Genomic DNA, 71,489 nt, shown 5'->3' on the forward strand with positions numbered 1-71,489 from the left:
TAGGTGTGAGCCACTGTGCCCAACCTTTCATTTCAATTTCAAGAACCCTCTAAAGATTTCTTATAAGGCAGGCTAGTGGTGACAAACTCCCCCAGTTTTTGTCTAGGAAATGTTTTATCAGTATTTTTTTTTAAAGGATAATTTTGCTAGGTATAGTAATCTTAGTTGGCAAGTTTTTTCTCACACTACTTTGATTATGTTGTCTTACTCCCTCCTGGCCTGCAAGTTATCTGCTGAGAAATCCACTGATAATTGTATGGGGGTTCCCTTATATGTGATGAGTTGCTTTTCTCTTGCTGCTTTCAGAATTCCTTCCTTAACCTAGGCTTTTAACAATTTGATTAAATGTATTTCACTGGACAGGGTGATATGGAGGCCAGGGTCTTGAGTCTGGCTTTGCATGAGTAGACAGGTCACAGATTGCCAAGTACTTGCCAAATCCCATTTTCTGTTCTTCTTGAGAAAACAGCTAGATTACATTTCCCAATCTCCTTTGCAAATATGTGGGACCATATGACTGTATTATGGTCAATGGAATGTGGATTAAAATAATAAACTTTGCTTCTAGGCCTAGCCCTTTAAAAGCTTCTGTGTGAGCCCCCATGATACCTTTCTTTCCCTATTGCTGGTTGAATGTAGAGGAACCAGTAGAGAAGCCCCTGGGAGATGACAGAGCTACAGATTTAAGGAGCTACATTCCTTGAATCATGGCAAGGATGACTGCCCACTGACCACCCTCAGTGAAATGCATTGTGAATGAGAATAACCTTTCATGGGTTAACTGTATTACCCCATGAGGTTTGTAAAAATCTGCTTGAATATTTGCTCCAGCAATTAACCAAACTGGTTCATACATGGGTCTAACTGGGAAGGCAGAACTGGGCACCTCTGCCCATGATTGAGTGGGAACAACTGTTGGGACTGCTGAGGATTGCAATGAGAGAAATTAAGTCATAGGGAGGAAGTTAAAAAAAATATGCAGAGCCCTCAGGTTGATGTAGCAGTTTATTTGACAAAAGCTTCAGGGTAAAGAGGTCAAGGAAATAGCAGAAAGGTTACCAGCTAGAGCCAGTGGGTGTCCCCAGAAGGAAGTAGGCAGCACTCTTCTTAGACCAGATGGTCATCCTTCAGCCCACAGTAGTGATCGGCCAATAGAATCTAGGGGTTTAGCATTGATTTAAGGGGCTCTCTAGAAGAGAAAAGTTAGTCAAAAGTCAAGAATCCTGGGATAAATCCATTTCTAAAATTAATAGCATCCTAGGCCCCAGATGAAAAAGGACAGCAATTCTTCTGTTAAATCAGAAGTTACCCACTTTTAAGCAATTTCCCCCAAGAAGTTTGCCAACTGAACAGACAGATAGATACCAGGTCTCCTTGGGCCTGGCTGAGAGTAGAGGGCCCATGGAGACGCCCAACTAAGGGGTTAGTAATTGGAACTTTGGATAAAGGAGGGATGTATGAACTGTTGGGTGATATGTTGAGGGAAGCAAAGGGAACTGAATAAGAGTGAAGAAAAAAGTAGAGGACCTCATGTTGGTGTCTTGGTTTATTTTGCAGTGAGGAGCAGCCTAGGTTTGGAGATAGGAGGACATTGTCTTTTGCTGCCTATTTCTTTAACCAGGATTTGGGTGGCTGCGGTCTTTTGAATAGTGGGTAAGGACCAGTGATGAAGCATGCCCAGGCCCTAGCCTTCCCACCCCAACCAACTCACTCGTTGTCTAAGCAGATGTTTCCACAGTAGGTCCAGCAGCATGTATGATTTGGACGTACACAAGTCATTATTTTAGTACACCTTTTCTCACAGTACTTATATGGAGGCTGTACCCAGCACTGCTCAGTTTCTCTTATCATATCTAGAACTGAGATGGAAGAAGTTAGCAGGGTCTGTCTATTCACAACTCAGAAAAGAAACCTTTTCTAAGCTTAACAATCCCTTCTGAAACTTGAGCTCCAAGCCACAAAGTATTTCTCTGCCTTCCAAGAAAATCCCTTCCTCAAATTATAACCAGTGTCTTGTCACAAGACCATCCTTGCATGGCCTGTGTTCCTCCATCTACATGTCCCTACAGCATTTCAGACTCTAAAGATAGGACCTGGGACACCCTGACCATATATGACACCAACCACCAAATTTATTCTCATGTAACCTTAGATTTCAGGGCCTGCAATATCCTCTAACTCCAATTTCCATAGCCAATTTGCAGAATGGGAAACTGAGCCAAGGGAGAATAGAAACTTACTTTTTTCCCCCTTCTTTTTTTTTTTTTTTTTTTTGAGACAGAGTCTTGCCCTGTCGCCCAGGCTGGAGTGCAACGGCACGATCTCAGCTCACTGCAACCTCCACTTCCCGGGTTCAAGCGATTCTCCTGCCTCAGCCTCCTGAGTAGCTGGGATTACAGGAGCACACCACCATGCCTGGCTAATTTTTTGTATCTTAATAGAGACGGGGTTTCACCATGTTGGTTGGGCAGTCTCGAACCCCTGATCTCATGATCCGCCCACCTCAGCCTCCCAAAGTGCTGGGATTACAGGTGTGAGACGCCGTGCCCAGCCATTTTTCTCCCCTTCTATTTGTTTCCCTGATGATGCCACCTAAGAAGTCAGTCTCTCCATAAATTTTGTTTATTTCCCTGGCCCACAACCCTCCTGCTCAGTGCCTTTGTTGTCCACATTTTCTTATCATATGAACCCAAACTTTGACCCACTAAGGAGCCTTTATTTGTCTTTTCCATTTTTCATATTCTAAAAGACTCTTCCCCTCCAACTAAATTAACGTGTTAAATATTACCCTTTTGGCATTCATCAAAGGCTCACCCAACTGAGGCACAAAGGTTCTGAAAATATGGGCTTGGAGGGAAGCTCTGTGTTGGTTTTTCCTCTACTGGTCTGATATTGGAAAATATTATTTCCTGCTAGCTGATGGAATATAGACAAAAGATATGTTCCCTTTTCACATACCTAGTGTTGCTTTCAGAGCTGAAAGAGAAAACTTAAAGGAATTGGGAACATCTAACCTAATATTGCTTGAATATCTCTACTTAAGAAGAGATCCTTTAAAGCCTGATTCTTGAAATGCAGACCCTGAATCAGCTACAATAGACATCCCAGGACTGGGCAGAGCACCCCATCCCTTTTCACACCACCCACGGGGATCTTTGGTCCAGAAGCTTCCCAGCACAGGCAGAAGCATCACAACTCCAGAGATGAACATGATGAGTAGAAGAATCCAGGGCTTCATGGTGCTCTCTGTGTGTGTTTGGGTTAAGTTCTGGCAGAAGGCAAGTCGTTTCCCAATACTGCTAGAGGTAGAAAATGGATTGAGGAGAATAGGGTAAGCAACAGGGGGAAAGTGCTTATGACTATCATGTTATTCTTTCCCTTTCTAGTACCCAGTAGCATACCAAGCAACTCCCAGGCTAGCCAGTGACTTCCCCAGGTTTCTTCTCATCTCATATTACATACCCCTTCCTTTGCAAAATTATTTCTTTTTAAAATGAATTTCTCCTCTCTGATTAAAAACAATAAATCCTCAGATTATACAATATGTAAAATAAAAAATACAAAGAGGAAATAAATAAGCATTAGCAATTCCACCATCTAGAGATAATCAATATATGTCTATACTTTTATGTTGTAGTCATTATTTTTATGAAATTGGACACATCAAGTGTCCTGATATTTTATTTTGAAGCATATGAAACATGATGATGTAAAGAAGTTTTAGTGAAGATCCTAAGACAAAAGGCACTAAAGCAATTTAAGAGGGAATTACAGATAGATAACAGGACTTGAGAAAAGATGATGGCCAAGAACTGTTAGGGGACTCAAAACTTTAATGCACTAAGATGGTCCAAAGTTGGAGGAATTGTAGAGAAGATTTTGAAGGAAATTTTATTGGTAAAAAGCTTTGCTCATGAAAGCCGGAATGCTGCCTCCTAATTCCAAGTTGAGAGAAAAGGTTTTATGAATACGACTCATTGAGCTTGCTATGTGATCCTAGAAGTCTATGGGAACACAGTAGACTTGAATCATGACTGAAGACTTTAAAGGGTGACTTTAAATCTGGCCAAAGCGGCCTGTAGTAGCAGAGAAGAGGGCTCTAATTTGTGAAGTATCTGAACTGCAAATGGCCAGACGACATTTCATGTTTCCAATGAACCCTTGAAATCTCCCACGAAAGAGTCAAGACCAGAAGCACAGAACCAGCTCATGATAGTATCTATTACACAAGAACTTTCCTACTACTCTTATTGGTCCGTCCTCCCTCTACTCCCTAGGAGACAGAAACTTGCTTTAGTCCAGAGTGGGTGGAGGAATAGAATTACAAAGAGCCAGAGTGGGGGTGGTGGGCGGCGGGGGAGAGAGATTCACCACATCCTGTTCCATAACTGGAACTTCTGAGGGAGGGAGGAATCCATAGTTCTGAACGATTTATGTAGTTGTGACTAATTTCATGGGCCTGCACATTTTACTTATTATATTGAGAAGATGTTTCATGACTGGAGAATCACATAAAATTTGTGGAGACATACCTAAATTTTCCTGAAGAAGCAAGGAAATAAACTAACAATTCTGAATGAAATATACAGGAGAGGCAAAAATATGCTCACATCATACAAGTCATGACAAGAATTCAGTCATACATATTATTATCATTTCCTCATATCATCAAGACCTGAATAGTTTCAATTTCTTCTTGTTATAAAAATGTCCTGATGAACCTCCTTATAGTTAAAGCTTTGGTACATATATTGTTATTTTTATAGCATGAGTTAATGAAGAAAGATTTCTAGGCAAAAGACATTGTCTTTCCCAGGCTTTGGATAATTGCCGCCACATTTCTCTCACTAAGGGTTAGGTTACATTTCCACCTACCGGATATCAAATGCATGTCCCTCCACCCCTTGTTCTACTCTAGGCTATACAAAGGTAATTTTCATCACCACACTATTTGCTGATGGGTATTTTAAGAGGAAAGAACATGGGCCCCAGAGTCAGATAGGCTTGAATTAGAATCCCAACCCCACCATCTCCTAGCCGTGGAGCCTGGGCCAGCCACATAATCCCCAGAGCCTGGTTTTCCCCATCCATATTACAGAAAAAAATATCAATACTCATCTCATCTCATAGGGTCACTGGGAAGATTAAATAATATGTATGAAACACTAAGCATAGGACCTGGAATATAGTATATACTTCATAAATGTTAACTGTCAGCATTAAGCTCAGAATATCCTCCTCTGGATATTTGAAAACTATTTTCAATTACAATTTTTTTCTTTTTACTTTCTTTTTACACTTAACATTTTAATCTGTTTAGATTCTATGCCTCTGCGTGTGGAGGGAGACGGCGGGAGTTCATTCACTCAATAAGTACTTATTAAGTGCCTAACTATATTCCAAGTTCTGGGTATTGGAATATATTCCAAGTTCTGGGTATTGGAATATATTCCAAGTTCTGGGTATTGGAATATATTCCAAGTTCTGGGTATTGGAATATAGTGGTGAACAAAACAGACAAAAATCCTCCCATTTATACAGCTGGCATTCTAGTTAAACAAGATAAGGAAATGCATAGATGGTAATCAGTGGTAAGGAGAAAAATAAGGAAATGGAAGAAAATAAAATAGCCTGCAGCTGAGTGACAGCTGAGGGGTAAGGGAAACTGGAGTATGGGAACAGCAGAAAAATCTTAATAAAATGGAATAGATAGACATTTTCTTAACATTGTAAAAATTTAACTATTGCAATCCAAAATCCAGCATTCCACATTATAAAACTGAAAGTACTCTCATTAAAATTAGAAATAGGAAAAAAAGATATGCACTATTAAGACTACTTTTTAACATTATTTTCAAGTGTTTAAGCCACTATAATTAGAAAAGAGAAAAATTTGAACTATAAATAATAGAAGAGTGGAAGAGGAACCTAATTACAATGGAAACTTCCCAGCCTTCTCCCATCTACTCCCCCCCCCCCATTCTCTATTGCTCTACCTTTCTAGAACCAGATAGGAAGGAAAATAAGAGTCAAAGAAAAGGATAAAATTCTGACATGAATTGCATCATTGCATGAACAAGGCAGTGATTTTCCCTCTGCCTAAAAGTCTTTATATTTGTTCAGAAATTTTCAATGGAGCAAAAGAGATTTCTTTGTGCTGTCCAATGTGGTAGCCACTAGCCACTTATGACTGTTTAAACTCATTAAATTAAATCAAAATTTAGTTTCCAGTCATTTCAAGTATTCAATGGTCACATATAGTTAGTGGCTATTGTCCCCAAAGTCTTTCTCTGATGCTTCTCAATCCATTTATACATAGGACGATGGGAACAGTCTACATCAACCTTTGACTTCTTGTGTGTCCTATTTAACATTCCTTATTTCTCAGGCACGGAGCCTTTCCATCATCACAGAAAGTTCTTCTGAACAATGCTGCTCTAGATGAATCCACCAAAATGACTCTGCTGAAAAGCAGAGGTAATACTAGAAAAATTTTAAAGCTGCCAAATTTTTCAGAGGAGACTTTGAAAATGTATTCTCCTCTTAGCTTCTGTGAAATTTGGAAGGTGAAAAATACAAGCTTTAGGCACATGTCATTAGATGTATTGACTTTTAGACAAATCACTTTTAAGAGATTCGAGCAGAGGCAAAAGCAACAACATCTTAGCTTGGCAACTTCATCAAGTCATGCTTAGGTAAGCTGGCAGAGACACAGGTTCTTAATGGAGAAGCTTGGAGAGCAGGAATAAGCATCTAAGAGTAGAACCCCCCCACACACAAATATCTGATCTGATCTACAATTTAAGGGCTTCTCTTCTCCTTTCGTTTCTCTCCCTAATCTCCTGCTCTTGCTAGCTACCAATGGCAAGATACTCATTCCTTGAGCCTGAGTCCTTGAGAACCTCAGAGTGTTCTTCTGATTATGTGAATATACCAGCACATGGCAAGACAGGTGAACCATGGAGATACTCTGTTATCTGCTTACAGCCAGGGATGTGAGGGATGAGGTAAGTGGGTGAAAGTGGGCATGGATTGCAGTAGGCCTCTGGATTCCTGGTACCAGCCCTTTGCATAAAGAAGGAGGAATACTGATATACAGTGACAGGAACACCATAAATCCAAAGCATTGGATTCCATGAAGCTGTTTCTTTGTATTCCATAATACCACCCTAGACCCAAGTTTTCCAGAGCTTTGAAATCTGTTCATTCACACGGCCTCATTCTTACTCTAGTTTTCTTTATTTCTTTCTTTCCCCTTGCCCCTTAAAGGTGTTCAGGAATCTGAGGATGCCTAGTCTCCTTTTTTGCACACCCTCAAGTGTACTAAATGATCCCAGACAAAAGAAACATCATTATGCCCAGGCTGGGTACTTCTCAACTTCTCATATACAGAGTGCTGTGAATTTTTTGGTCATCCTGAGACAAACTGCAGGACAATTCAAAGATCCCCCAGGATCAGAAAGACACAGAACTACTGCTCTCCACCAATCTGGCTTTCCAGATAATGTTAAAGAGGACAGAGTGCTGGATTTAGTGTCAGGAATGCTGAAATCTTTAGTTTCTGTCCCTTTTACCTATGGAACCTCAGACAGCTCATGTCACCCCCTCTCAATTTTCTTATTTGAACAAAAGAAACAATAATCCCTACCTCACAGGAATAGTGACACCATCTGGGCTAGGAATTAATCCAAGCAAGCCACAAATAGAAGCTCATGTCTCAAGACCTTTATCCCCACCTACCTCTGAAGGTGTCTGCATTGAGTGTCTGTAGTAACTGGCTGACAGCTCTTTTGTCTGGCCTTTTATTATGAAGTTGTTTGAAGTGGGGCTCGAACTGGGGGCAGAAGAGCAGAAAAACAATGTTCAAAGGCCAGGAACTTAATGGTGATTTTGGTTGTGACCAATTTTTAATTTCTACCCAGAAATTACATGTTGGCTGTATCACAGATTCTTTCCTTTGATATTCACCCATCCAGACGTACTCAATTTTCTAAGGTGCAGGTGGGATCTTCTGATAAGCTGGGAAGAACATTGTGCACCTGGATTGCAGCTCAGGCCACCCCCAGCAGAAGTACATGTCCCCAAAGTCTCTCAAATACATCTCAGTCCATTCATATGTAGGAAGTTGGGAACAGTCTACATTGACCTTTGACCTCTTGTCTGTCCTATTTAACATTCTATCTTTCTCAGTATTGATTCTCTTTTACCAATAAAATCATAACAAGATCTCCCACCAAATGCCCTCTGACTTTTATGTAGCTAAAAAGAGACTGAATAGGAAGAATTTTAGAAAAAGTAGATGACCACCTAGCAAATGAAGGAAGCGACGTGACCAAATCCAGCACCAAGTTCTTGCCATGAGCTTGTTGGTTGAGGTGCAGAGGGATTTGTTCACCAAATATCAGGGAAGGGCATTATATTGGGCACACAATACACATGATTTGGAGATCACTAGCTCATGAGAAAAGAGAACAGTCAAGTGGGCAGGAGGCAGGGACTTCCAAGGGGTAAACCTTCTCTCAAAGCCTGTCTGCAGGAATATTATACGCAGTGACAGGAGATGTCAATATAAAATTCTTCCTAGGATACAGGCATACCTCGGAGATATTGCAGGTTCAGTTTCAGGCTACCATAAAAAAGGTAATATTGCAATAAAGTGAGCCAAGTGCACTTTTTTGGTTTCCCAGTGCATATGAAAAGTATGTTTTCCTGATGTCTTTTATTTATATATTTATTTAAACTAGAAAATGAAATATTTAATAGTTGAAAATTGTTTCTCTGAAAAAGCTAGTAAAATTTGCAAACTTCTGATACAAATCTGTATATGTTTCAGTATACAACTGTACCTCTTTCATATTCTAAACAGTTTCTAATAGTTTTCTTATGATGAATTTCATTATTACTTATTAAAATATTAAAAAGGTATGTTTACACTATGCTGTAGTCTGTCAAGTGTTCAATAGCATTATGTATAAAAAATAATGTGCATACCATAATTTTAAAATACTTTACTACTAAAAATTGCTAATGATTATCTGAGCCTTCAACAAGTCATCATCTTTTTGCTGGTGGAGGGTCTTCCCTCAATGTTGATGGTTGTTGACTGATCAGGGTGGTGGTTGCTGAGGGTTGGGGTAGCTGTGGCAATTTATTAAAATAAGAACAATGATGTTTGCCACATCAATTGATTGATCCTTTCAAGAAAGATTTCTCCATAGCATGCAACGCTGCTTGATAGCATTTTATACACAATAGAACTTCTTTCAAAATTTCAGTCAATCCTCTCAAACTGTGCTGCTGGTTTATCTAAGTTTATGCAATATTCTGAATCCTTTGTCATCATTCCAACAATGTTCACAGCATCTTCACCAGGAGCAGATTCCATTCAAAGAAACCACTTTCTTTGCTCATCTATAAGAAGCAACTCCTCATGCACTCAAGTTTTCTCATGAGATTGCATCAATTCAGTCACATCTTCAGGCTGCACTTCTAATTCTCATTGTTGCTATTTTCATCACATTTGCAGTGACTTCCTCCACTGAAGTCTTGAAACCCTCAAAGTCATTTATAAGGATTGGAATCAACTTCTTCCAGACTCCTGTTAATACTGCCATGTCGACCTCCTTCCATGAATCATGGTATCTAGAATAGTGAATCCTTTCCAGGAATTTTTTAATTTACTTTGCCCAGATCCATCAGGGAAATTACTATCTATGGTAGCTATAGCCTTCCAAAATGTATGTTTTAAATAATTTTGACTTGAAAGTCAAAATTATCTCTTGGTCCATGGGCTGAAGAATGAATGTTGTTAGCAGGCATGAAAACATTAATCTCTTCATATAGCTCCATCAGAGCTCTTGAGTGACCAAAATCTTTTTTTCTGAGCAGTAGGCCTCAACAGTGGGCTTAAAATATTCAGTATACCATGCTGTCACACAGTCTTTGCTGTTTCACTTATAGAGCAGAGCAAGAGCAGAGTTAGCATAGTTTGTAAGGGCTCTAAGATTTTTGAAATGATAAATGAGCTTTGGCTCATTATTACTTTAAGTCACCAGCTGCATTGGCCCCTAGCAAGAAAGTCAGTCTGTCTTTTGAAGATTTGAAGCCAGGCATTGACTTCTATCTATGAAAGTTCTAGATGGCATCTTCTTCCAATATAAGGCTGTTGTGTCTTCATTGAAAATCTGATGTCTATTGTAGCCACCTTCATCAGTTACAGTTGACCCTTGAACAAAATGTGAATTAGGGGTACTGAACTCCTGCACAGTTAAAAATCTATGTATAGGCCAGGTGCAGTGGCTCACGCCTGTAATCCCAGCACTTTGGGAGGCCAAAGCGGGCAGATCACAAGGTCAGAAGTTCGAGACCAGCCTGGCCAATATGGTGAAACCCCATCTCTACTAAAAATACAAAAATTAGCCTGGCATGGTGGCAGGCACCTGTAGTCCCAGCTACTCAGAAGGCTGAGGCAGGAGAATCACTTGGACCCAGGTGGCGGAGGTTGCAGTGAGCGCAGATTGTGCCACTGCACTCTAGCCTGGGTGACAGAGCAAGACTCCATCTCAAAAAAAATTAAAAAAGAAAATCCATGTATAACTTTTGACTCCTCAAAAACCCAACTACTAATAGCCCACTGTTTTATTTTTAATTTTAGAGACAGGGTCTTGCTATGTTCCCTAGGCTTGTCTCAAACTCCCCGCTCCAAGCGATCCTCCTTCCTCATCCCCCCAAGTAGCTAGGACTACAGACACACACCACCATGCCTGAAATATTCTTTTTATTGAGATGGGGTCTCACTATGTTCCCCAGGCTGGTCTCAAACTACTGGCTCAAACAATCTTCCCCCACTCAACCTCCTGAGTAGCTGAAAGTATAGGTGTGCACCATCATGCCTAACTAATAGCCTACTGTTGACCAGAAGCCTTACTAATAACATAAACATTTGATTAACACATATTTTGTATGCTATATGTATTTTGTGTACCATTTACTCTTACAAGAAAGTAAGCTACAGAAAAAAATGTTATTAAGAAAATCATAAGGAAGAAAAACATATTTACTATTTATTAAATGGAAGTGGATCATCATAAAGTTCCTTGAGGATGTATAATGAACCCGCACAGTTCAAATCTGTGTTGTTAAAGGGCCAACAGTATCTTAGCTAGATCTTCTGGATAACTTGCTGTGTAGCTTCTCCATCAGCACTTGCTACTTCACATTGCCCTTTTGGGTTTTAGAGAGGGCTTCTTTCCTTAACCCTCATGAACCAACCTCTGCTAGCTTCAAACTTTTCTGCTGCAGCTTCCTCACCTCTCTCAGCCTTCATAAAATTGAAGAGTTGGGGTCTTTCTCTGGATGAGGTTTTGGCTTAAGGGAATGTTGTGGCTGGTTTGATCTTCTGTCTAGATCACTAAAACCTTCTCCATATCAGCAATAGAGCTGTTTTGCTTTCTTATCGTTCCTGTGTTCCCGGAGTAGAACTTTTAATTTCCATCAATAACTTTTCCTTTGCATTCACAACTTGGCTATTTGGTACAAGAGGCCTAGCTTTCAGCCTATCTCAGCTGTTAACATGCCTTCCTCACTAAGATTAATTATTTTTCTAGTTTTTTATTTAAAGTGAGAAATGTGGGACTCTTCCTTTCACTTGAACATTTAGAGTCTGTTGCGGGGTTATTAATTGGCCCAATTTCAATATTGTTGTGTCTCAGGGAATAAAGGGGCTGAGAAGAGGGAGCAAGACTGGCAAATGACCAGTCAGAGCACACACACATTTATTGTTCGCCATGTCCTATGGGCACAGCTGGTGGCACTCCAAAGCAATTACAATAGTAACAACAAAAATCATTGATCACAGATCACCTTACAGATATAATGATAAGAATAATAATAATAAAGTTTGAAACATTTTGAGAATTACTAAAATGTGACACAAAGACATAAGTGAGAACATGCTGTTGGAAAAATAGTGCCAAAAGACTTGCTCAATGCAGGGTTGCTGCAAACCTTCAATTTGTAAAACATGCAACATCCATAAAGCAAAAATTAATTAATAAAGCAAAGTGTAATAAAATGAGGTATGCCTGTATGTTGAGTGCACTGAGGGGCAGGAAGTATATGTCTGGACTCCAGGGACTTGGCTGATGAAGGTGGACCAGTACAGAGACAAAGAGCTTTGGAACCAAGGTAAAAAGGTGTGGGAACAAACTGAAGGAAATTTTGACAAGGACTGAAAATGGTGCCAAACCTAGAGTGATTGAATTATGGATTTCTAAGATATTTATTTATATGGCAGCAAAATGATGTTCCATGCATGACGATCATAGTCTTTTGCTCTGTGTGGCCCAGATGCTGGAGAGCTGAGGAGCACAGTCACTAATGAGTAGCCGAGGAGTGCCAAGGACTCCTGCCACTCATGATTCTGGATCAAGCTATGCAGAATTTAGGACAATCTGTACACTCTTCTATTTTAGTTAAGAATTTCCCAGTGCAGTATCTGAAATACTGTATCCAATAATTCTATATCCAGCAAAGCTATCCTTTCCTGATGAAGGTAAAATAAAGACATTCCCAGAAAAACAAAGACTGAGAGAATTTGTTGCTACCAGGTCTGCCTTTCAAAAAATACTAGAGAAAAGCTTTAAAGCTAAAAAGAAAAGACATCAGGTAGTAATGAGATCTACATTAAGAAACAAAGAGAACAGATAAAAGTAATTATGTAGGTAAATATAAAATCTGATATTAATAATTTTTAACAGATTGGAATGACAACTGTATAAAACAATGATTATAATCATTCAATTGTATTGTTAGGCTTAAAACATAAAGATGTAACATGCATGAAAAATAGCACAGCTGGGCGTGGTGGCTCATGCCTGTAATCCCAGCACTTTGGGAGGCTGAAACGGGTGGATTACCAGAGGTCAGGAGTTTGAGAACAGCCTGACCAACATGGTGAAACCTCGTCTCTACCAAAAATACAAAAAATTAGCCAGCCGTGGTGGTGGGTGCCTGTAATCCCAGCTACTCAGGAGGCTGAGGCAGGAGAATTACTTGAACCCAGGAGGCGGAGGTTGCAGTGAGTTGAGATCATGCCATTGCACTATAGCCTGGGTCACAGAGCGAGACTCTGTCTCAACAAAAAAGAAAAGGAAAGAAAAATAGCACAAAAGAGGGAGGAAGGCAGGCATGTAAGTGTAGTTATGATCATCCAGTTTAAATACTTTGTAAGTATTTTTAAGTATGAGAGCCATGGATTATTAAGTAGCGTTATTTGTTTTTCAGACATATGGGATTTGCTTTTGGTATTGATTTTCTATTTTCCTGCATTTTCAAAAGAAAATATTGTATGGCATTAATCATTTGGAATTTTTTAGGCTTTCTTTGTAATCTAAGTCATTGTAACTAAGTACTCAAACCTGCTCAATTGGGCCGGGTGTGATGGCTCACACCAGCACTTTTGGAGGCAGAGGTGGGTGGATTGCTTGAGGCCAGGAGTTCAAGACCAGCCTGGCCAACATGAAGAAACCCCGTCTCCACTAAAATTACAAAAATTAGCTGGGTGCGGTGGCACACACCTGTAATCCCAGCTATTCGGGAGGCTGAGGCATGAGAATCACTTGAACCCAGGAGGCAGAGATTGCAGTGAGCCAAGAGAGCACCACTGTGCTCCAGCCTGGGTGACAGAGTGATACTCTGTCTCAAACAAAAAAAACTGCTCAATCTACAACTTTGTATAGATAATTTATTTTCATTTATTGAGGCCATTTTGTGTGTATGTGTGTGTGTACACATATATACAATTGTTAAGGTTTCTTGATCTGTTTTTCTTTACCAGTATAAAATATTCTTGTCTAAATTGTGTCATGTCCTCTATGTTGAATGTTAATTATATTATATGATATTTAAATTGTTATATCATCTTTCTTTTTAATTCATATTTGGTGGGGCATCCTTTTTTATTCCTTTATTTTAAATTACTTGTTTACTTTTGGGAAATTACACATTGTTAAATCATTTAAAAATTTTAATCTGAGGATCTCTGTCTTTTAATAAATGTCTCTAACCCATTTACCTTTAATAAATATTCTTATAGAAAACAATCTTATGTTAGGGCCTATCTCTGGCATCTTATTTCATATTTTTAATTTATCATGCTTTTTAAATATTTGTTTTTATTTCTCTCTTCAGACATCTATTGGATGAATGAAATATCTTCTACTATTTTAAAAGCCATTATTGTATTCTGATCCCTTAGAGGATTTTTTATTTAAGCCCACATTACTTTTCCACATAGACTTAAAGATTTCTAAAACTTCTAAGTTTTCCTAAAACAAGACAGCTCTTTCAGTATGCTAACTGTTCCCTTTAGTTTACCTTCTGACCTTGATATTTTCTAGACAGTTTTTAGTTCATGATTATAATAGATATTGGTGTTCTCTTATTCTTTCTATCTCTTCCTTCCACTTTCTTCTTAATCCCTAAATTTTTAGACAACACCAAACTTTATGAATTGACTTCTCACTATGCAAAACTGTTGACATGGCAGGCCTGCAGTTGCTATCTTTAAAAGTCCTGCTTACAAGGTTGGCTCTTGGTTGGCATCCATAAGCCTGAATTTTGAGAAAGTTCCCATTGTTCTCAGAACAAACAAGTATGGCTCACTGTGCCTCAACCGTTTGTACAAACAACTTGGTTTATGGTAGATATCTGCTTTTATTTTGGGAGTCTGGAATTTTGGTACATGCTAGGCAGAAGCTGCTATATGACCAGCCCCCAATAGAAACCTTGGACACTGTGTTTGTCTCTCATGAGCTTCCCTGGTAGACAACACTTCACACATGTTGTCACAACTGATCGATGGGGGAATTCAGCATGCCCTGTGTGGCTCCACTGGTCATTGGGAGAAGACACTTGGAAGCATGCACCTGATTTCCTCTGGACTTTGCCCCTTGCACCTTTTCCCTTTGTTGACTTTGCTTTGTAGTCTTTCACTGTAATAAATCATAGCTGCAAGAAAAACTATGTGCTGAGTCCTGTGAGTCCTCTTAGTAAAGCACTGAACCTGGGGATAGCGTTGGGAATCCCCAGCATATTCACTCACATTGCCCATATACTTTTGTGTAGTGGTTCTAGATTTATTTTCCTAATGGAGCACATCCTTCAAGCAGGCTTTCAAAAAGGGTCTTTGTGTGGTAAGCATTCTGATGTTTCGTATGTCTTAGAACAATTTTATTGTGCCCTCATAGTTCAGGATGTAAATTTTCACTTGAAAAGTTTTTACCTTAAACATCTTGAAAATGCTACTCTATTGATTTCTTGTCCTATTGTCACTATTTGAAAGTGTAATCTCAGTCTGATTATTCTTCTTCTTTGGGTGATCTAATCTTTCTCTATAGAGTATTTTTAAATTTATTTGTATTTGATGTTCCTACATTTTATAATGTGGCTAGATATGCAAGTTTTCTTTCTCTATTCTTTTATGATCATTTCCAGTCTGAGATCTTTAATAGTTCTTTCATTTGGGGCAACTTCAATGCATTGTTTCATTAAATATTTTTTAACCTGCTAAATCTTTTTCTTTTAGAACTACTATTTGGATGTTTACACTTATACCTCTCGCTTCCACATACCTTAATCTTCCTTTTTATTTTGAAACAATCTTAAAGTAGCAGAAAAACTGAAAGTACAGTAAAAATAACTTCTTTTCCCTGAAACATTTGAGAGTCAGTTACTTAATGGTGCCCAATCACCCCCAATGCTGTCATGTACATTTTCTCTAAAGAAAGACAAGTTCTTCTACATAAACACAACATAGCCATCAAAATCTGGAAATAAATGATGCCAATATCTACTCTAATCTATTTACATATATTAATTATGTCTATTTTATGCATGATTTTAATTAATTCTGTATTTTTGCTATCAGTCATTCAGTGTGAGTGCAGAAACATTTCATATAAATGTGATGTTCACTGCTAGGTTTGATTTGAAGGCCAAAAGGAAGCATAGGTTTGTTATTCTCATCCCATTAACCAGCTCAACTTGATGGGGGAGGTGATGCAAACCTACACAGATTTGTATTGTCAAACCTAAAACAGTTTAGGTTAAGTTAAGCTAAGTGTGCATGTTTGAGAAATGGCTCAGGAGTGAGGGGGAAACTAATGGATGGGACCAGCTGACAATCTAGCTATGAAGATCTGGGTAAAACACCCAGAGAGAAATTCAGAGGAGCCCAAGCTGACACATTTCATTATAATGGTCATACAGTTATTCACCAAGAAAAACAAAATTAGGCCAGGAAAATAGCAAACAGATGGAAGCTTCAAGGATTTGGGGATTGTTACAAAGATCCCAAAATTAATCTGGATTTTGTTGCATCTTTATTTCAGATGGCACATCAAGCAACTCCTCTTATTCTTTTCTGTTTGTGCAGAAAAATCAGATCTGTGGTGTAGGTTTTGGATGTTTTTAGGCCAGGCGTGGTGGCTCATGCCTGTAATCCTAACACTTTGGGAGGCCGAGGCAGGTGGACCACCTGAGGTCAGGAGTGGCCAACATGGTAAAAATCCGTCTCTACTAAAAATACAAAAGTTAGCCAGGTGTGGTGGCGGGCACCTGTAATCCCAGCTACTCAGGAGGCTGAGGCAGGAGAATCACTTTAACTCAGGGGGCAGAGGTTGCAGTGAGCCGAGATCATGCCACTTCACTCCAGCCTGGGCAACAAGAGAGAAACTCCATCTCAAAAAAAAAAAAAGTTTTTAAATTGACAAGTAGTAATTTTACATATTTATGTGATACATAGTGATGTTTCAATATGTATAATGTACAGTGATCAGATCAGGGTAATTAGCATACCCGTCATCTCAAACATTTATCATTTCTTTGTGTTGGGAACATTCAATATCTTCCTTCTAGCTATTTGAAATTATATTATTCTTATGTATGCTCATCCTACAGTGCTATAGAACACTAGAACTTATTCCTCCTGTCTAGCTATGACGTTGTATCCTTTAACAAATCTCTCCCACTGGGCACAGTGGCTCACGCCTGTTATCCCAGCACATTGGGAGGCTGAGGCAGGTGGATCACAAGGTCAGGAGTTCAAGACCAGCCTGGCCAGCATGGTGAAACACCCGTCTCTACTAAAAATACAAAAATTAGCCAGGCATGGTGGCACGTGCCTGTAGTCCCAGCTACTCAGGAGGCTGAGGCAGGAGAATGGCTTGAACCTGGGAGGCGGAAGTTGCAGTGAGTCGAGATCATCCCACTGCACTCCAGCCTAGGCGACAGAGCAAGACTCTGTCTCAAAAAACAAAAAAATCTCTCCCTATCTTCCCCTTCCCACTATGCTTCCTAGCTTCTAGTACCTGCTGTTCTACTTTTTACTTCCATGAGGTCGACTTTTCTCCAGATATGAGTGAGACTATGTGTTGTTTAATTTTCTGTTCCTGGCTATTTCACAGAACATAATGTCCTCCAGTTTCAGCCATGGTGCCATGAACCACGGGATTTTATTCCTTTTTATGGCTGAATAGGATTGTGTTGTATATTTGCATCGTAGTTTCTTTCTCCATTCCTCGGTTGTTAGACACCTAGGCTGAGTCTGTATCTCGGCTATTGTGAATAGTGCTGCAATAAACATGGGGGTACATATGTTGATATGCTGATTTCCTTTCCTTTGGATAAATACCTAGTAGTGGGATTGCTGGGTCATATGGTAGTGGAGTTCTATGTGTAGGCTTTTGAGAAATTGCAATACCATTCTCCATAGTGACTGTACTAATTTATATTCCCACCAACAGTGTATAACAGTTCCCCTTTCTCCACAAGGTCAACAGCACTTGTTATTTTTTGTCATTTTGTTATTATTGTGGCGATCCTGACTGGAGTGAGATGATACCTCATTATAGTTCTCACTTGCATTTCCCCGATGATTAGTGATGTTGAGAGAACAATGAAGTCATTTTTTTCATATATTTGTTGGTCATTTGTATGTCTTCTTTTGTGAATTGTCTGTTCAGATCATTTGCCCATTTTTTAAATTGGATTGTTTGTGATTTTGTTGTTGAGATGTTTGAGTTTCTTGTATATTCTGGATATTAATCCCCTGTCAAATGAATAATGTATTAGTCTGTTCTCAGATTGCTATGAAGATACTACCTGAGACTGGGTAATTTATAAACAAAAGAGGTTTAATTTACTCACAGTTCCACATGGCTGGGGAGGCCTCAGGAGACTTTAAATCATGTCAGAAGGTGAAGGGGAAGCAAGGCACGTCCTACATGGTGGCAGGAGAGAGAGCTCATGCAGGGGAAACTGCACCTTTTAAACAATCAGATCTCATGACAACTCCCTCGCTACCATAAGAACAGCATGGGGGAAACTGCCCTTATGATCCAATCCTACCAGGTCCCTCACTGCACACGTGGGGATTAGAGTTCAAGATGAGATTTGGGTGGAGACACAGAGCCAAACCATATCAAATACTTTGAAAATATTTTCTCTCATTCTGTAGATTGTCTTTTCAATGTGTCGATTGTTTCCTTTGCTGTGCAGCAGCTTTTTAGTTTGATATAATCCAATTTACCTATTTTTGCTTTTGTTGCCCGTGGTTGTGAGATCTTATATTAAAAATCTTTTTGTAAGATCATGAAAATGTCCTGAAGTATTTCCCCTGTGTTTTCTTCTAGTAGTTTTACAGTTTCAGGTTTTACCTTTAGATCTTTAATCCATTTTTAGCTGATTTTTGTATAGGGTGAGAGGTGAAGGTCTAATTTCATTATTCTGCATATGGATATCCAGTTTTCCTAGCACCATTTACTGAAGAGACTATCCTTTCCCCAGTGAATGTTCTTGGCATCTTTGTCAAAAAGCAGTTGGCTATAGACGCATGGATTTATTTCTAGGTTCTCTATTCTTTTTTTTTTTTTTTTTTTTTTTTGAGACAGAGTCTTGCTCTTGTTGCCCAGGCTGGAGTGCAGTGGCGCAATCTTGGCTCACTGCAACCTCTGCCTCCCAGGTTCAAGTGATTCTCCTGCCTCAGCCTCCCGAGTAGAGTAGCTGGGACTACAGGTGTGCACCACCATGTTCGTCTAATTTTTGTACTTTTAGTAGAGATGGGGTTTTGCTATGGTGGCCAGGCTGATCTCGAACACCTGACCTCACGTGATCCACCTGCCTTGGTCTCCCAAAGTGCTGGGATTATAGGCATGAGCCACTGCACCTGGCCCTAAGTTCTCTATTCTATTCCATTAGTCTACGTGTCTGTTTTTATGCCAGTGCTATGCTATTTTGGTTACTAGAGCTTGGTAGTATATTTAGAAGTCTTGAAACCTGTTCCCTCCAGCTTTGTTCTTTTTGTTAAGGATTGCTTTGGCTATTCTAGGATGTTTGTGGTTCCATACATATTTTAGGATTTATTTTATATTACTGTGAAGAATGTCACTGGTATTTTAATAGGGATTGCATTGACTCTGTAGATGGTTTAGGGTAGTATGGTAATTTTAACAATATTAACTCTTTCCATCCATGAGCATGGGAAGTTTTTCCATTTGTTTGTATCCTCTTCAATTTCTTTTATCAGTGTTTTGTAGTTTTCAATGTAGAAGTCTTTAATTTCTTTTATCAGTGTTTTGTAGTTTTCAATGTAGAAGTCTTTTATCTCCTTGGTTAAATTTATTCCTAGATATTTATTTGTAGCTGTTATAAATGGGATTGCCCTCTTGGTCTCTTTTTTTAACTAGTTCATTGTGCATAGAAACACCACTGACTTGCATGTTTATTTTGTATCCTGTAACTTTACTGAATTTCTTTATGAGTTCTACAGGTTTCTTGGTAGAGTCTAAGTTTTTCTCTACATAAGAGCTTGTCTGCAAACAGGGTAAATGTGACTTCCTCTTTTCCAATTTTGATGTCCTTTACTGTTTTCTCTTTCATGATTGATCTAACTAGGACTTCCAGTACTACGTTGAATAAGAGTGGGTAAAGTGAGCAGCATGCTCATGGAGGGGCATGGAGGCTCCCTAGCCTTTCCTCTAGATCTTGTTTCAGTTCTTAGAGGAAAAGTTTTCAGCTTTTCACCGTTAAGTATATTGTTAGCTGTGGGTTTGTCATATATGATCTTTATTATGTGGAGGTGCTTTCCTTTCATACATAATTTATTGAAAGTTTTTATCATAAAGTGGTGTTGAATTTTATCAAATGCTTTTTCTGTATCTACTGAGATTACCGTATGGTTTTGTCCCTGATTCTGTTGATGTGAAGTATCACATTTATTGATTTGTGTACATTGAGCCATTCTTGCATTCGTATGATAAATCCCACTTGATCATGCTACATTATCTTTTTGATGTGTTGTTGAATTGGGTTTGTTAGTATTTTGTTGAGGATTTTTGCACCTATTTTCATCAGGAATATTGGCCTGTGGGTTTCTTTATGCTGTCTTGTTATTGTCTGGTTTTGGTATTAAGGTTATGCGGGCCTCATAAAAGTGAGCTAAGAAGAATTCCTGCTGCATCAATTTTTTGGAATAGTTTGAGAAGAATTGGTATTAATTTATATTTAAAGGGTCATAGAATTTGGTGGTAAAGCCATATGGTTCTGGACTTTTGTTTTGGGGGAGACTTTTTATTACTGATTCAATCTCCTTACTTGTTATTCGTCTGTTCAGGTTCTTCTGTTTCTTTTTGGTTCAGTGTTGGTAGGTTGTATGTGTTCAAAAATTTATCCATTTCCTCTAGGTTTTTGAATTATAAATGATATCACAAAGGATACAGAGGAAGAGGTGCATAAGGTGAGATATGGGGAAAGGCTAGAGAGCTTCCATGCCCTCCATGAGCATGCTGCTCTCCAACAACCTCTAAGTGTTCAGTGGTAGCCACCTGGAAGCTCTGACTTATACATTTTAATTTGAAATTTCTGTTCAGTTTTGAGTAATTGTCTTTTTTTAGACTAATTTCTAATTCTTTCCATTATAGTCTGAAACTATGTCCTTTGTGATGTAATTCTTTAAAATTTTGTTCAGACTTTTTTTATAGCCTAATGTATAGTCACTTTTTGTACATGTTTTATTCGTGCTTGAGAAAAATGTATTCCTCTAGTTTTTCTATGCAGACTTCTGTATATTTTAATTAAGTCAAGCTTATTAATCATAATGTTCAAATTACCCATCTCTTTACTAAATTTACTACTCTATCAATAATTTGAATGTATAAAGTATAGACCTTCCATATACCCATAAATCCTTCCCCTTATAAATGTCAGTACTTGAGCCTGCCACAATGTTGACTAGACTGCTTTAACAGAAAGCCTCTATCACATAATAACTGAAATACAATATACTTTTTATTTCTTGCTCAAATAATAATTCAAAATGAGTATTCTAAAACAATGGGTATCCTTTTTTCATGTGATAAAAGAAGTCAAGGACCCAGGCTCCTTTCACCTTTTGGCTTCACTAGGCTCTAGAACCTTGTCGTCATCTATACTGAGCTGGTGGAAAAGAAAAAGAGTGTGAAAGAGATTTGCCATCTTCTTAGGGTCTTGACCTAGTAGTGACAAGTCTGTTAGCCAAAATATTTACATTGTGGCACTGGCTGCAAGATGCTTGGGTAAGGAAAATGCAGCTTCTATTTGAGATGATGATTCTCCTCTATATAACCCCTCTTTGCTAGGATAGTTATGACAGTGTCCAGTCTCTAAATTGTTCATTTATGAGTGGACAAAAAGAAAAACTAGGAAAGAGAGAGCCTTTGGGAAGGGTCAAATACCACTCTGTAAACTATAGGTACAAATATCAGAATTTTTGAATTATAAAGGATATCGCAAAGGATACAGAGGAAGGTGCATAAGGTGAGATATGGGGGAAAGGCTAGAGAGCTTCCTTTGAATGTAACTTACAACTGTGGACTGAAGGAGACTGCATTAGGAGTTCAGAATGTCAGAAAGAGGTTCAAATCTTTAGAAGATTATCATCATCAGAGGAAGAGGGTGATCTTCTTCCCAGCTTGCATGCCTATTGGGAGTCCAGTGACCCTAGGTTGTCCCCTCTTTCTCCTGTTAGGGAAGAAGAAACATCTTCACTTCTGAGAGTTCATTTCCTTCATGATATTCAAGGTCAGTGACCACCTCCTCCTGGACAGACTGCCAAGCCTTTGACTGATAGGTCTCTCCCCCTATCTGAGCTCTAAGATATTTACTATGTTTCTCCATTAGCCCTTCTGTCCCATGCCCTACAATAGTCTCTCTTTCTGTGTGTATATGTGTGTTTAAATTTGTATATGTATATGTGTGTATGTGTTTATATACATTTATATATGAAACAGCTACTTACTCTTTCACTCAGGAATTCTAGCTCTCTCAGTCTAAAGAAATCAAAGATTTATAAATAAAAATACTCAATATGACATTCTCTAGATTATTAGTAATTAGTACAATACAAATACTTGATTATTAGCATTTAAGTGAGAGCTGTGCAATTATGAAAATCCACATTGTGAGAAATACTTACATGATTAAATAAGGGTGGCAAAAATAGATAACAAAAGTTGTTTATATTAAAAGGATTGTTTATATTAAATATGGAGAGAAATTAAAGATAATTCAATGAAACATCAGTTAATTCTAAGCAACTCTTTTTAACAATATATTTTTTCTTTTCTTTTTTCCATAAAACATTTTGTAATTAGAAAGCAGAAATAAATGATATCTTTCATTCTATCGGCAAGAACACAAGACTGGTTATGTGAGAGGAGGAGGCGTCATTCCTGCGGAAGCCCTATCCCACATGACGAAGGACAAGGCCAGGGGCAAGCAAAAGGAGGAAGCAAGGACTCTCTTGCTCTGCCCCGACTTGGCCAGTAGAGGCAGTGAGGAGCTAAAGATCATTCCTTCTTTCCTTCCTTCACTCTCCATAGACAGCTCTGCAGGGAAGTCTGAGACAACCTGGCCAGACTTAGGGCTCACGATCTGGTCAGAGTCATGGCACCCCAGACTCTGCTGCCTGTCCTGGTTCTCTGTGTGCTGCTGCTGCAGGCCCAGGGAGGATACCGTGACAAGAAGAGGATGCAGAGTAGGTGATGGGCTGCTGGATGGGTGAGGGGGAATTGGGTAGGGGGAATGGAGGGCCTGTGTCCAGTCTGAGTAGGACCTAGGAGTTGGAAACTCTCTGCATATCCAGCTCTGACCACAATGTTGTGTAGACTCTGGACTGTCCCAAACCATGGCCCTCCAGCCCCTTAGCTGGCCCTGGGAATAGTAATGGGAATGAAGAAGAAACCTGCATATTTTGCTGTTCCTTCTCAATACTTAGAGAGAAATGGCACATCCCATAGTGAAAGGTGCACCAGGGCTGAGAATCCAGTGGGGAAAGCAAGACAATTATTATTTGATTTATGCACATTTGTGAGGAGTAAAGATTCAGAAGTGGTTATGACGGTAGGTGTAGGTGTAGAATGGGTATAAGTGTAGGGAAATAGGACATAAGACAAGCAAAAGTTGGGGTACACAGAGCCAAGTTAAGGTTATCATCAAAGGGGCAAGGAGAGTGGTGGTGGAAAGGGAACTAAAGAAGGGGCAGGAAGACTAGAGACAGTGACAGTGAGCAGAATAGAGGGAGAGACAAGAGGCAAGTTGATCCTCATCTCTGAATTCTACTGTTCAGAGACTAGGAGAGAGTTTGAAAGATGTCTCATGCTTCTTTGAGCTCTCAGGATCAGACTGTAGATTCTTTGGTGGTGACTTCACCAAGGCCATGACTAGCAAGGGAGATGGAGTTCTGATTGCTGGTGTGTGGAGAAGGTCCAGGAAGCCCAGGCATTGTGGTCTAATGGGGTAAGGTGTACAGTGGAGAGACAGGATTTAAAATATGACCAATCACTAGGATTTGGTGATGGGCAGGAAGGTAGTTCTATGAAGAAGGAATCCAGGAGTATCATGACTGAGACCTGGGTTCAAGGGTCTTGGAGGAGGCTTCAGCTTGAGAAAAATGTTCTCTAGGAAGCTGCATTTATTTACCGTTCTATTCTCCTTGTCAGAAACACAGCTATCCCCAGAAATCAAAGTCTGCCAGCAGCAGCCTAAACTATATCTATGCAAACACTTATGTGAATCTCACCGAGACTGTCAAGCAAATAACATATGCTGTTCTACCTACTGTGGGAATGTTTGCATGAGCATCCTGTGAGTGGGAGAGTGGGCCGGGATGTGCATCCTGCTTCCCAACTCCTCTATCCAAGACTGTGCCCACATCCGAAGCACAAGGACCTCAAGTCACCAGCATAAGAACATCAACAGGAATGCCGCCCTCTCTACTGTCTGAACCCCTTGTCCCCGTCAAATAAACTAGAAAAAATGCCCAGGGATCCTACCTCTTTTGCTGCCACTACAGGTGATCATTGAGAGCCCACTGTAGCCCCTACAGATGCCCCACTCGTCTTGCGTCCTGGTGTTCAATTTCTCTCCCTGGCTATGCTTCTCTACCCTCCCTCTCCCTCTTTGCCCCACGTATCCCTGCCAGCCCTCAGGATGCCCAGCCCCTTGCTGTTTTGCTCACTGAACCAGTACTCCCAGGGGGAGGAACTGCTCATGTGCAGCATCTCCTGATGCTAAGGAGAACATTTCTCACCCTGGAGTCAGAAGGACCCATTAAGCATGAGAAGGGTGGCAGTTAGAACCCGAGATAAAGAGTGGGAGTCCCCCAAGCACTGCTTTGGTCTCCTTAGCCTTGGTGCACCGCCATCCTATGCTCCCCAATCTCTCTGTAAGGTTCAGATTACTGTCTATCATTAGGATAATGAGTCCCAGGAAGTCCAGCAAGCCCAAGGCCACAAGAGAGTGAGAGGATATGATGTGACTGGAAGAGGGTGTTTCCTCTAGGATCACTTCTTCCTCACTTCTCTCCATTACCTGAGACCAGAGGCATCCTAGTGAGAGTGAGTGCCTGCACCAACCCCAAAGCTCCTCCTATCCAGCACCCACCAATATGGCTACTCCTCTGATGGGACCCATTTTGGGCCTCAGGATCTGACACTCCAGCACCTTCCATTAACTGAATAGTCCTTATCTTTCCCAAGCCCTCTTCCTTAGGGGCCGGTTCATTCTCTTTTCTTTAGATCAAGAGGAACACTAAGGGATGTGGAACAGGTGGTTCATGCTGCTGTTGCTAAGGAGTAATTGGCACAGAGTGGCTATGGGTCTTCCCTGTCGTCCTACTGTGAGTTGGTGGAAATTAATCAGTGGGGTACAGACTCTCCTACTCTGCAATCACAACTCCTCTGAAATGATCCTGGGGCTAGATCCAGGGTTGGGTCACATGTAGCTAACTGGGACGTGAAGCCAAATGTGAAGAGGTTTCAGGAGGATAGGCCATGCCCAGAGGCAGGAGTGCAGTGTTATGCTCCAGTCTAGTGCTTCTTGCTGGGCCATTCAATGAAAGAGACATCAGAGAAGAAAACTTCCTTCATCAGACCAGAGGCTGTGAGCCACCTCTGAGGCATCACCGGGCTCTGGGTATCTCAGGCTTGTCTTCACCTTTCTCAAGAGCTTCCCTTGGACAAGGAGGTCTTAGGAAAGAGATCATGATCAACCATCAACACAGACACCATCAGATGTACTCTGTGGGCTATAAGGGCATGATCTCCAAGAGACCTTATTTGGTGTTTCCTTGGATAGCCTCCCTTACCAAGCATCCTCTCAAGCCACCCCCAAACATGCCTACTAGACACTACAGGCATATCTTGTTTTATTGAGCCTTGCTCTATTGCACTTCACAGCTATAGCGTTTCATACAAATTGAAGGTTTGTGGCAACTCTGCATCGAGCAAGTCATCTGGCACCATTTTTCTAACAGCATGTGCTTACTTCATGTCTGTGTCACATTTTGGTAATTCTCAAAATATTTCAAACTTGCTAGGCGCAGTGGCTCACGCCTGCAATCTCAGCACTCGGGAGGCCAAGGCAGGTGAATCACCTGAGGTCAGGAGTTTGAGACCAGACTGACCAACATGGTGAAACTCCGTCTTTAATAAAAATACAAAATTATCTGAGTGTGGTGGCGCATGCCTGTAATCCCAGTTACTTGGGAGACTGAGGCAAGAGAATCGCTTGAACCTGGGAGGTGAAGGTTGCAGTGAGCCGAGATCTTGCCATAGCACTGCAGCCTGGGCAACAAGAGTGAAACTCCATCTTAAAAAAAAAATTTCAAACTTGTTTTATTATCATATCTGTTGTGATGATCTGTCATCCATAATCTTGGTTATTACTGTTGTAATTGTTTTGGGACACTATGAACTGCGCCCCTAAAAAATGATGAATTTAATGGATAAATGTTGTGTGTGTGTTCTGACTGCTCCAACAACTGGCCATTTCCCCATCTCTCTCCCTCTCCTCAGGCCTCTCTATTTCCTGAGACATAACAATATTAAAATTAGGCCAATTAATAACTCCACAATGTTCTCTACGTGTTCAAGTGATAGGAAGGGTTCTATGTCTCTCACTTTAAATGAAAAGCTGGAAATGATTACAGTTAGGAAGGCATGTCAACAGCCAAGATATGCCAAAAGCTAGGCCTCTTGTGCCAGTTAGCCAAGATATGAATGCAAAGGAAAAGTTGTTGAGGGAAATTAAAAGTGCTACTCTAGTGAACACATGGATGATAAGAAAGCAAAACAACCTTATTGCTGATATGGAGAAAATTTTAGTGGTCTGGGCAGAAGATCAAACTAACCACCACATTCCCTTAAGCCAAAAACCTAACCAGAGAAAGGCCCTAGCTCTCTCCAATATTATGAAGGCTGAAAGAGGTGAGAAAGCTGCAGAAGAAAAGTTGGAAGTTAGCAGAAATTATTTCATGAGGTTTAAAGAAAGAAGCCATCTCCGTAATATAAAAGTGCAAAGTGAAGCAGCAAGTGCTAACGTAGAAGTTGCAGCAAGTTACCCAGAAGATCTTGCAAAGTGATGAAGATGTCTACATTAAACAACAGATGTTCAGTGTGGAAAAATAAGCCTTCTGTAGGAAGAAGATGCCATCTAAGACTTTCATAACTAGAGAGCAAAAGTCAATGCCTGGCTTCGAAGCTTGAAAGGATAGGCTGACTCTCTTGTTAGGGGCTAATGCAGCTGGTGACTTTAAGTTAAAGGTAATGATGATCATTTACCATTCTGAAAATTCCAAGTCCCTTCAGAATTCTGCTAAATCTACTCTGCCTATAAATAAGACACCATCTTGATGATAGCACATCTATTTACAGCATGGTTCACTGAATATTTTGAGTCTACTTTTCACACCTAGACACATTTTGAGTCTACTTTTGACACCTAGACACCTACTGCTCAAATAAAAAATACTCATTCAAAATACTACTCCCATTGACAACGTGCCTGGTCACCCAAGAGCTCCGATGGAGATGTACAAGGAGATTAATATTGTTTTCATGCCTGCTAACACAATATACATTCTACAGCCCATGGCTCAAGAAGTGATCTTGACTTTCAAATCTTATTGTTTAAGAAATACATCTTATAAGGCTATAGGTGACATAGATAGTGATTCTTCTGATGGATCTGGGCAAAATAAATTGAAAACCTTCTGGAAATGATTCACCATTCTAGACGCCATTAAGAACATTCATGATCGACAGGAGGAGGTGAAAATATCATCACTAACAGGAGTTTGGAAGAAATTGATTCCAACCCTCATGGCTGACTTTGAGAGTTTCAAGACTTCATAGAGGAGCCCACTGCAGATGTGATAGAAATAGCAAGAGAACTAGAGTTAGAAGTTGAGCCTGAAAATGTGATTGAATTGCTGGAATCTCATGATAAAACTTGAATGGATGAAGGGTTACTTCTTTTTTTTTTAAGAGATAGGATCTCATTCAGTTGCCCAGGCTGGAGTACAGTGGCATGATCAGAGCTCACTGCAGTCTTGAACTCCTTGGCTTGAGCTATGCTCCCACCTCAGCTTCCCTGGTAGCTAGAACTACAGGCATGCACTACTGCCCTTGGCTTTTTTTTTGGAAAGACAAGGTCTAGCTAAGTTCCCCAGGCTGATCTCAAGTTCCTGGCCTCAAGTGATCCCCTCCTACCTCGGCCTCCCGAAGTGCTGAGATTATTATAGGCATGAGCCATGGCACCCAGTCAAGGAGTTGCTTCTTATGGATGAGCAATGAAAGTGGCTTCTTGAATTAGAAACTTCTCCTGGTAAGGATGCTGAAAACATTTTTGCTACTTGGGAGGCTGGGGCAGGAGGATCACTTGAACCCAGGAGTTTGAGGCTGCAGTGAGCTATGATCCTTGCCACTGCACTCTAGCCTGGGTGTTAAGACAAGACCCTGTCTCTTAAAAAAAAAAAATAGCAACTCCTCATCCATGAAAGTTGTATCATTAGACTGTTGAAATGACAACAAAGGATTTAAAATGTTACATAAACTTATGATAAAGCAGTAGCGGGATTTGAGAAGATTGACTCCAATTTTGAAAGAAATTCTTCCGTGGAAAGAAATTCAAACAACATCACATGCTACAGAGAAATCTTTCATGAAAGAAATAGTCAACTGATGCAGCAAACTTTATTGTTGTCTTATTTTAAGAAATTTCCATAGCCACTTTAGTAACCACCACCCTGGTCAGTCAGCAGCCATCAACATTGAGGCAAGACTCTCTACCAGCAAAACAATTATGACTCACTGAAGGTCAGATGATCACTAGCATTTTTAGCAGTAAAATACTTTTAATTATATACACTGTTTTTAACATATAATACTATTGCACACTTAATAGATTATGGTGTAGTGTAAACATAACTTTTATATGCAGCAGGAAACCAAAAATATGTGTGATTCTCTTTATTGTGGCAGTTGGATCCAAACTTGATCTCCAATGTATATCTGCATTAAGAGAGGCAAAGTTAGCCAGGCACAGTGGCTCATGCCTGTAATTCCAGCATTTTGGGAGGCCGAGGTAGGTGGATCACCTGAGGTCAGGAGTTTGAGACCAGCCTGGCCAATGTGGTGAAACCTCATCTCTACTAAAAATACAAAAATTAGCCAGGCGTGGTGGCGCACACCTGTAGTCCCAGCTACTCAGGAGGCTGAGGCAGGAGAATCGCTTGAACCTGGGAGGCAGAGGTTGCAGTGAGCCGAGATTGCACCACTGCACTCCAGCCTGGGTGACAGAGGGAGACTCCATCTCAAAATAAACAAACAGAAAAACAATGAGAAGCAAAGTTACCTGCCAGTGGCCACATGGAGAGTAAACTTCCATGTCCAAATCCAGAACACTTTGCCATGTAAACACACTATGGGTTCCAAACTGCTCTATTTCCTGTCACTGGTGCAAGTGCCATGAACTATGAATTTTACTAGAAGCAGTTGCTCCAATCACTGGTGTCCTGACCTATGTTCCAGAGAGCTCTCTGGACAGCCTACCCTGCCCCAGGGAACTCAGAGGCTACACCTAGAATATTGCAGCTGGAAAGGGTGCCTATTTGGTTATGACTGTGTGCTCTGTCTTATATGGAAGCATCTGTATACCTCCATATTATTTACAGTAGGGTGGTGAGGAATCCTGGAAGACTTTGAACTTCATGGAGATGTAGGAGGAATCAAATGCCTATTCTGCCAAAATCTGGATCTCCAAAATGTTAAGTCCTAGTCATCAGAGAATCACAGATGAGGGTCTGGCCTGTTGGTGACCACATGCATAGTCTTATGATTCCCACTGCTTTTGCATTATTTGTTCTCTTCCTATGCTCCAGACATGCTCCTTCAAGATGGCGAATGCAGATGGGAGGACCCTAAAAGAATACTCCCCACCTCCGATGTCACGGTATTGGCCAGCTCCTGCATCATTTCCATACTTTGGCCACAGCTGATGCTCATAGTGAGTCCGTAACTGATGCTGTCATCAGCAATATGTGCCCCACCCAACCTCTAGTTCATCCTAACAAACCTAGGATGCCTAAATCATGCAGTACAGAAGGTTATCTGAAATGCAAGGGTTGGGTTTAGGTGCTAAGTGCAATATCTATCACCAAGAAAAGTCCATTAGCCAAAAATATAGTTGAAATAACTATGACATGAAGCATTCAAAGATAGTCTTCTATCCAGAGGAAGTCTCTTATAACTCTCCCATTAAATATACATTCTTTAGGATTATACCCATCAGTTAATGTGTCCAGTGTCTTAACTTGGGAAGAGTTCACTTCCTGAAAATTTTTAGTGACAGAGGGTAAAATGTAGCAGTAAGTATCTGAGTGAAAGGGCACTAAACTTCAGATTTCTGAGGCTATTCTGGATCATTGTGGCTAGTACATGGTGACACCTTGCCATGTTGATTCAAGTATTCTATTATTTAAAGTCTTCTTGGATTATAGTTTTTAAATTAATTTATGTTTTAATTGACAAAAAATTATATATATTTATCATGTACAATATGATGTTTTGAAACCTGGATACATTGTGGAATGATATTGTGGAATGACTAAATCTAACTAATATATGCATTACCTCACTTATTTTTTATGGTGAGAACACTCAAAATCCACTCTCTTAGTAATCTTCAGGAATACAATACATTAACTGTAGTCCCCATGTTGTACAGCAAATCTCTTAGCTCACTTCTCCTATCTAACTGAAATATTGTATCTCCAACATCTCCCCAGCGTCCAGCCCTCAGACCCCGGTAGACACCATTCTACCTTGTTCCTGTGAATTGAATTTCTTTAGATTTCATATTAAAGTGAGATTATGTGATATTTATCTTTCTGTGCCTGCTTATTTTACTTAACATAATGCTCTCTAGGTTCGTCATGTTGTTGCAAATGACAGGATTTCCTTCTTTTTAAAAGCTGAGTAATATTTTATTATTTATATATGTTGATGCTTCCACATCTTGGCTGTTATGAATAACACTGCAATGAACATGGAGTGCAGATATCTCTTTGGCATACTGATTTTATGTTCTTTAGATATATACCCAGTAGTCTAATTGCTGGATAATATGGTAATTCTATTTTTGTTTTTTTTAGGAACTTCCATACTATTCTCCATATGGGTATACTAATTTGCATTCACACCAACAGTGGGCAAGAATTCCCTTTTCTTCACATCCTTGCCAGCCCCTAGGATAGTCTGTCTAATTGATAATAACCATTCCAACAGGTAGGTGTGAGGTGATAACTCATCATGGTTTTAATTTGCATTTCTCTGATGATTAGTGATGTTGAGCATTTTTTTTTCATCTACCTATTGGCTATGCATATGTCTTCTTTTGGTCCTTTGCCAATTTTTTAATCAGGTTGTTTGCTTGCTGGTGAGTTGTTTGAGTTCCTTACATATTTTGGATATTAGCCCTTATCAGATGCATGGTTTCTAAGTATTTTCTCCCATTCCATAGGTTGTCTCTTAACTCTGTTAGTTGTTTTCTCTGTGGTTTGATATTATCCCACTTGTCTATTTTTGGTTCTCATTGCCTAGACCAATGTAATGGAGCTTTCCTTCTATGTTTTCTTCTAGTACTTTTACAGTTTTAGGTTTTACATTTAATTATTTAATCCATTTAGAATTGATTTTTGTATATGATGTGAAATTAGGGTCCAATTTCATTCTTCTGCATGCGAGCATCCAGTTTTGCCAAGAACTTTTATTGAAGAGGCTGTTCTTTGCCAGTTGAGTTTTATTGGTATCTTTGTCAAAATCAGTTGACCATAAATGATTCTGTTTGTTTCTAGGTTCTCTGTCATATTCCTTTGATCTATGTTTCTGCTTTAAATGCCAGCATTATACTGTTTTGATTTTTATAACTTTGTAATATTCTTTAAAACCAGGTAGTGTGATATGTTCAGCTTTCTTGTTTTTGCCCAAGATAGTTCTAGCAATTTGGGATCTTTGTGATTCCATATAAATTTTAAGGTTTTTTTTCTATTTCTGTGAAAAATGTCATTGGAATTTTGATATGATTGCATTGCATCTGTAGATCACTTTGGGTAGTATGGACATTTTAACAATATTATTAATTCTTCCAATCTGTGAAAACAATATCTCCACTTATTTGTGTCTTCAATTTCTTTCATCAATGTTTCAGTTTCCAGTGTACAAGTTTTTAACCTCCTTGTTTAAATTTATTTCTAAGTATCTTTTTTTGGGTAGCTATTGTAAATGGGATTGTTTCCTAGACTTCCTTTTTGATAGTTCATTTTTTCCTTTTTGATAGTTCATTTTTACTGTATAGAAATGCTACTGATTTTTTGTATGTTGATTTTATGCCCTGCAACTTTATCAAATTTGTCCATTATTTCTAAACAGTTGTTTTAGGGTTTTCTGCATATCAGAGCATGTCATCTGCAAACAAGGACAAATTAACCTCTTTCTTTTCAGTCTGAATGCTTTTTATTTTTTTTTATTTTTTTTATTTTTATTTTTTGAGATGGAGTCTCGCTCTGTCACCCAGGCTGGAGTGCAATGGCACGATCTCGGCTCACTGCAAGCTTCGCCTCCTGGATTCACACCATTCTCCTGCCTCAGCCTCCCGAGTAGCTGGGACTACAGGCACCCGCCACCGCACCCGGCTAATTTTTTTTTGTATTTTTAGTAGAGACGGGGTTTCACCGTGGTCTCGATCTCCTGACCTTGTGATCCGCCCGCCTCAGCCTCCCAAAGTACTAGGATTACAGGCGTGAGCCACCGCGCCCAGCTCTTGTATTCTCTGCCTAATTGCTCCAGCTAGCACTTTCAGTACTATGTTGAATAGAAGTGACAAGAAAGAGTGGGCATCCTTGCCTTATTCCTGACATTAGAGGAAAAGTTTTCAACTTTACACCATTAAGCCTGATATAAGCTGTAGGCTTTTCATATATGGCCTTCATTGAATTGAGGTACGTTCCTCCTTTACCTAATTTGTTGAAAGTTCTTATCATGACAGCGTGTTGAATTTTGTCAAATGTTTTTTCTGCATCTGAGGAGATGATCATATGGTTTTTGTCCTTTGTTATATTAATGTGGTGTATCACATTTCTAGATTTGTATATGTTGTATTATCGTTGGATCCTAGAGATAAATCCCACTTGATTTTGGTACATAATATATTTCATGTGTTATTGAATTAGTTGGCTAGTACTTCGTTAAAGATTCTTATATATGTTCTATTAGGCTGTTCTTGCGTTGCAAAAAGGAATACTCAAGATTGGGTAATTTATAAAGAAAAGAGGCTTACTTGGCTCACGGTTCTGCAGGCTGTGCAAGCATAGTGCCAGAATGTGTTTGGATTCTGGGGAGGCCTCAGGGAGCTTTTACTCATGGCAGAAGGCAAAGCAGGAGCAGGCACCTCACATGGCCAGAGTGCGAGCAAGAGAGAGAGGGGGCAGGGAGGTGCCACACACTTTTAAACAACCAGATCTCATGAGAACTCATCATCATGAGGACAGCACCAAGCCATGAGGGGTCTGCCCCCATGACCCAAACACTTCCCAGCAGGCCCCACCTCCAACACTGGGGATAACAATTCAACATGAGAATTGGTTGGAACAAATATTCAAACCATATATATTCACTATGGGTATTGGCCTATAATTTTCTTTCTTTTTTTTTTTTTCTCACGCTTAATTCACTTTATTTTTCTTGTATAAAAACCCTATGTTGTAGCCACAGCTGGAGCCTGAGTCCACTGCACGGAGACTCTGGTGTGGGTCTTGACGAGGTGGTCAGTGAATTCCTCATAGGGGGACCTGGTAAATACAGTCTCCTTCCAGAGGTCGGGGGTCAGGTAGCTGTAGGTCTTAGAAATGGCATCAAAGGTGGCCTTGGCGAAGTTGCCCAGGGTGGCAGTGCAGCCCCGGGCTGAGGTGTAGCAGTCATTGATACCAGCCATCATGAGCAGCTTCTTAGGCACAGGTGCGGAGACGATGCCAGTGCCCCTGGGTGCAGGGATGAGGCGCACCAGCACAGAGCCGCAGCGGCCTGTCACCTTGCAAGGGACGATGTGGGGCTTGCCGATCTTGTTGCCCCAGTAGCCTCTGCACACGGGGACAATGGAGAGCTTGGCCAGGATGATGGCCCCACGGATGGCGGTGGCCACCTCCTTGGAGCACTTAACACCCAGACCGACGTGGCCATTGTAGTCCCCGATAGCAACAAACACCTTGAACCTGGTGCGCTGGCCGGCACGGGTCTGCTTCTGCACTGGCATAATCTTCAAAACCTCATCCTTGAGAGAGGCCCCCAGGAAAAAGTCAATGATCTCTGATTCCTTAATGGGCAGGGAGAAGAGATATATCTCCTCCAGGGACTTGATCTTCATGTCCTTGACCGAGCGGCCCAACTTGGTGACAGGCATCCACTCCTTATCCTCGGCCTTGCCTTCGCGAGCTCCGCGGCCTTGGCCCCGGCCCCGTCCACGGCCGCGACCCCGGCCCCGGATGCCACTGCCGAAACCTCCGCGGAAGCCACCGCGGTTCCCCATCCCAGGGCCACCAGGGCCTCCGGGTCCCCCCGCCGCACCGGCGTCATCCGCCATTTGGTGTTTTCTCGGAAAAGAAGTAATTTTCTTTATCTGTAGTGTCTTTGTCTGGATTTAGTATAGAGGTAATGCTCACCTTGTAAAATGAGTTTGGATGTATTTCCTCTTCTTCCATTTTTTGGAAGATTTTGGAAGGATCAATATTAATTCTTTATAAATGTTTGGTAGAATTCAGCAGTAAAGTCATCAAATCCTGGGCTCTTTTTTTTGATAGGAGGCTTTTATTATTGATTCAATCTCCTTACTTTTTATTGGTCCTTTCAGATTTCCAGTTTCTTCATGATTCAGTTTTGATAGGTTTATGTGTCTAGGAATTTATCCATTTCTTCTTGCTTGTATAATTTTTTGGTATGTAATTGTTTATAGTAGTCTCTTACAGTACATTGTTGTTTATCTGGTATCAGTTATGTCTTTTTTCTCTGTGATTTCATTTATTTTAGTCTTTTCCCTTTATTTTTCATAGTCTACCTAAAGTTTTGTCAATTTTATTTAGCTTTTCAAACACCTGACTCTTAGTTTCACTGATCTTTTCTATTATTTTTCTATTTTATTTATCTATTACATCTATTTTTGCTCTGGTCTTTATTATTTTTTTCCTTCTGCTAAATTTGGACTTGTTTGTTCTTGTTTTTCTACTTCCTTGAGGTATAACATTAGATTATTTCAGATATTTCTTCTTTTTTGATGTGGATATTTATTGCTTATCTAAACTTTCCTCTTAGAGTTGCTTTTGCTGCATCTCCTAAGTTTTAGTATGCTGTGTTTACAGTTTTGTTTGTCTCAAGATATTTTTAAATTTCCCTTTTAATTTCTTCATTGACCCACTGGTTATTCGGAGCATGTTGTTCAATTTCCATGTGTTTGTGAATTTTCAGAAATTCCTCCTCTTATTGATTTCTAGTTTTATACCATTGTGGTCAGAAAATATAGTTCATATGACTTCAGTCTTTGTAAATTTGTTGAAACTTATTTTATGGTCAAATATATTATCTATCCTGGAAAATGTTCCACGTGCACTTGAGAAGAAAATATATTCAGCTGCTGTTGGATGGAATGTTCTGTATGTGTTTGTTAGCTCATTTGGTCTAAAATCTAGTTCAAGTGTGTTGTTTTCTTGTTGATTTTCTGTCTACATGATCTGCTCATTGCTGAAAGTGGGGTATTAGAGTCCCCTATTATTATACATTATAGTGTAACTCTCCCTTCAGATCTTTTAATATTTCCTTTATATTTAGATGCTTCAATATTGGATGAATACATATTTATCATCATTATATTTTCTTGATGAATTGACCTCTTTATCATTGTACAATCATTTTCTTTGTCCTGTATTACAGTTTTTGACTTAAGGTCTATTTTGTCAATATAAACATAGCTACCCTTGAGTTCTTTTGGTTTCTCTACCTTTTTCCACCTCTTTACCTTCAGTCTATGTGTGTCCTTAAAGGTGAAGTGAGTCTTTTTCAGGCAGCATATAAATGGGCCTTGTTTTTTATCTATTCAGTCACTCTATGCCTTTTGATTGGAGAATTTAATCTATTACATTCAAAGCAATTGTTGAGAAGGAAGGGCTTACTACTGCCATTTTGTTAGTTGTTTTCTGGTTATTTCGCAGATCCTTTATTCTTCCTGTCTTACTGGCTTCCATTGTGGTTTGATGGTTTTCTGTGGTGTGATTTGAATCTGTTCTTTTAATCTTATGTATGTGTGCTATTGGTTTTCACTTTGTGTTTACCATGAGGCTTTCAAAAAACATCTTAGAGTTATAATAAACTATTTTAAGCTGATAACAATTTAACTTCGATAACATAAAAAACTATAAGCTTTTTTGGGCGGAGCGGTGGTGGGTGATGGGTGCAGTGGCTCATGCCTTTAATCCCAGCACTTTGGAGGCCAAGGCAGGTGGATCACTTGAGGCCAGCCTGGCCAACATAGAAAATCTCATCTCTGCTAAAAATACAAAAAGTTAGTTGGGCGTAGTTGCACATGCCTGTAATCCCAGCTACTCAGGAGGTTGAGGCACACAAGAATCACTGGAACCCAGAAGGCAGAGGTGGCAGTGAGCCGAGATCATTCCACTGCACTCCAGCCTGGGCAATAGAGCAAGACTCTGTCTCAACAACAACAAAAAAAATACGGTACACTTTTTCTCTACTACCACCATGTCCTGCATTTTAAATTTTTGATATCACAGTTTACATCTTTTTATATTGTGTGTCCCTGAAAAATTATTGTGGCTATTAATTTTAATAATACCTTTGTCTTTCAACCTTCGTACTAAAGATATATGTGATTTGCACACCACCATTCAGTATTAGAGTATTCTGAATTTGACTGTGTGCTTACTTTGACCGTTAAGTTTTATATGTTTTATGTTGCTAATTAGTATATTTTACTTTAAGCTTGAATATTCCCTTTAGTATTTCTTGTAAAATCAGCCTGGTGATGGTGAACTCCCTCAGCTTTTGTTTGTCTGGGAATGTCTTTATCTCTCCTTCATTTCTGAAGGATAGCTTTGCAGGGTATAGTATTTGGGCTTGACAGGTTTTTTTCCTCCAGCATTTTAAATATAATATATCATCCCACTCGCTCCTGGCATGTAAGGTATCTGCCAAGAAATCTGCTACTAACCTTATTGGAACTTTATTATATGAGATTTTTTTATTTTCTCTTGCTGCTTTCAGGATCCTCTCTTTGTCCTTAATTTTTGACAGTTTGGTTATCAAATGTCCTGGTGTAGTCTTGTTTAGATTGAATTTCATTGGACAATTTTGACCTTCCTGTACCTGGATATTTATATTTGTCTCCCAATTTGGAAATTTTTCTGCTAATATTACTTTAAATAACTTTTCTACCCCTTTGTCTTTCTCTTCTCCTTCATGAACTCCCATAACTTGGTATTTGATCTTTTGATGCTGTCCCATAAACCCTGTAAGCTTTCTTTTTTGTTGTTGTTGAGTTTTGTTTGTTTGCTTGCTTGGGGCTTGCTTGTTTTTGAGACAGGGCCTGAGTTCTGTCACCCAGGCTGGAGTGCAGTGGCACAATCATGGCTCACTGCAGCCTTGACCTCCCAGGCTCAAGTGACACTCCCACCTCAGCCCCCCAAGCAGCTGGAGCTGGGACTACAGATGCATGCCACCATGCCCAGCTAATTTTTTTTGTAGAGGGCAGGGGTCTCACTTTGTTGCCCAGGCTAGTCTCAAACTCCTGGGCTCAAGTGATACTCCCACCTCAGCCTCCCAAAATGCTGGGATTACAGGTATGAGCCACTACACCCAGCAATCTTATAAGTTTTCTTTATTCCTTCTCATTCTCTTTTTCTTCTCTGACTGTATATTTTCAAATAACCTATCTTTAAGTTCACAAATGCTTTCTTCTGCTCAATTTCTTATCTATTCCATTTTTCATTTCATTGTATTTTTTAGCTCCAGTTTGATTGATATTTGATTTCTGTTTGATATGTTCTATAATTTCAATCTCTCATTAAATTTATCATTTTGGTCATTTTATTGTTTGCCTGATTTGATTGAATTGTTTCTCTGTATTTTCTTGAAGTTCACTGAGTTTCCTTAAAACAATTATTTTGAATTGTCTGTCAGGCAGTTCATATATCTCCATTCCTTTGGTATCAGCTACTAAGAGATCACTGTATTCTTTGGTGTTCTCCTTGTATTTTTTTTTCTTATTGCCTTACATTAATGTGTGTGCATTTGAAGAAATAAGGACATTCAGTCTTTGAAGACTAGTTTTTTCTGGGGAAGCCCTTCATCAGTCATCCGGAGGTTCGGGAGAGGCCATTTGGCATGATCCAAGGTCATACTTGCTGCTAGAGTCCTCAGGCAGGCTGGCCTGGTTCCTGGGTCAGGAGGTGGGTGGGCCTGGTGCTTGAGTCCACAGGGTTGGGCCTGAAGGCTGGATCCACTGGGGTGAATCTGTTGATTGGGTCTGCAGGAATGGTGTTGGAGCCAGGGTTCATGAAGGCAGGCCTGGACCTTGTATCAATGAAGGCTAGCCTCATGCCTGGGTATGCAGGAGCTAACCTGGCTCTGGGATGGGCCGTGAGCCTGAATCTACAGGGTCTGGCCAAGTTCTGGGAGGGGGATGGCACCTGGGACTATTGAGATGGGTCTGGAGCCTGAGTACCTCATGGCTGTCCTGGAGCTTATGTCTGCAGGGGTGTTCTTGGAGCCTCAGCCTATGGGATCCAGCCTAGAACTGAGTTCTACTGGGGTGGGCCTGGACCCTGGATCTGCTGTATCAGGCCTGGACTCTGGGTTCACTGGACCTTGGGTGCACATGGACTGGCCTGGAGCCTACAGTCAACCTGGTACTGGGGCTAGTGTGGAGTTTGGTTCACAAGGGCTGGTCTGGAGCCTCAGATCATGGGCACTGACCTGGTGCCTAGAGTCACTGGAGCTGTCCTGGAGCCTAGAGCCAAGAAGCCTGGTCCAGCTCTGGAGTCTACTGAGACTCTTGGACCTCCAGTCAAATGGAGGGTGGTGCTATGGAGACTGGCCTGGCACTGTGCAGGCCTGAGCCTGTGTCTGTGGGTATCTTCCTGGTGTTTAAGGCCAGGGATGCTGATCTGGCACTGGAATGGGTGGGAAGCCTGAGGCCACGGGGGTTGGCTTAGTACTGAGTGGTCCTGGATCTTGTATTTGTAGAGCCTGGCCTGGAGGCTGAGTCTGCACATGCTGGTCTGAGGAGTAGGGCTGTGGGAATCAACCTGGTGCTGAGGTAGACTTGAAGCCTGAAGCTATGAGGGCCAGCCCAGTGCTGGAGAAGGTCCAGAGCTTAGGGCCTTGGGGTCTGCCTGGCCCTGGGATGGGCTTGGAACATGATTCTGTTGGGGCTAGCCTGAAGCTAGGACTGCTGGGGCCTGTCTGCCACTGGGGCCGCTAGGGTTGAGCTGGCACTAGAGCAGACCCGGAGATCAAGTCTGCTAGGCAGACCTGGAGCCTGGGGCTGCTGAGGTCAGCCTATTTGTAATTTCTTTCTTCTGACAATTAGAAACCTTACTCAAATTATCTTCCAGTTATTTACTTATTGGTTTAAACTTGTATATATGGAAAGTAGTTTTAGAATTGTTTATCCATATCTCTGTGAGAAACCATTTACCAGACACCTGCTCTCTAAACAACTGAGTGAAAGTGCTACTGAAAATTCCCCACATTAAAAATGGGACAGAAATAAAATTCTGTTCTGTGAAGCCCATGAAATTAGCTTATCAGTTCTAAGCTTATCAGATGGGACAGCAAAAGTTGGAAGGTAGTCTACAATGTAGGAGAGGAACAATACTGGGGATTTGTAATAAGGGTACTCATGGGTGGTGGGATGAGCTGAAAAAAGGCAAGGCCACTACTGGTAAATAAGTTTATTTGTCAAGTGTTTGCTGTTGTCCAGCTCTCAGTAAAAATAGACTGGTGTTCCTAAAAGTAGCCACAGGGTACTACTATAAGACCTCTTAAACATTTCCCAGCCCACACAGGTGGCAGCCTGGTGGGAAGCTACGGTTTTAGTAATCTTCACTGGTTTCCTGTAAAACAAAAAGGTTAGATTTTTAGAGGCTAGAGAACTCTGAGAAACAAGCATTCATTCCCCCTGCTTAATAGTATCCATGTTCACCAGACAATGGGACAAGAATACTTTAACGTAACAACAGGAGTTGTCCACTTCTGAGTAGGTGAGGTATTGGTCTACTGAACAAAAAAAGGTGGAGACTTTGGGCCTGGCTGAGCCAAATGGCCCATGGGAAAGTCTGACTATGGAAGCAGTGGTTAGAAATCTGGACAAATTTAGGAAAAATAGCAAACTATGGTGTAATACAAAGAAGACAACACAGACAGGTATTGATTATATAATGAAAGAAACAATGGGGTCTAAGCTGGTGTCTTGATTTACTCGCCAGTGAATTGCTTTCCAAGTTAAAGGGACATCGTCTTCTGTTATTTTTGTACCTAGAATTTGGGGTACCTCAGTCTTCTGTTTAGGAATAACAGCCTCCGAGAAGGGAATGAGAATCAGTGAAGATATACACCCAAGCAAACATCTCCCAACTCACGACATTTATCCAGCAGATGTTTCCACAATAGGTCCAGCAGCATGTGTAATTTTTGTCTTTACATCTAAAGGCTTTAGAACACTTATTGGTACATTCTTTGACATTTGGCTTTCCCCAGCATTCTTCAAGTAACAATTCCTTCCCTGAAATTGAGATGAGATGGTCAAAGGTTGATAGTATGTTTCAGCCAAGAGCGGAAAGAAAGGCCTTTCATACGTTTAACAGTTCCTCCTGGAATCTGGGCCCCAAATTCCAACCAAGATATCTATTTGCCTTTTAAGGGAATTGCCTTCATGAGCCTCCTCAAATTCCTGTCATTATACATTCACTGACCCTATTGCCTCTTCACTGACTTCTTTTCCTTCTCGACCTCTGCAGGCTTTACCAGTGTTGCAGGCCTCTGGGTCCTCTCTGAGCATCCCAGCGATAAAACTCAGTCAACCCGGAGCATTCATGTAACCTCCTATAAAATCTGCATTTACATAACAGGAGATCTCAGGGCCCGGCATATCTTGTAGCCTCATTGCAATGCCTATTTCACAGAGTGGGAAGCTAGGCCAGGTCAAGTAAGAAACAGATTCTCTCCCTTTTTCTTTCCCTACTTGCTGACTCTGTGTTTAATAACTCAGCCTCTCTTCAAATTCTTATCTCTCTCACTCAGTTTTCTTAGCCCCTCTATTCACCCCATTTTCTCATCATATGACCCCCAAGGTTGCCCCACTAAGAAGTGATCTCAAGCCTCTTTCCTAACTTTTCACATTCTGAAAGCCTTGCCACTGAAACTAAGGGTATGTATTAAGAAATGCCCATTTGGTACTCATATGACAAAGTATATGCAGCTAGGGCACAGGGATACCAGTATAGAGCTACAGGATTAGCTCTATACTGACATCTGACCCTCAAAGACAGCCTAACATTGGAAAATATTTTTATGTTTATAGCTTATGGTATATATACACACACATATGTGTTTGTGTATATATATATATATATATAGAGAGAGAGAGAGAGAGAGAGAGAGAGAGAGAGAGATAGACAGATATTGCTATTTTAAAGGTTAAAAGAGGAAGCATTGAAGGACCTCAGCTTAGGGATTTCTTGAATCTCTGTGCATACAAAATTGTCATTCTCTGATGGGTGATACTACGAAGGTGGGTCCTGAGTCAGATACAGCGGACAATGAAACCCCCTCCCTTGTTCAGAAACAAGCTCATCCCCCTCCTGTGGCCCCTAATCCAGCCTCACCACCTACTGTCATATCTTTTCTTCCTCATTTCTCCCAGCACAGACAGTAGCACCATACAGAAGAATGTCATGAGCATGGGTATCCAGAGCTTCATGAGGCTGACCATATGTGTCTGAATATATGTTGTCGGAAGGATTATTTTTCTTCCCAGTTGCTGCTAGAGATCAAGACATATAAATAGGGAAAGAGAGGTGTGAAGCAAGAGAAAGTGCTTGTCGAATTTCTTCATTCTTTATCTTCTCACTATTCCCCCTAGGCCTCTGCCTACCCAACAACTGGCACACCTAAGCTGAGCGTTGGCTTTGCCAAAAGGAATCCCTCCATCTCACACCTCATGTTTTCCTTTTGCTGGAAAAAAAAATGTAACGTGTTGCCTTATTTTGATTAAAACATAATTCAAATTCAGCTTACAAAAAAAATTTTTTTTAATCTTTTATTTTAGGTTTGGGGTACATGTGAAGGTTTGTTACACAGGAAAACTTGTATCATGAGAGTTTGTTGTACAGATTATTTCATCACCCAGGTATTAAGCCCAGTACCCAACAGTCATCTTTTCTGCTCCTCTCCCTCCTTCCACCCTTCACCCTCAAGTAGACCCCAGTGTTGGTTATTCCTTCTTTGTATTCATGAGTTCTCATCATTTAGCTCCCACTTATAAGTGAGAACATGCAGTATTTGATTTGAACAAAATTCTTTTTGAAAATGTATTCAACATTTATTGAACACCTACTATGTGCCCAGCACTATTATACACCATATATAGAGAGAGGGTCCTTAACTTATGATGGTTTGACATACAACTTTTCAACTTTATGATGGTGCAAAAGGCAATACACATCCAGTATAAATCGTACTTTAAGTACCCATCAACCATTCTGGAGGGTTTTTTTTTGTTTTGTTTGTTTGTTTGTTTTTGCTGTTGCATAATATTCCATTCTGTGAATATGTCACACAATATTTATTCATTTTCATGAAAATGAACATTTAGGGGCTGAATAGGAACAGCTCCAGTCTACAGCTCCTAGCGTGAGCGACACAGAAGACGGGTGATTTCTGCATTTCCAGCTGAGTTACCGGGTTCATCTCACTGGGGAGTGTCAGAAAGTGGGTGCAGGACAGTGGATGTAGCACACTGAGCATGAGCCAAAGCAGGGCAAGGCATTGCCTCACCCGGGAAGTGCAAGGGGTCAGGGAATTCCCTTTCCTAGTCAAAGAAAGGGGTGACAGACGGCACCTGGAAAATCGGGTCACTCCGACCCTAATACTGCACTTTTCCAACGGTCTTAGCAAACGGCACACCAGGAGATTATATCCCGTGCCTGGCTCAGAGGGTCCTATGACCACGGAGCCTCACACGTTGCTAGTACAGCAGTCTGAGATAAAACTGCAAGGCGGCAGTGAGGCTGGGGGAGGGGAACCCGCCATTGCCGAGGTTTGAGTAGGTAAACAAAGCAGCCAGGAACATGAACTGGGTGGAGCCTACTGCAGCTCAAGGAGGCCTGCCTGCCTCTGTAGACTCCACCTCTGGGGGAGGGCATTGCCAAACAAAAGGCAGCAGAATCCTCTGCAGACTTAAATGTCCCTGTATGAGAGCTTTGAAGAGAGTAATGGTTCTCCCAGCACGCAGCTGGAGATCTGAGAACAGACAGACTGCCTTCTCAAGTGGGTCCCTGACCCCCGAGTAGCCTAACTGGGAGGCACCCCCCAGTAGGGCAGACTGACACCTCACACAGCTGGGTACTCCTCTGAGACAAAACTTCCAGAGGAACGATCAGGCAGCAACATTTGCTGTTCACCAATATCCACTGTTGTGCAGCCTCCACTGCTGATACCCAGGCAAACAGGGTCTGGAGTGGACCTCGAGCAAACTCCAACAGACCTGCAGCTGAGGGTCCTGACTGTTAGAAGGAAAACAAACAAACAGAAAGGACATCCACACCAAAACCCCAACTGTACGTCACCATCATCAAAGACCAAAGGTAGATAAAACCACAAAGATGGGGGAAAAACAGAGCAGAAAAACTGGAAACTCTAAAAATCAGAGTGCCTCTCCTCCTCCAAAGGAAGACAGCTCCTCACCAGCAATGGAACAAAGCTGGACGGAGAATGACTTTGATGAGTTGAGAGAAGGCTTCAGACGATCAAACTACTCTGAGCTAAAGGAGGAAGTTCGAACCCATGGCAAAGAATTTAAAAACCTTGAAAAAAAATTAGACAAATGGCCAACTAGAATAACCAATGCAGAGAAGTCCTTAAAGGAATTCTGATGGAGCTGAAAACCAAGGCATGAGAACTATGTGACAAATGTACAAGCCTCAGTAGCCGATTCGATCAACTGGAAGAAAGGGTATCAGTGATGGAAGATGAAATGAATGAAATGAAGTGAGAAGAGAAGTTTAGAGAAAAAAGAATAAAAACAAATGAACAAAGCCTCCAAGAAATATGGGACTATGTAAAAAGACCAAATCTTCATCTGATTTGTGTACCTGAAAGTGACAGGGAGAATGGAACCAAGTAGGAAAACACTGCAGGATATTATCCAGGAGAACTTCCCCAATCTAGCAAGGCAGGCCAACATTCAAATTCAGGAAATAGAATGCCACAAAGATACTCCTCGAGAAGAGTAACTCCAAGACACATAATTGTCAGATTCACCAAAGTTGAAATGAACGAAAAAATGTTAAGGGCAGCCAGAGAGAAAGGTCGGGTTACCCACAAAGGGAAGACCATCAGACTAACAGCGGATCTCTCGGCAGAAACTCTACAAGCCAGAAGAGAGTGGGAACCAATATTCAACATCCTTAAAGAAAAGAATTTTCAACCCAGAATTTCATATCCAGCCAAACTAAGCTTCATAAGTGAAAGAGAAATAAAATACTTTACAGACAAGCAAATGCTGAGAGATTTTGTCACCACCAGGCCTGCCCTAAAAGAGCTCCTGAAGGAAGCACTAAACATGGAAAGGAACAACCGGTACCAGCCACTGCAAAAAAATGCCAAATTGTAAAGACCATCAAGGCTAGGAAGAAACTGCATCAACTAACGAGCAAAATAACCAGCTAACATCATAATGACAGGATCAAATTCACACATAACCATATTAACCTTAAATGTAAATGGGCTAAATGCTCCAATTAAAAGACACAGACTGGCAAATTGGATAAAGAGTCAAGACCCATCCGTGTGTTGTATTCAGGAAACCCATCTCACATGCAGAGACACACATAGGCTCAAAATAAAGGGATGGAGGAAGATCCACCAAGCAAATGGAAAACAAAAAAAGTCAGGGGTTGCAATCCTAGTCTCTGATAAAACAGACTTTAAACCAACAAAGCTCAAAAGAGACAAAGAAGGCCATTACATAATGGTAAACGGATCAATTCAACAAGAAGAGCTAATTATCCTAAATATATATGCACCCAAAACAGGAGCACCCAGATTCATAAACCAAGTCCTTAGAGACCTACAAAGAGACTTAGACTCCCACACAATAATAATGGGAGACTTTCACACCCCACTGTCAACATTAGACAGACCAACGAGACAGAAAGTTAACAAGGATATCCAGGAATTGAACTCAGCTCTGCACCAAGCGGACCTAATAGACATCTACAGAACTCTCCACCCCAAATCGACAGAATATACATTCTTCTCAGCACCACACTGCACTTATTCCAAAATTGACCACATAGTTGGAAGTAAAGCACTCCTCAGCAAATGTAAAAGAACAGAAATTATAACAAACTGTCTATCAGACCACAGTGCAATCAAACTAGAACTCAGGATTAAGAAACTCACTCAAAACCTCTCAAATACATGGAAACTGAACAACCTGCTCCTGAATGACTACTGGGTACATAATAAAATGAAGGCAGAAATAAAGATGTTCTTTGAAACCAATGAGAACAAAGACACAACATACCAGAATCTCTGGGACACATTCAAAGCAGTGTGTAGAGGGAAATTTATGACACTAAATGCCCACGAGAGAGAGCAGGAAAGATCTAAAACTGACATCCTAACATCACAATTAAAAGAACTAGAGAAGCAAGAGCAAACAAATTCAAAAGCTAGCAGAAGGCAAGAAATAACTAAGATCAGAAAGGAACTGAAGGAAATAGAGACATAAAAAACCCTTCAAAAAATCAATGAATCCAGGAGCTGGTTTTTTGAAAAGATCAACAAAATTGATAGACCGCTAGCAAGACTAATAAAGAAGCAAAGAGAGAAGAATCAAATAGATGCAATAAAAAATGATAAAGGGGATATCACCACCGATCCCACAGAAATACAAACTACCATCAGAGAATACTAGAAACATCTCTACGCAAGTAAACTAGAAAATCTAGAAGAAATGCATAAATTCCTTGACACCTACACCCTCCCAAGACTAAACCAGGAAGAAGTTGAATCGCTGAATAGACCAATAACGGGCTCTAAAATAGAGGCAATAATTAATAGCTTACCAACCAAAAAAAGTCCAGGACCAGATGGATTCACAGCCAAATTCTACCAGAGGTACAAGGAGAAGCTGGTACCATTCCTTCTGAAAGCATTCCAATCAATAGAAAAACAGGGAATCCTCCCTAACCCATTTTATGAGGCCAGCATCATCCTGATACCAAAGCCTGGCAGAGACACTACAATAAAAGATAATTTTAGACCAATATCCCTGATGAACATTGGTGCAAAAATCCTCAATAAAATACTGGCAAACTGAATCCAGCAGCACATCAAAAAGCTTATCCACCATGATCAAGTGGGCTTCATCCCTGGGATGCAAGGCTGGTTCAACATATGCAAATCAATAAACATAATCCAGCATATAAACACAACCAACGACAAAAACCACATGATTATCTCAATGGAGGCAGAAAAGGCCTTTGACAAAATTCAACAACCCTTCATGCTAGAAACTCTCAATAAATTAGGTATTGATGGGATGTATCTCAAAATAATAAGAGCTATCTATGACAAATGCACAGCCAATATCATACTGAAGGGGCAAAAACTGGAAGCATTCCCTTTGAAAACTGGCACAAGACAGGAATGCCCTCTCTCACCACTCCTATTCAACATAGTGTTGGAAGTTCTGGACAGGGCAATCAGGCAGGAAAAGGAAATAAATGGTATTCAATTAGGAAAAGAGGAAGTCAAATTGTCCCTGTTTGCAGATGACATGATTGTATATCTAGAAAACCCCATTGTCTCAGCCCAAAATCTCCTTAAGCTGATAAGCAACTTCAGCAAAGTTTCAGGATACAAAATCAATGTTCAAAAATCACAAGCATTCTTATACACCAATAACAGACAAACAGAGAGCCAAATCATGAGTGAACTCCCATTCACAATAGCTTCAAAAAGAATAAAATACTGAGGAATCCAACTTACAATGGACATGAAGGACCTCTTCAAGGAGAACTACAAACCACTGCTCAATGAAATAAAAGAGGATACAAACAAATGGAAGAACATTCCATGCTCATGGCTAGGAAGAATCAATATCGTGAAAATGGCCATACTGCCCAAGGTAAATTATAGATTCAATGTCATCCACATCAAGCTACCAATGACTTTCTTCACAGAATTGGGAAAAACTACTTTAAAGTTCATATGGAACCAAGAAAGAGCCCACATTGCCAAGTCAATCCTAAACCAAAAGAACAAAGCTGGAGGCATCACGCTACCTGACTTCAAACTATACTACAAGCCTACAGTAACCAAAACAGCATAGTACTGGTAAAAAAAAAACAGAGATATAGACCAATGGAACAGAACAGAGGGCTCAGAAATAACACCACACATCTACAACCATCTGATCTTTGACAAACCTGAGAAAAACAAGCAATGGGGAAAGGATTCCCTATTTAATAAATGGTGCTGGGAAAACTGGCTAGCCATATGCAGAAAGTTGAAACTGGATCCTTTCCTTACACCTTATACAAAAATTAATTCAAGATGGATTAAAGACTTAAATGTTAGACGTAAAACCATAAAAACCCTGGAAGAAAACCTAGGCAATATCATTCAGGACATAGGCATGGGCAAGGACTTCATGACTAAAACACCAAAAGCAATGGCAACAAAAGCCAAAATAGACAAGTGGGATCTAATTAATCTAAAGAGCTTCTGCACAGCAAAGGAAACTACCATCAGAGTGAACAGGCAACCTACAGAATGGGAGAAAATTTTTGCAATCTACCCATCTGACAAAGGGCTAATATCCAGAATCTATGAAGAACTCAAACAAATTTACAAGAAAAAACCAAACCCATCAAAGAGTGGGCAAAGGATATGAACAGACACTTCTCAAAAGAAGACATTTATGCAGCCAAAAGACACATGAAAAGATGCTCATCACCACTGGCCATCAGAGAAATGCAAGTCAAAACCCCAATGGGATACCATCTCACACCAGTTAGAATGGAGATCATTAAAAAGTCCAGAAACAACAGGTGCTGGAGAGGATGTGGAGAAATAGGAACACTTTTACACTGTTGGTGGGACTGTAAACTAGTTCAACCATTGTGGAAGTCAGTGTGGAGATTCCTCAAGGATCTAGAACTAGAAATACCATTTGACCCAGCCATCCCATTACTGGGTATATACCCAAAGGATTATAAATCATGCTGCTATAAAGACACATGCACACGTATGTTTATTGAGGCACTATTCACAATAGCAAGGACTTGGAACCAAGCCAAATGTCCAACAATGATAGACTGAATTAAGAAAATGTGGCACATATACACCATGGAATACTATGCAGCCATGAAAACGGATGAGTTCATGTCCTTTGTAGGGACATGGATGAAGCTGGAAACCATCATTCTCAGCAAACTATCGCAAGGACAAAAAACCAAACACTGCATGTTCTCACTCATAGGTGGGAATTGAACCATGAGAACACATGGACACAGGAAGGGGAACATCACACACCAGGGCCTGTTGTGGGGTGGGGGGAGGGGGGAGGGATAGCATTTGGAGACATACCTAATGTTAAATGACGAGTTACTGGGTGCAGCACACCAATATGGCACATGTATACATGTGTAACTAACCTGCACGTTGTGCACATGTACCCTAAAACTTAAAGTATAATAAAAAGAAAATGAACATTTAGGTTGTCTGCAGTGGTTTCACTGTTGAAACCATAAAACTAAAGCAGCCATGAACAAGTACACTATTCTTCTGCACATGAATGAGAATTGTTCCCCCTTCCATCCATGCTTAATTTTTCTCTTTAATGTTTTTTATTTTCAGTACAGTATTAAATACATTACATGAGCTATTCAACACTTTATTATAAAATAAGCTTTGTGTTAGATAATTTCGCCCAACAGTAAGCTAATGTTAAGTGTTCTGAGCACATTTAAAGTGTTAGCTTACAAAATTCTTAAAACATAAAAAAGCACATAGAAGAAAGTGAAAATATTTCTAGCAATTCCACTATATCGATGTATAATATTCTATCTTTCATATGTGCATAGATATAAATATAGATTTTTTATAAAACAAAATTATATAAGCTTGCTGTTATATAATGACTTTTTGAAAACTATTAAGATATAACTGACATATAAAAAACTATAGGACATATTTAATGTATACAACTACAATGAGTTTGAAGACAAGTATACACCCATGTAATCATCATCACAATCTAGGCCATAAACATATCCATCACCTCCAATAGTTTCCACTGGCCTTTTTACTTATTATTTGGTGTGTGTGTGTGCAATAAAAATAAGACCTATCATCTTAACAAATTTTTAAGTTTGCAATACAGTATTGCTAACTAAGGGCACTATGCTATACAACAAGTCTCTGAGATGTATCCATCTTGTATAACTGAAATTTTGTGCCCTTTGACTAATATCTTCAATCTCTCTGCTTGTTATTGGTCTGTTCAGGGTATCTAATTCTTCCTGATTTAAGTTAGGAGGGTTGTATTTTTCCAGGAATTTATCCATCTCTTCTAGGTTTTCTAGTGTATGTGTGTAAAGGTGTTCATAGTAGCGTTACATGATCGTTTGTATATCTGTGGTGTCAGTTGTAATATCTCCCGTTTCATTTCTTAATGAGCTTATTTGGATTTTCTCTCTTATTTTCTCAGTTAATCTTGCTAATGGTATATCAATTTTATTTATCTTTTCAAAGAACCAGCTTTTTGTTTCATTTATCCTTTGTATTTTTTTGTTTCAATTTCATTTAATTCTGCTCTGATCTTGGTTATTTTCTTTTTATCACACTTTAAGTTCTGGAGTACATGTGCAGAATGTGCAGGTTTGTTATGTAGGTATACATGTGCCATGGTGATTTGCTGTACCCATCAACCCGTCATCTACATTAGGTATTTCTCCTAATGCTATCCCTCCCCCACATCCCCCGCTGACAGGCCCAGGTGTGTGATGCCCACCCCCCCGTCCATGTGTTCTCATTGTTGAACTTCCACTTATGAGAACATGCAGTGTTTGGTTTTCTGTCCTTGTATTAGTTTGCTGAGAATGATGGTTTCCAGCTTCATCCATGTCCCTACAAAGGACATGAACTCATCCCTTTTTATGACTGCATAGTATTCCATGGTGTATATGTGCCACATTTTCTTAATCCAGTCTATCATTGATGGACATTTGGGTTGGTTCCAAGTCTTTGCTATTGTAAATAGTGCTGCAATAAACATACATGTGCATGTGTCTTTATAGCAGCATGATTTATATTCCTTTGGGTGTATACCCAGTAATGGGATTGCTGGGTCAAATGATATTTCTAGTTCTAGATCCTTGAGGAATCACCACACTGTCTTCCACAATGGTTGAACTAGTTTACAGTCCCACCAACAGTGTAAAAGTGTTCCTATTTCTCCACATCCTCTCCAGCACCTATTGTTTCCTGACTTTTTAATGATTGCCATTCTAACTGGTGTGAGATGGTATCCCACTGTGGTTTTGATTTGCATTTCTCTGATGGCCAGTGATGGTGAGCATTTTTTCATGTGTTTTTTGGCTGCATAAATGCCTTCTTTTGAGAAGTGTCTGTTCATGTCCTTCACCCACTTTTTTATGTGGTTGTTTGTTTTTTTCTTGTACATTTGTTTCAGTTCTTTATAGATTCTGGATATTAGCCCTTTGTCAGATGAGTAGGTTGCAAAAATTTTCTCCCATTTTGTAGGTTGCCTGTTCACTCTGATGGTAGTTTCTTTTGCTGTGCAGAAGCTCTTTAGTTTAATTAGATCCCATTTGTCAATTTTGGCTTTTGTTGCCATTGCTTTTGGTGTTTTAGACATGAAGTCCTTGCCCATGCCTATGTCCTGAATGGCAATGCCTAGGTTTTCTTCTAGGGTTTTTATGGTTTTAGGTATAACGTTTAAGTCTTTAATCCATCTTGAATTAATTTTTGTATACGGTGTAAGGAAGGGATCCAGTTTCAGCTTTCTACATATGGCTAGCCAGTTTTCCCAGCACCATTTATTAAATAGGGAATCCTTTCCCCATTGCTTGTTTTTCTCAGGTTTGTCAAAGATCAGATAGTTGTAGATATGCGGCGTTATTACTGAGGGCTCTGTTCTGTTCCATTGATCTATATCTCTGTTTTGGTACCAGTACCATGCTGTTTTGGTTACTGTAGGCTTGTAGTATAGTTTGAAGTCAGGTAGTGTGATGCCTCCAGCTTTGTTCTTTTGGCTTAGGATTGTCTTGGTGATGCGGGCTCTTTTTTGGTTCCATATGAACTTTAAAGTAGTTTTTCCCAATTCTGTGAAGAAAGTCATTGGTAGCTTGATGTGGATGGCATTGAATCTATAAATTACCTTGGACAGTATGGCCATTTTCATGATATTGATTCTTCCTAGCCATGAGCATGGAAGGTTCTTCCATTTGTTTGTATCCTCTTTTATTTCATTGAGCAGTGATTTGTGGTTCTCCTTGAAGAGGTCCTTCACGTCCTTTGTAAGTTGGATACCTAGGTATTTTATTCTCTTTGAAGCAATTGTGAATGGGAGTTCACTCATGATTTGGCTCTCTGTTTGTCTGTTATTGGTGTATAAGAATGCTTGTGATTTTTGAACATTGATTTTGTATCCTGAAACTTTGCTGAAGTTGCTTATCAGCTTAAGGAGATTTTGGGCTGAGACAATGGGGTTTTCTAGATATGCAATCATGTCATCTGCAAACAGGGACAATTTGACTTCATCTTTTCCTAATTGAATACACTTTATTTCCTTTTCCTGCCTAATTGCCCAGGCCAGAACTTCCAACACTATGTTGAATAGGAGTGGTGAGAGAGGGCATCCCTGTCTTGTGCCAGTTTTCAAAGGGAATGCTTCCAGTTTTTGCCCATTCAGTATGATATTGGCTGTGGGTTTGTCATAGATAGCTCTTATTATTTTGAGATACGTCCCATCAATAGCTAATTTATTAAAAGTTTCTAGCATGAAGGGTTGTTGAATTTTTGTCAAAGGCCTTTTCTGCATCTATTGAGATAATCATGTGGTTTTTGTCTTTGGTTCTGTTTATGTAATGGATTACGTTTATTGATTTGTGAATGTTGAACCAGCCTTGCATCCCAGGGATGAAGCCGACTTGATCATGGTGGATAAGCTTTTTGATGTGCTGCTGGATTCGGTTTGCCAGTGTTTTATTGAGGATTTTTGCAGCAATGTTCATCAGGGATATTGGTATAAAATTATCTTTTATTGTAGTGTCTCTGCCAGGCTTTGGTATCAGGATGATGCTGGCCTCATAAAATGAGTTAGGGAGGATTCCCTGTTTTTCTATTGATTGGAATAATTTCAGAAGGAATGGTACCAGCTCCTCTTTGTACCTCTGGTAGAATTCGGCTGTGAATCTCTCTGGTCCTGGACTTTTTTTGGTTGGTAGGCTATTAATTATTGTCTCAATTTCAAAGCCTGTTATTAGTATATTCAGAGATTCAACTTCTTCCTGGTTTAGACTTGGGAGGGTGTATGTGTCCAGGAATTTATCCATTTCTTCTACATTTTCTAGTTTATTTGCATAGAGGTGTTTCTAGTATTCTCTGATGGTAGTTTGTATTTCTGTGGGATTGGTGGTGATATCCCCCCTTTATCATTTTTTATTGCATCTATTTGATTCTTCTCTCTTTTTTTCTTTATTTGTCGCAATGCTAGTGGTCTATCAATTTTGTTAATCTTTTCAAAAAACCAGCTCCTGGATTTATTGATTTCTTGAAGTGTTTTTTTGTGTCTCTAACTCTTTCAGTTCTTCTCTGATCTTAGTTATTTCTTGCCTTCTGCTAGCTTTTGAATTTGTTTGCTCTTGCTTCTCTAGTTACTTTAATTGTGATGTTAGGGTGTTGATTTTAGACCTTTCCTGCTTTCTCTTGTGGGCATTTAGTGCTATAAATTTCCCTCTATGCACTGCTTAAAATGTGTCCCAGAGATTCTGGTACGCTGTGTCTTTGTTCTGATTGGTTTCAAAGAACATCTTTATTTCTGCCTTCATTTTGTTATTTACCTAGTAGTCATTCAGGAGCAGGTTGTTCAGTTTCCATGTAGTTGAGCGGTTTTGAGTGAGTTTCTTAATCTTGAATTCTAATTTGATTGCACTGTGGTCTGAGAGACAGTTTGTTGTGATTTCTGTTCTTTTACATTTGCTGAGGAGTGCTTTACTTCCAATTATGTGGTCAATTTTAGAATAAGTGCGATGTGGTGCTGAGAAGAATGTATATTGTTGATTTGGGTGGAGAGTTTTGTAGATGTCTATTAGGTCTGCTTGGTGCAGAGCTGAGTTCAAGTCCTGGATATCCTTGTTAACCCTCTGTCTCGTTGACCTGTCTAATATTGACAGTGGGGTGTGAAAGTCTCCCATTATTATTGTGTGGGAGTCTAAGTCTCTTTGCAGGTCTCTAAGGACTTGCTTTATGAATCTGGGTGCTCCCGTATTGGGTGCATATATATTTAAGATAGTTAGCTCTTCTTGTTGAATTGATCCCTTTACCATTATGTAATGGCCTTGTCTCTTTTGATCTTTGTTGGTTTAAAGTCTGTTTTATCGGAGACTAGAATTGTGACCCCTGCTTTTTTTTGCTTTCCATTTGCTTAGTAGATCGTCCTCCATCCCTTTATTTTGAGCCTATGTGTGTCTGTGCACATGAGATGGGTCTCCTGATTATAGCACACTGATGGGTCTTAACTCTTTATCCAATTTGCCAGTCTGCATCTTTTAATTGGGGCATTTAGCCCATTTACATTTAAGGTTAATATTGTGTGTGAATTTGATCCTGTCATTATGATGTTAGCTGGTTATTTTGCCCATTAATTGATGCAGTTTCTTCATAGCATTCATGGTCTGTACAATTTGGCATGTTTTTGCAGTGGCTGGTACAGATTGTTTCCTTCTACGTTTAGAGCTTCCTTCAGGGCCCTTGTAAGACAGGCCTGGTGGTGACAAAATCTCTCAGCATTTCTTGTCTGTAAAGGATTTTATTTCTCCTTCACTTATGAAGCTTAGTTTGGCTGGATATGAGATTCTGGATTGAAAATTCTTTTCTTTAAGAATGTTGATTATTGGCTCCCACTCTCTTCTGGCTTGCAGGGTTTCTGCCTAGAGATCTGCTGTTAGTCTGATGGGCTTCCCTTTGTGGGTAACCCGACCCTTCTCTCTGGGTGCCCTTAACATTTTTTCCTTCATTTCAACTTTAGTGAATCTAACAATTTGTGTCTTGGGGTTGCTCTTCTCGAGGAGTGTCTTTGTGATGTCCTCGTATTTCCTGAATTTGAATGTTGGCCTGCCTTGCTAGGTTGCAGAAATTCTCCTGGATAACATCCTAAAGAGCGTTTTCCAACTTGGTTCCATTCTTCTCATCACTTTCAGGTACACCAATCAAATGTAGATTTGGTTTTTTCACATAGTCCCATATTTCTTGGAGGCTTTGTTCATTTCTTTTTACTCTTTTTTCTCTAACTTTGTCTTCTCGCTTTATTTCATTAATTTGATCTTCAATCACTGATACCCTTTCTTCCACTTGATCCATTGGCTACTGAAGCTTGTGCATGCATCACGAAGTTCTCGTGCCATGGTTTTCAGCACCATCAGGTCATTTAAGGTCTTCTCTACACTGTTTATTCTGGTTAGCCATTCATCTAACTTTTTCTCATGGTTTTTAGCTTCCTTGCAATGGGTTCAAACATCCTCCTTTAGCTCGGAGAAGTTTGTTATTATAGACCTTCTGAAGCCTACTTCTGTCAACTCATCAAAGTCATTCTCTGTCCAGCTTTGTTCCATTGCTGCCGAGGAGCTGCGATCATTTGGAGGAGAAGAGGCGCTCTGGTTTTTAGAATTTTAAGCTTTTCTGCTCTGGTTTCTCCCCATCTTTGTGGTTTTATCTACCTTTGGTCTTTGATGTTGGTGACCTACAGATGGGGTTTTGGTGTAGATGTCCTTTTTGTTGACGTTGATGCTATTCCTTTCTGTTTGTTAGTTTTCCTTCTAATAGTCAGGTCCCTCAGCTGCAGGTCTGTTGGAGTTTGCTGGAGGTCCATTCTAGACCCTGTTTGCCTGGGTGTCACCAGCAGAGGCTGCAGAATAGCAAATATTGCTGCCTGATCCTTCCTCTGGAAGCTTCATCCCAGAGGGGCACTTGGCCATATGAGGTGTCTGTCGGCCCCTACTGGGAAGTGACTCCCAGTTAGGCTACACAGGGGTCAGGGACCCACTTGAGGAGGCAGTCTGTCTGTTCTCAGAGCTCAAACACCATGCTGGGAGAACCACTGCTCTCTTCAGAGCTGTCAGACAGGGACGTTTAGGTCTGCAGGAGTTGTCTGTTGCCTTTTGTTTAGATATGCCCTGCCCACAGTGGTGGTGACTATAGAGGCCTAGGCCTTGCTGAGCTGCGATGGGCTCTGCCTAATTTGAGCTTCTCAGCCACTTTGTTTACCTACTGAAGCCTCAGCAATGATGGACACCCCTCCCCCTGCCAGGCTGCCACCTCGCATTTCGATCTCAGACTGCTGCACTAGCAGTGAGCAAGGCTCCGTGGGTGTGGGACCTGCCAAGCCAGGCCCGAGAGAGAATCTCTTTGTCTGCCAGTTGCTAAGACCTTGGGAAAAGCACAGTATTTGGGTGGGAGTGTCCTGATTTTCCAGGTACCATCTGTTACGGCTTCCCTTGGCTAGTAAAGGGAAATCCCCCAACCCCTTGCCCTTCCCAGGTGAGGCGACACCCCACCCTGCTTCCGCTCACCCTCCATGGGTTGCACCCACTGTCCAACCAGTCCCAGTGAGATGAACCAGGTACCACAGTTGGAAATGCAGAAATCACCCAATCTTCTGCATTGATCACGCTGGGAGCTGCAGACCAGAGCTGTTCCTATTTGGCCATCTTGGAGCCGCCTCCTCCATGAGTATTTCTTATCAACCTGAGCCTTATCTTACATGATCATACTACAGTTATCAACTTTGTTAAATTTAACCTTGATCAAACATACTTTTATCTATTCTATCATGAGTATTAAATTTTATCACTTCACCCAATAATGTTCTTTTTCTTTTATGAAATTCAAATTTTGGAAGAATACAGCCAACCTTTTCTTTGAACTGAATAGTCCTTAGTTGGGGTTTATCTGAGATTTTCTTAAGATTAGATATAAGTTATGTATTCTCGATGGGAATAGCATGTAGATGATGCTGTGTCCTTCTCAGGATATCATATGTGGAGGCACACAATGTCTATCCATGTTATCTTTCTCTGTCTCAGTTTCTCCATTTGAACAACATAAACAATAATTTATTCCATAGAGGGATAGTGTTGGCATGATGCAGGGGCATGATTTGGGCAGGGAACCCATCCAAGCAAGACAAAGGTGAAAGGTTTTACAGGCTCACACTTCCAGCCCCAGGACCCTGACCCCCACCTACCTTTGAAGATGTTGGAGTTGGAGGTGCTGAAACCTATTTGGCTGGTGGCTCTTCTTCCTTGCCTCTAGGAACCATGGAGCCCCTACACAGTGAGTAGGTGGTGAGCAAAACCAATCAATTATGCAGATCTTAGTCATGCTTCTGGTTGTGGCAGATCTGTAAGTTCTGTCCCAAACCATAAGTTGGGTACATATAGAACATTGTCCCTGAATTCCTATTCAAGGAGTACTTTCTTCTTTTTGCTGCAGGCAATATAGATACAGACAGAACACTGTGGACCTGCAGAATCCTCTGCTCCCCTAACACACACACAAGTCTGGCTGATTGTGGACACTCAGACACAAGTCTGGGTGATTGTGGAGTGGAAGGAGGATCTACATATCTATTTTTTTTCTAACATTGTGTGAGGACCTTCATAAAGTCTCATCCATCTTTATATTAACTTCTCCATTGCTAGCATCAGCCTAACACCACCTTATCAGCAATCTCTTGTGACTTTTGTGAGGAAAAGAGAGATCTCTTCCAAGAGGGCTTCGAAAATATCACATAACATGTAGATTTTAAATATATAGACTTAAACTATACTCAAATCCTACCTCCCACTTACTCTAGGAAAGTCACTAATCATCTCTGTGCCTCAGTTTCCTCATTTTTAAAGTGAGAATAGCAGTACTTTCTTCATAGGATCTTTGGGAGGATTCCATGAGTTATTTTGTGTTAAACACTGAGACCCAATGTCTGGCATATAAGCAGTGCTATGTATGGTTTGCTAAATAAACCAATAAAACACTTATTGAAGTGTTCAGAATCACCCAGTTGGACACCAAATTCACTATGAGTCAAATATTTAACATGTATTAACCAATACTCTCAGTGACCCAGTGAGTTTAGTGCTAAATATTTATATTTTGCCAATGCAGAAACTGAATCATCGAGGAGCTAAGCAACTTGCCCAAGGCCACACAGCCAATAAGTGGTAGAAACAAGATTTGAAAGGAAGTGAATTCAGAGCCAGGTATGCCAGATGGTGAAGCCCACAGCTTTTCCTGGGCCTCAGAGCCACGATACATCTTGGGCTTATTCCCATCACCAAGAGCGCTCTCTCTAGATACCCTTACAGTGCTAGCAGAGGGGCATAATGGGAAGGGAAATTTCAGGAGCTGAGCTGACTGTGAGAGCTCTGAGTAAGTCTTGACTGTGTCTAGGAATATTCCCAGAGTTGTTTGGTTGGGATGAGAAAGTGGGAAAGTGGGAGAGAAGCAAAGCCTGTGGATTGTCCTAACATTTTCTTCTCTAGTTCTATTTCCTTGCCTCTTCCCACTTTACAACATACTCTTGGCCTTGTCCTCTTCCTGGGACCCCTCATCAATTTATATCATTTACTTCTCTCCGTAGGAAAAAAAAAGAAAAAGATTTCTTTTCAGGATGTCATTTTTTGCTCTTGTACTAATAAAAGAGCAACTCATGCTTAGTGCATAAATTTTGTAAAAATATGAAAATGACAATTAAATTTAAAAATAATTGTTAATCTTGTCAACCTATGCTAACATTTGTGCATATATTCTAGTAGACTTTTTCTTATGTACATATATGTTTTTATATAGTGGATAATCCTGTGACTATTTTTAAGTTTAACATTTACGATAAATATTTTCCTGTACTCCTAAATATTTTCAAAAATTTCATAGATTGGTAGATTACTCTGCCAATTAATCACCAGTTGTTGACAAGCTTGGTGGTTTCAGTTTTTCCCTATTGTAGAAATTCACTATTAGTTACATAATGATAACTAAATCCTTGAGTATTTATTTATTTATTCCTTGGGAAAGCCAATAAAAGTAGAAATACACATAATTCAATCTGTGCATAAATATTACCAATTCTCTCTTCATAATGTTTAGGCTATACTTGCACCAACAAAGAAGTGGTCTAAAAATGTCAGACCATTTCCTTCATCTTGACCCTGACATAGACATTCAGAGGATTCAGATGGTAGGTCAGAGGAGCCAGCAGGCTATTGACTATTCACAGTTGTCTAGTGCCACAATCACAGGCCTTACACTCATCCGATGTAAACTTAAAACCCATCTTTACAGAGGCAGATACTAAAAAATAAAAATTAACATTAAAAAACCATCCTTATCATTTGCTAACTCCATGACCTTGGGTAACTCATTTCACTTCTGGAAAACTCCATTTAATCACATGGAAAAATTATAGTACAGGCATACCTCAAAGATATTACAGATTCAGTTCCAGGCCACCCTAATAAAGTGAGTCAAACAAATATTTTGGTTTCTCAGTGCATATAAAAGATATGTTTACACTATACTGTAATCTACTAAGTATGTGACAGCATTATGTATAAAAACAGTGTACATATCTTAATCCAAAAATAGTTTATTGATAGACATCAATACCAAGAGCTCTCAAAACCACACACTTACATGTGCTTGTTAGTACATGCTCCTGTTCCTGAATGACTTTTTGGTAAACAACAAAATTAAGACAGAAATCAAGAAGTTTTTTGAAACTAATAAGAACAAAGATACAACATACCAAAATCTCTGGGACACAATTAAACCAGTGTTGAGAGGAAAGTTTATAGCACTAAATGCCCACATCAAAAAGTTAGAAATATCTCCAATTAACCTAACATCACACCTAGAGGAACTTGAAAAACAAGAGCAAACCAACCCCAAAGCTAGTAGAAGAAAAGAAATAACCAAAATTAGAGCTGAACTGAACAAAATGGAGATAAGGGAAACCATAAGAAAGATCCATGAAACCAAAAGTTGGTTCTTTGCAGAATAAATAAGACTGGTAGACCACTAGTTAGACTAATAAAGAAAGAGAAAATCCAGATAAACACAATAAAAAATAACAAAGGGGATATTACCACTGACCCCATAAAAATACAAACAAAAATCAGAGACTATTACAAACACCACTATGCACACAAACTAGAAAACCTACACAAAATTGATAACCTCTTGGAATCATACAAACTCCCAAGATTAAACCAGGATGAAATTGAACAGACCAATAACAAGTACCAAAATTTAATCAGTAATTTAAAAAAAACTTACCAACCAGAAAAGGCCCTGGACCAGATGGATTCACAGCCAAATTCTACCAGACATATAAAGAAGAGCTGGTGCCAATCCTGCTGAAATTATTCCAAAAACTTGAGGAGGAGGGACTCCTCCCTAATTCATTCTATGAAGTCAGCATCATTCTGACATCAAAACCTGGCAGAGAGACAACAGAAAAAGAAAACTTCAGACCAATATCACTGATGAACATAGATGCAAAAATCCTAAACAAAATACTAGCAAACCAAATCCAGCAGTACATCAAAAAGCTAATCCACCACATTGTTTCCTGTTGGGAGCTCCCTGCAATACCCGCCCCCACTCCCCCCTGCCCCACAAAAAAATGAATTCACCACAATCAAGTAGGCTTTATCCCTGGGAAGCAAGGTTGATTCAACATATGCAAATCAATACATGTGATTCATCACATAAACCAGACTTTAAAAAAAGATCATCTTAATAGATGCAGAAGAGGCTTTTGATAAAATTTAACATCTTTTCATGTTAAAAACCCTCAAAAAACCAGACATCAAAGGTACATACCACATAATAGTAACAGTCATCTCTGACAATCCCACAGCCAACATCATAATGAATTGACAAAAGCTGGAAGCGTTCCTCTTGAGAAGCAGAACAAGACAAGGATGCCCACTCTTGCCACTCCTACTCAATATACTATTGAAGTCCTAGCCAGAGCAATCATGCATGAGAAAGAAAGAAAAGTCATCTAAATAGGAAGAAAGGAAGTCAAACTATGTTTGACAGACAATATTCACAGACAATATAAGCCTAGAAAACCCTGTAGTCTCTGCCCAAAAGCTTCTAGATCTGATAAACCACTTCAGCAAAGGTTCAAGATACAAAATCAATGTACAAGAATCAGCATTTCTAGCAGCATTTCACTCGTATGAAATGCATAGAAATATGTCCAAGCTGAGAGTCAAATCAAGAATGCAATCCCACTCACAATAGCCGCAATAAGAATAAAATACCTAGGAATACAGCTAACCAGGGAGGTGAAAGATCTTTACAATGAGAATTATAAAACACTGTATCAGAGACAACACAAACAAACAGAAAAACATTCTATGCTCATGGATACGAAGGGTCAATATTGTTAAAATAGTCATACTGCCCAAAACAATTTACAGATTCAATGTTATTCCTATATACAAACTACCAACATTTTTCACAGAATCAGAAAAAGCCATTTGAAAATGCATTTGGAAGCAAAAAGGGCCTGGATAGCCAAAACAATTCTAAGCAAAAAGACCAAAGCTGGAGGCATTATACTTCCAGACTTCAAACTATACAACAAGCCTACAGTAACCAAAACAGCATGGTACTGGTACAAAATCAGAATCATTAACAAATGAAACAGAATAGAGAACCCAGAAATAAAGCTACACACCTACAACCGTCTGATCTTCAACAAAGCTGACAAAAACAATCAATGGGAAAAGGACTTCCTATTCAATAAATGCTACTGGCATAACTGGCTAACCATATGCAGAAGAATGAAACTGGACCCCCACTTTTTACCATATACAAAAATCAATACAAGATGGATTAAAGACATAAATGTAAAATCTAAAGCTATAAAGACCCTAGAAGAAAATCTAGAAAATACCATTCTGGACATTGGCCCAGGCAAAGACTTCATGATAAAAACTCTACAAGCAATTGCAACCAAAACAAAAATTGACAAGTGGGACCTAATTAAACTAAAGAGCTTCTACACTGGAAAAGAAACTATCAACAGAGTAAAAGACAACCTACAGAATGGGAACAAATATTTGCAAACTATGCATCCAACAAAGATCTAATATCCAGAATCTATAAAGAACTTAAATCAACAAGCAAAAAACAAAAAAAAATTTTAATGGGTAAAGGACATGAACAGACCCTTCTCAAAAGAAGACATAATGTGGCCAAAAAGCATATGATAAAAATGCTCAGTATCACTAATCATTAGGGAAATGTAATTCAAAACCACAATGAGATACTATCTCACACCAGTCAGAATGGCTAGTGAGGAGAAAAGGGAATGCTTGTACAGAGCTGGTGGTGTAAATTATCTCAGCCACTGTGAAAAGCAGTCTGGAGATTTCTCAGAGAACTTAAAATAGAACTACCATTTGACCCAGCAATTCCATTACTAAGTATATATCCAAGAGAATAGAAGTTGTTCTACCATAAAGACATATGCCTGCGTATGTTCATCACAGCACTGTTCACAATAGCAAAGACATGGAATCAACCTAGGGTGCCCATCAATGGTGGACTGGATAAAGAACATGTGGTATGTATACACCATGGAATACTACATAACTATTTTTAAAATGAGATCATGGCCTTTGCAGCAACATGGATGGAGCTGGAGGCCATTATCCTAAGCAAATTAAGCAGGAACAGAAAACCAAATACCACACATTCTCACATAAGTGTGAGCTAACCATTGAGTACACATGGGCACAAAGAAGGGAACACTAGACACTGGGAGCTATTTTAGGGTGGAAGTTGGTAGGAGAGTCAGATTGAAAAACTACCTATCATGGATTATGCTTATTACCTGGATGACAAAATTATCTGTACACCAAACTCCCACAACACACAATTTATCCATCTAACAAACCTGCACATGTACCCCTTGAACCTAAAAGTTGGCAAGGCAAAAAAAAGAAGAAAAATACTTTATTGCTGAAAATGTTAACATCATCTGAACCTTCAGCAAGTCAAAATCTTCTTGTTAGTGGAAGGCCTTGCCTCAGTGTTGATGGCTGCTGACTCATCAGTGTGGTGGCTGCTGAAAATTAGGGTAGCTGCAGAAATTTCTTAAAATAAGACAATGAAGTTTGCCACATTGATTGACTGCCCTTCACAAACAATTGTGCAGTAGCATGCAATGTTGTTTGATAGCATTTTGCCCACAGTAGAACTTCTTTCAAAATTAGAGTCAATCCTCTCAAATCCTCTCATAAGGATTTGATAAAGTTGATAAAGTTGATAAGGTTGATAGCTTTATCAACTAAGTTTATGTGATATTCTAAATCATTTGTTGTCATTTCAACAATTCATTTTCTTCCTCAGCATGCTTACTAGAAGAAGTTTCCATCTCAATAAACCACATTCTTTGCTCATCCATTCAGGTTTTATCATGAGATTCCCGGAATTCAATCACATCTTCGGGCTCAACTTTAGTTCTCTTGTTATTTCCACCGCAGCCGAGGTTACTTACTCCACTGAGGTCTTACACCCCTCAAAGTGATTCATGAGAGTTGGAATCAATTTCTCCCAAACTTCTTTTAGTGTTGATATTTTGACCTCCTCCTGCCAATCATGAATGTTCATCTAGAATGGTGAATTATTTCCAGAAGGTTTTCAACTTACTTTGCCAAGATCCATCAGCAAAATCACTATCTATGGCATCTATGGCCTTATAAAATGTATTTTTTAAACAATAAGACTTGAAAGTCAAAATTGTCCCTTGCTCTAGGAGCTGAAGAATGGATGTTGTGTTAGCAAGCATGAAAACAACACTAATCTTGTACATCTCCATCAGAGCTCATGAATGACCAGGCACATTGTCAACGTGCAGTAATATTTTGAAAGGAAACTTCTTTTCTGAGCAGTAGGTCTCGAACACGGATTTAATGTAAATCATCATGTAAATAGATATGCTATTATCCAGGCTTGGTTGTTTCATTTATAGAGCGCAGGCAGAATATATTTTGTATAATTCTGAAGGGCCTGGGGATTTTCAGAATGGTAGATGAGCATTGGCTTCAACTTAAGGTCACCAGCTGCACCAGCCCCTAACAAAAGAGTTGTCCTGTGCTCTCTAGCTATGAAAGTCCTAGATGGCATCTTCTTCCAATAGAAGGCTGCTTCCTCCACATTGAACATCTGTTGTTTAGCGTAGACACCTTCATCGCTTATCTTAACTAGATCTTCTGGGTAACTTGCTGCAGTTTCTACATCATTGTTAGCTGCTTCACCTTGCTCTTTTATTTTATGGGGATGGCTTCTTTCTTAACCTCATGAATCAACCACTGCTAACTTTTCTTCTGCAGCTTCCTCACCTCTCAGCCTCAATAGAATTGAAGAGGGTTATAGTCTTTCTCTGGATTAGGCTTTATCTTAAGAGAATATTGTGGATGGTTTGACGTTCTATTCAGACCACTAAAACTTTCTTTATACCAGCAAAAGGCTGTTTTTCCTCTTATCATTCATGTGTTCACTGGAGTCGCCCTTTTGATTTCATTCAAGAACTTTTTCTTTGCATTCCCAACTTGGCTAACTGATGCAAGTGACCTAGTTTTCAGCCTGTCTCAGCTTTCGACATGCCTTCCTCACTAAGCTTTATCATTCCTAGCTTTTGATTTAAAGTGAGAGATGTGTGACTCTTCCTTTCATTTGAACACTTGGAGACCATTGCGGGGTTATTAATTGGTCTAATTTCAATATTGTTGTGTCTCAGAGAATACGAAGGCCCAAGAAGAGGGAGAGGGATAGGGAAAGAGCTGGTCAGTGAAGCAGTCAGAACACACACATTTATCAATTAAGCTCATCATCTTATAAGGGCATAGTGCCCCCAAACAATTACAATCAAGGATCACTGATCATAGGTCATAATAACAGATACAATAATCATGAGAATGTTTGAAATATTATGAAAATTACCAAAATGTGACACAGAGCCACTAAATGATCACATGCTTTTCAAATAATGACACTGAAGGCTGGGCGCCGTGGCTCATGCCTGTGATCCCAGCACTTTGGGAGGCCGAGGCGGGCAGATCATGAGGTCAGGAGATCGAGACCATCCTGGTTAACACGGTTAAACCCCATCTCTACTAAAAATACAAAAATTTAGCCGGGTGTGGTAGCGAGCACCTGTAGTCCCAGCTACTCAGGAGGCTGAGGCAAGAGAATGGCATGAACCCGGGGGGCGGAGCTTGCAGTGAGACGAGATTGTGCCACTGCACTCCAGCCTGGGCGACAGAGCAAGACTCCGTCTAAAAAAAATTAAAAATAAAAAAAAATAGCACTGATAAACTTGTTCAAGTCAGGGTTGCCACAAATCTTCAATTTGCACCTGCAATATCTAAGAGGCACAATAAAATGAGGTATGCCTGTAATAATAGAGTATATCTCATTGCCTAATATTAGAATTAAGTGAGCTAAATGATGTGGTTTTTTAACATCGTCTCAAGTAGATTTATTGTCAGTAATTAATGGTAATAGTACACAAAGTGGAGAACAAAGGAACCGTGCAATTAAAACTTTAATTTTTAGTAAATTTTAAAATTTACTAAACTTTTGAGTAATTTTGTGTTGTACCAACTTTTTTTGCCAGTGTGTTCAATCCAATTCCTTCTTTAAATTTTATTTTTAATTGACAAATAATAATGGTATATATTTATGAGGTACAAGGTGATGTTTTGACATGTTTACATTGTGGATTATTAAATCAAGCTAATTAACAAATCTATCACCTGACATAGTTATCTTTTGTAATGTGGTAAAAATATTTAAAATCTACTCTTTTAGTAATTTTAAAATACATAATGTGTTACTATTTATCATAATCACCATTCTGTGAAATAGACCCCTAAAGTTTATTTCTTCTGTCTAATCAAAACTTTGTATCCTTTCATCAACAGATTCCCTTTCCTGGTTCACCCCCTCCTCCAGCTTCTGGTAACTACCATTCCACTCTCTACTTCTGTGAGTTGGACTTTAATTTTAGAGTCCACATATAAGTGAGGTTATGCATTATTTGCCTTTCTGTGCCAGGCTTATTTCACTTATCATAATGTTCTCCAGGTTCATCCATGTTGTGACAAATAACAGAATTTCCTTTTTTAAGGCTAAATAGTAGTCCATTGTTTATATATACCACATTTTAATCCATTTATCTGATGATGAATACCTAGGTTGATTCCATATCTTGGCTATTGTGAATAATGCTACAGTGAACATTGGAGTGCAGATATGTTTTGACATGCTGACTTCAATGTCTTTGGACATATACTCAGAAGTGGGATTGCTGGAACATATGATAATTCTAGTTTTCATTTTCTGAGGACCCTCCATGCTGTTTTCCAAAATGACTGTACCAATCTACATTCCCACCAACAGTGTGCAAGGATTCCCTTTTCTCCACATACTTGCCAACATTTATCTTTCATACTGTTGGTAATAGCCAATCTACCAGGCGTGAAGTAATATTTCATTGTGGTTTTTATTCACATTTCTCTGATGATTAAAAATGTTGATCTGAGCTTTGTCAGCAACAAGTAAAAATAAATAAGAAATGTTGAGAATTTTTTCATATATCTGTTGGCCATTTGTATGTCTTCTTTTGAGAAATGTCTACTCAGGTCCTCTGCCCATTTTTTAAATAGGGTTGTTTTCTTGTTTTGAGTAGTTTGAGTTTCTTACATATTTTGGATATTGGCTCCTTATCTGATTTATCATCCAAATAGTTTCTCCCAATATGTGGGTTATGTCTTCACTGTGTTGTTTCCTTTGCTGGGCAGAAGGCTTTTAGTTTAATACAATATTATTCCCCTATTTTTCCTTTTGTTGCTTGTGCTTTGGGAGATCATATCCAATAAATCACTGCCAAGACCAATGTCATGAAGCTTTCCCACTATGTTTTCTTCTAGTAGTTTTTACGGTTTCATGTCTTACATTTAAGTCTATGATTCATTTTGAGTTCATTCTAGTATAAGAGGTAAGATAAGGGTCCACTTTCATTCTTCTGCATATAGATATAGTTTTGCCCACACCAATTGTTGAAGGTACTGTCCTTTCCCCATTGTGTGTTCTTTGGGCCGTTGTTGAAAATCAATTGACCATAAATGTATGGGCTTATTTCTGAAATCTCTAACCTATTCCATCAGTTGTTGTGTCTGTTTTTATGCCAATAGCATGCTGTTTTTATTACTATACCTTTGTAATATATTTTGAAATCCAGCAGTGTGATACCTGTATCTGTTTCTTTTTGGTAAATTTGTCTTTGGCTATTCTGGGTTTCCTGTGGTTCCATGTGAAGCTTCAGATTATTTCTTTCTATTTCTGTGAAGAATGACATTAGAATGTTAATATGGATTGCATTGAATCTGTACATCACTTTGGATAGTATGGACATTTTACCAATTTTGATTCTTCCAGTCCGTGAACATAGGATAGCTGTCTGTAAGTTCCTCTAGTAAAAACACACTTTACTGACAAACTGGATTTCTCTGGTTGTTTTTTGGTTTCTTGGCTCCTTCAGCATTTGGGGGACACTTTGCACATATGGGCCTCACATGAAACAGTCCTTTTAGCATTTTTTATAAGACAAGCTTAGTGTTGGTGAATTCTCTCAGCTTTTGCTTGTTTGGGAAAGTCTCTAATCTCTCCTTCATGTTTGAAGGGTAGATTTTTGAGGGTTAGCAGGTTTTTCCTTCAGCACTTTGAATGTAACATCTCACTGTCATCTGGTCATCAGGGTTTCTGTGAAAGCCATATTGAGGCTTCATCTAATGTAATATGTTTCTTTTTTCTTGCTACTTTGAGTATTCTTTCTGTCTTTGATTTTTGATAATTTTATTATTATATGCCTTGTGGATTTCCTGTTTGGGTTGAATTTCATTGGTGACTTCTGAGCTTCCTGCACCTGGATGCTGTCATCTTTCTCCAGATTTGGGAAATTTTCAGCCATTATTTCTTTAAATATGCTTTGTGGGCCCTTTCTCTCTTGTCTTCTCTAGGAATTCTAATTATGCAGAGGTTAATTTGCCTGATGATGTCCCATAGTTCTTGTAGACCTTCTTCATTCTTTTTTTTCTCTTTTTGCTCCTCTGATTGGTGATTTCAAATGTTCTGTCTTCAAGCTTGCTAATTCCTCTGTTTGCTCAAGTCTGCTGTTGAAGCTTTATAATGAGTTTTTCAGTTCAATTATTTTATTCTTTATTACTAGCATTTCTATTTCTATTGCTTGGTTTTTTTTTCATTGTTTCTATAAATCTTCAATTCTTCTGGGACCATTCCTGGAGCTTTGTTGATTTCTTTTGATGGTATTGAATATTTCTGAGTTTTCACAAGCCTTGTATCCTTACATGGATGCCTGCATATTTGAGGCGACTGCCAACTCTTCCAGTTTTTGCAGGTGCTCTTTCATGGTGTTAGACCTTTACTTCTTAGTATTAGAACTTAAACACTGGCCTGTTGTTGCTTTACACTGTAGAGAGGGCTTAATAGTGAGCATCAGAACTAAAACATTGCACTGGACCTAACTCATTGCCCTGTCATTGTTTCCCAGTGTAAGGAAAACTTATAGTGAGCACCACAGCTTAAATGCCCTGGAACAATATTGCTGCCCTACTATTGTTTCTCAGTGTGGGAAAAACTTAGGTGGGTACTGAAAATCTTGACCTTTTAGTTGTTTCTGGGCCAGGGAAAAGCTTCACATGTGCACCTGGGCTTTGTGGATTTGGGCCTTCCCATAAATTTTGTCCCCTACAATACTCTGGCCCTCCCCCCCCCCGAGTCTCTTCAATATGGCATCCCCACTGATCAAAGCACTGAACAACCACCAAGATCCACATGCCAGTTGCTGCAATCAGTGACCTACTCTTTGTCCCCAGTTCACCCCAGGTTTTTCAGCCCTCTTGGTTCTCTAGTGGAATGAAACTGGAGTGGACTTACCATTAAAATTCCTAGACAAGTGGGAAGATCAAATATCCACCTCCAATTCCTTCTTCTCATCTCAGCAACTGTGGGTCTAGGGAAGTTCTCTGTGAGTGGTATTATTATGGCCTGGGAGAGAGGGTGGAACAGGCTGAAATGACCATTTCTCTTACCTGTCACTGCTTCTCTCAATTCTATGAGCCCAGGGGGTTTCTCTGCTTCTCAAGTTCTGGTGTATTCAGGGTGGCATTCTTGTCTTTGAATAGTTTTTCGTTTTATTTTTGTGTCAGGGAGTGATCCCAGGAGATCTATTCTGCCATCTTGTTGACATCACTTCCCAGTTTAGTCCTGAGATATCAGGGAAGGATTAAGAAGCACATGGCTTTCCCCATCCTGGGAAAATTCTCCAGGACAGGGCAAACCAGCTTTTGCACCAGAGACATATCCACAGAGTAGCCTTTCTTGTATTGTCACTCTCTGCAGCTCATATCCTTGTGCTGGGCTGTGAGGCAAGCACTAAGGACACTCTTTAGGTAACAGTGGAACGCAGAACAAAGAGAAGTCAAGCTAGCCTCAGAGAAGAGAAAATTTGTCTTAAGTTTTTGATATCACAATCTGCATCTTCTTATAATTTGTATCCCTTGACAAATTATTGTAGGTTTCATTGTTTTTAATAGCTTTGCCTTTTAATGTTATTAAAGATATAATTTATTTACCCACTGACAATTACAGTATCAGAGTATTTTGGATTTCACAATGTATTTACTTTTATCAGTGAATGTTATACTTTCATATGTTTTCCAGTCACTAATTAGTGTCCTCTTCTTCAGCTTGAAGAACTCTCTTTAGCACTTCTTGTAAGGCAAGTCTAGCAGTAATAAACTCTCTCAGCTTCTGTTTATCTGAGAAAGTCTTTATCACCCCTTCATTTTTGAAAGAAAAGATTTCTGGGTATAGTATTCTTGGTTGACAGGGTTGTTTTATTCAGGATTTTTAATATAACATCCCACCCCCTTCTGGCCTACAAAGTTTCTGCTGAGAAATCTGCTGATAATCTAAGGGAGGGTTCTCTTGTGTGTAACAATTCACTATTTCCTCACTGTTTTTAAAACTTTCTCTGTCTTTTTGCATGTATGGCAGGGGGAGGGTGGTGAGTATTCTGGTTTCTTCCATCCTATGGTGAAGGTGAATGCCGGTATTTATCTCTCCCTCTCTCTGCACTAAGCTGGAGAGATAATCTGTGACAAATGCCTATACTTGTGTTCAAACTGCACCCTCTGATCCTGGCAAGATAGCTGCTTGATATGGTTAGAATCTGTGTCCCCATCCAAATCTCATGTCAAGTTGTAATCCCCAATGTTGGCGGTGGACCTGGTGAGAGGTGATTGGATCACGGGGGTAAATCCTTCATGAATGGTTTAACATAATCTCTTTGGTGCTGTTCTCATGATAGTGAGTGAGATGTGGTTGTTTAAAAGTATATAAGTACATCCCTCACCCCGCTCCTCCTCCAGCCATGTGAAGATGCCTGCTCTGGCTTTGTCTTCTGCCATGAGTAAAAGCTCCTGAGGCCTCCTCAGAAGCAGATAGTGCCATGCTTCCTGTATAGCCCATAGAACCATGAGCCAATTAAACCTCTTTTCTTTATAAATTATGCAATCTTGAGTATTTATTTATAGCAATGAGAGAATGGACTAATACATGCTGAAAGTGGGCCCGTTGTATGCCCATGTCTTTGTTTTCTGTAGTCCCAGGCCACTTAGGAATGCAAAGTCTCATTGGGAATGCAAAGCCCCATTAGTCCCCAGAGCTAGGTTGATAAGAAGACAGTCCCTTGGGTGGAAACTATAGAAGCTTAGGTACTCAGTACACGGACAAACTCCTTCCAGGAAGAATGGGTCGACTGGATTTATCACTGGGATGAGCCAAAGGAAAGGCTCAGAAAGTGCTCAGCTCAAGCTCAGGATGACAGGGAGCTACTTTCTCCCCTTAGGTCCTCAATGCAAATTCATTAAAAGCAAGGTCATCAAGTAGCCACCAATAGAGTAAGCAGGAAACCCCTTGCAAAGAGAAAATGGGAGCTCAGCATTCTAGTCCCTTTTCTGCACTGCTCCCAGGAGATGTAGCCCCTGGAAGTGTTATTATGTCCATTTAAAACCACCTTTTTGGCTGGGTGCAATGGCTCAGCCTGTAATCCCAGTACTTTGGGAGGCTGAAGTGGGTGGGTCACTTGAGGTCAGGAGTTCAAGACCAGCCTGGCCAACATGGTGAAACGCTGTCTCCACTAAAAATACAGAACATTAGCTAGATGTGGTGGTGCATGCCTGTAGTCCCAGCTACTTGGGAGGCTGAGACAGGAGAACCGCTTGAACCCGGGAGGTGGAGGTTGCAGTGAGCCAAGATTATGCCATTGCACTCCAGTCTGGGTGGCAGAGTGAGACTCTGTTTAAAAAACAAACAAACAAACAAAAAAACCTTTTTGTATGTGATCTGGGAAGACTTGGGTATGCATAGTTTCAGGTGGTAGTTGCTGTAAAAGTTGGGCCATTCAATGCATGGCATAAACCCCTTACAGGGAGTAACAGGGAGCTGCATTTTTAAGCCCCTTTTCTGTACCACTCCAAGAGTTTGAAACCCCCAGAAATACGTGTGCACCTGTATAAACCTACCACTCTTGTCTGTTGTCTAGAGAGATTCTCATATGCCTAGTCCTCTCTGCTCCTAAAGCTGGGAGTTTTAGAGTGCAGTCCTTCCAGTAGAAGCTGCAAAATTTGAGGCATTCTACATGTGGACAAACTCTCTCCAGGAAGGAGTAATAGACCTGGAGTTATCACTGGAGTGAGCCAGGGGAAAAGGCTTGGGAAGTGTTGATCTGCTTCTGAGGCTACCAGCAGGCTACTATTTGCCTCTTTAACTCCCCAATGCAAGTTAATTAATGCAAGTTAATTAGAAGCCCAGCCACCAAGTAGCCCCTAGAAGAGTGTCATAAACCCCTCCCAG

At 39.9% G+C, this 71,489-nt stretch overlaps 4 protein-coding genes across 6 annotated transcripts; 1 reads left to right on the forward strand and 3 right to left on the reverse strand.

The window, feature by feature from the left end:
* Window positions 1–987: 987 nt before the first annotated feature.
* On the reverse strand, window positions 988–24,450 carry WFDC9 (WAP four-disulfide core domain 9). Its single transcript, XM_003825973.4, has 5 exons — window positions 24,369–24,450; window positions 7,741–7,834; window positions 3,148–3,296; window positions 1,712–1,859; window positions 988–1,189 (listed from the first exon to the last, which is right to left on the reverse strand). The coding sequence occupies exons 3-5, from the start codon at window positions 3,236–3,238 to the stop codon at window positions 1,159–1,161; spliced, it is 270 nt and encodes an 89-aa protein (XP_003826021.3). The 5' UTR covers window positions 3,239–3,296; window positions 7,741–7,834; window positions 24,369–24,450; the 3' UTR covers window positions 988–1,158.
* Window positions 22,872–24,362, forward strand: WFDC10A (WAP four-disulfide core domain 10A). 2 transcript variants are annotated; one of them, XM_003825974.5, is made up of 2 exons: window positions 22,872–23,071; window positions 24,036–24,362. In XM_003825974.5, the coding sequence occupies exons 1-2, from the start codon at window positions 22,981–22,983 to the stop codon at window positions 24,182–24,184; spliced, it is 240 nt and encodes a 79-aa protein (XP_003826022.1). In that variant the 5' UTR covers window positions 22,872–22,980; the 3' UTR covers window positions 24,185–24,362. The 2 variants fall into 2 exon arrangements, with proteins under 2 accessions (XP_003826022.1, XP_057156797.1); XM_057300814.1 differs by having other exon boundaries at window positions 24,054–24,184.
* Window positions 24,451–33,272: 8,822 nt separating the features above from the next.
* LOC100994687 (small ribosomal subunit protein uS5-like) lies at window positions 33,273–34,524 on the reverse strand. Its single transcript, XM_034947357.3, has one exon. It carries the CDS (start codon window positions 34,507–34,509, stop codon window positions 33,628–33,630), a length of 882 nt encoding a protein of 293 aa, XP_034803248.2. The 5' UTR covers window positions 34,510–34,524; the 3' UTR covers window positions 33,273–33,627.
* A 5,347-nt stretch (window positions 34,525–39,871) lies between these two features.
* Window positions 39,872–60,405, reverse strand: WFDC11 (WAP four-disulfide core domain 11). 2 transcript variants are annotated; one of them, XM_057300804.2, is made up of 5 exons: window positions 59,802–60,405; window positions 56,713–56,794; window positions 41,826–41,976; window positions 40,574–40,716; window positions 39,872–40,048 (listed from the first exon to the last, which is right to left on the reverse strand). In XM_057300804.2, exons 3-5 carry the CDS (start codon window positions 41,923–41,925, stop codon window positions 40,028–40,030), a joined length of 264 nt encoding a protein of 87 aa, XP_057156787.1. In that variant the 5' UTR covers window positions 41,926–41,976; window positions 56,713–56,794; window positions 59,802–60,405; the 3' UTR covers window positions 39,872–40,027. The 2 variants fall into 2 exon arrangements, with proteins under 2 accessions (XP_057156787.1, XP_003826023.3); XM_003825975.3 differs by lacking the exons at window positions 56,713–56,794; window positions 59,802–60,405 and having other exon boundaries at window positions 39,873–40,048; window positions 41,826–42,217.
* Between the last annotated feature and the right edge of the window lie 11,084 nt (window positions 60,406–71,489).

This window comes from Pan paniscus, chromosome 21 (genome assembly GCF_029289425.2).
Source record: "Pan paniscus chromosome 21, NHGRI_mPanPan1-v2.0_pri, whole genome shotgun sequence".
In the NCBI taxonomy this organism is placed as follows: Eukaryota; Metazoa; Chordata; class Mammalia; order Primates; family Hominidae; genus Pan; species Pan paniscus.

Coding starts and splice junctions, on each gene's coding strand:
- WFDC9 (XM_003825973.4), bottom strand. CDS start 3,238: ATGAAGCCCTGGATTCTTCTACTCATCATGTTCATCTCTGGAGTTGTG. Junction 1,860..3,147: donor CTTCTGGACCAAAGATCCCC/GTGGGTGGTGTG, acceptor CTTCCATCTCAG/TTCTAGATATGATAAGAGAA. Junction 1,190..1,711: donor AACATCTGCTTAGACAACGA/GTGAGTTGGTTG, acceptor TTTCTCTTCTAG/AGAGCCCCTTAAATCAATGC.
- WFDC10A (XM_003825974.5), top strand. CDS start 22,981: ATGGCACCCCAGACTCTGCTGCCTGTCCTGGTTCTCTGTGTGCTGCTG. Junction 23,072..24,035: donor TGACAAGAAGAGGATGCAGA/GTAGGTGATGGG, acceptor TCTCCTTGTCAG/AAACACAGCTATCCCCAGAA.
- LOC100994687 (XM_034947357.3), bottom strand. CDS start 34,509: ATGGCGGATGACGCCGGTGCGGCGGGGGGACCCGGAGGCCCTGGTGGC.
- WFDC11 (XM_057300804.2), bottom strand. CDS start 41,925: ATGGTCAGCCTCATGAAGCTCTGGATACCCATGCTCATGACATTCTTC. Junction 40,717..41,825: donor GAGGAAGAAAAGATATGACA/GTAGGTGGTGAG, acceptor TCTCAATTTCAG/GGAAGGAATTGTTACTTGAA. Junction 40,049..40,573: donor ACATCTGCTGGATAAATGTC/GTGAGTTGGGAG, acceptor TTTGTTTTACAG/GAAACCAGTGAAGATTACTA.